This window comes from Oncorhynchus tshawytscha, unplaced genomic scaffold (genome assembly GCF_018296145.1).
Source record: "Oncorhynchus tshawytscha isolate Ot180627B unplaced genomic scaffold, Otsh_v2.0 Un_contig_2066_pilon_pilon, whole genome shotgun sequence".
NCBI lineage: Eukaryota > Metazoa > Chordata > Actinopteri > Salmoniformes > Salmonidae > Oncorhynchus > Oncorhynchus tshawytscha.
Window position 1 is genome coordinate 158123 of NW_024609727.1, and position 70407 is coordinate 228529.

Below are 70407 nucleotides of genomic sequence, written 5' to 3' on the forward strand. Positions count from 1 at the left end.
CACCCACCCGTAGCACGCGCGCCAGCAGGTATATCTCACTGGTCATCCCCAAAGCCAACACTTCCTTTGGCCGCCTTTCCTTCCAGTTCTCTGCTGCCAGTGACTGGAACGAATTGCAAAAATCGCTGAAGCTGGAGACATATTTCTCTCACTAACTTTTACCATCAGCTATCTGAGCAGCTAACCGATCGCTGCAGCTGTACATAGTACATCTGTAAATAGCGCCCCCAATCTACCTACCTCATCCCCATATTGTTTTATTTAATTTTCTGCTCTTTTGCATACCAGTATATCTACTTGCACAACATCATCTGCTCATCTATCACTCCAGTGTTAATCTGCTAAATTGTAATTTCTTTGCTACTATGGCCTATTTATTGCCCTTATCTTACCACATTTGCACACACTGTATATAGACGTTTCTATTGTGACTGTATGTGTGTTTATTCCATGTATAACTCTGTGTCGTTGTTTGTGTCGCATTGCTTTGCTTTATCTTGGCCAGGTCGCAGTTGTAAATTAGAACTTGTTCTCAACTAGCCTACCTGGTTAAATAAAGGTGAAATATAAAAAAAAACAGAAGTTATATTTAATTTATGTTCGGGAAAAGATTTTGTTTTCAGCAAACCTACAGTGGAAGTCGGAAGTTTACATACACTTAGATTGTAGTTATTAAAACTCGTTTTACAACCACTCCACAAATGTCTTGTTAACAAACTATAGTTTTGGAAAGTTAGTTAGAACATCTACCTAGTAATTTTTCACATACACTAAGTTGACTGTGCCTTTAAACAGCTTGGAAAATTCCAGAAAATTATGTCATGGCTTTAAAAGCTTCTGATTGGCTAATTAACATCATTTGAGTCAATTGGAGGAGTACCTGTGGATGTATTTCAAGGCCTACCTTCAAACTCAGTGCCTCTTTGCTTGACATCATTGGAAAATCAAAAGAAATCAGCCAAGACCTCGTAAAAAAATTGTTGACCCCCACAAGTCTGGTTCATCCTTGGGAGCAATTTCCAAACCCCTAAAGGTACCACGTTCATCTGTACAAACAATAGTGCGCAAGTATAAACACCATGGGACCACGCAGCCGTCATACCGCTCAGGAAGGAGACACGTTCGGTCTCCTAGAGATGAACGTACTTAGGTGCGAAAAGTGCAAATCAATCCCAGAACAACAGCAAAGGACCTTGTGAAGATGCTGGAGGAAACAGGTACAAAAGTATCTATATCCACAGTAAAACGAGTCCTATGTTGACATAACCTGAAAGACCGCTCAGCAAGGAAGAAACCACTGCTCCAAAACCGCCATAAAAAAATCCAGACTACGGTTTGCAACTGCACATGGGGACAACGATCGTACTTTTTGGAGGAATTTCCTCTGGTCTGATGAAACAAAAATAGAACTGTTTGGCCATAATGACCATCCTTATGTTTGGAGGAAAAAGTGGGATGCTTGCAAGCCGAAGAACATCACCCCAACCGTGAAGCACGGGGGTGGCAGCATCATGTTGTGGGGGTGCTTTGCTGCAGGAGGGTCTGGTGCACTTCACAAAATAGAAGGCATCATGAGGACAGAAAATTATGTGGATATCCTTAAGCAACATTTCAAGACATCAGTCAGGAAGTTAAAGCTTGGTCGCAAATGGGTCTTTGAAATAGACAATGACCCCAAGCATACTTCCAAAGTTGTGGCAAAATGGCTTAAGGACAATAAAGTCAAGGTTTTGGGGTGGCCATGGCAAAGCCCTGACCTCAATCCTATAGAGAATGTGTGGGCAGAACTGAAAAAGCGTGTGCGAGCAAGGAGGCCTACAATCCTGACTCAGTTACACCAGCTCTGTCAGGAGGAATGGGCCAACTTATTATGGGCAGCTTGTGGAAGGCTAGCCAAAATGTTTGACCCAAGTTAAACAATTTATAGGCAATGCTACCAATACTAATTGGGTGTATGTACATTTCTGACCCATTGGGAATGTGATGAAAGAAAGAAATGCTGAAATAAATAATTATCTCTAATATTTTTCTGACATTTCACATTCTTAAAATAAAGTGGTGATCCTGAGTGACCCAAGACAGGGAACGTTTGACTAGGATTAAATGTCAGGAATAGTGAAAACGGAGTTTAAATATTTTTAAGAATTTTGCTAAGGTGTATGTTAACTTCCGACTTCAACTGTATCTTAACAGTTCTGGTATTTTCTTAATGTGGTGTGGTACGTGAGTGACGGTGCGAGAAACTGCGATAGTCCACCTGTAAGGCTACTACTCTCCATTGTTCTCTAAGTGTTGCTCACAGGTAGCCTATAAGTGCGACTCCACCTTGCGCCTGCGGCTTACCTGTTGATAGGTTAGTGTGCAAGACAAAAGAGAGCCTATGCCTCATTTATGAACTTGAGTGTTCAGAAATAGGATCTAATACCGACTTTATCTGAGGAGGAAAATTCTAACAAATCAATTTACAGGTTTGAATTCATACATTAACTTTGTGTATTGATTAGATACATACAAAATAACACGAGAGTCTTGCCGAGTTAAAAATGTGACTGATTATAATTCAAAATAGCTCACGTAAACTATACGGATGAATATGTTTTGCCTTTATAAATGTTTGTCCTTTAAGTCCTATGTAGATGACTTTTGGTTGAATGGGTGGGTGCGTTTGACTTCAACATAGACATTTTCTTTCGACAAACTTCGTATATGCTACTTTTAGCCTACTCTTGTTTGTGTTGCTAAGATAATGTCCGTGTTGTAGCCTATATGATCACCTGATGTTGTAATATACTGTTTGTAATATAGGCCTAATGAGACCAACCGATATTTCGATGAAACACATATTGTTAATTTAAAAATTAAATACTGTGTCTGTCGGTATTGGCATGAGCTATTTGTCCTTTTGCTAAAAATTAACACTACTATAATGCAATTCACTCCCGTTTTGGACTCTTGAGCTTAATATTTAAAATGGCAAATTGAATTTATTTCAAAAGAAAAAAGTTAATAAATGTATATAGAAATAAATACAATAAAGTAGCCTCCATGATTAAACAACTTGCGTTTGATGTATAGCATGTTATTAATTCCTTATTAGCCTAAATGTATAACTATTCTTAGTTTTGTATTCTCATCATTATTTCGCTTTGAGTTTTTTTACTTTAATTCAAAATAGCCCACATAGACTACCGATTAATATTTGCAATTATTTCCCTAAAATGTTTGTCCTATAAGGCCTATTTATGGGCTAGGCTACATTGTATTTAACATATCAGTAGACATTTTCTCATACAGACCTCATATACTTTTAGGCTACTATTTGGTTTGCTTTGCTAAAATAATGTCAGTGGTGCAGCCTGTATGACAATCTGATATTGTAATATAGGCTTCTGTTTTGTAATATAGTCTAACTCTTATATCCCATTCTTTTAAACTAAATTGTTATATTTAAAAATGAAATATATGTCGATATTGGCGTAGGCTGTTTGTTTATCCTTTTGATAGGCTAAAATTAACATTGTCATAATACCATTCACTCCTCCTTTGGCTTAATAATTAATATGCCAAATTGAATTTATTTCAAAAGACAAAAGTCAATAAATGTAGATAGGAAATAAATACAATAAAGTAGCCTCCATGATTAAACAAATGTGGCTACAATGAAATTGTAATTGAAAGGAAAAGTGTGTTAATACCTTTCAACTTGCGTTTGATGTTGTATAGCATATATTTGATTAATTCCTTACTGGCCTAAATGTAAATATATATATATTTATATTATTATTATTATTATTACGTTTTAAAGTAGGCTATAAATAGGGCCATGATCATACTGTCATTCATATCAGCCTACTTTGTTTTAGGCTTCAGCGTAATAACAGTATGTGAATATCACAACTGAAAAATTAAAGTTCGCATTCTTTGATCAGTGAGAGATGGATTCGCAGACGAAGGCTGAGCCGATGCGCGTGCTCGTCACGGGCGGATCTGGATTGGTCGGGAAGGCCATCGAGCACGTGGTGAAACAGGAAGGCGGCTGTCTCGAGGGCGAGCAGTGGACCTTCCTCTGCTCCAAAGAGGCCAACCTCGTGTAAGTTATGTCACATTAACTTCATATTCTCAGCAGAGCTGGTCTGAGGCTTGGTCGATGCAGATAAAAATGGCCTAGCCTATATACAAGAGATGCCATATTCTTCATGCCCGAGAAACACCAGCATGTCTGTTCTACATAACATATTTCTATAGGTAATGTATGTCATGTTGCACTGTATGAAATCCTGTTATGCCCCTTTTACATCTGGGGCTGGTTTTGTGGTTCCAACAGGAACAAAATAAGTTCACTCGTGGAAAAAAATATTATATTCTCTGCTATTCTATTATTTTCTAATCTATTCTATAGATATGTAGATTGATGCATAGATCCAGTATATATTTAGAGTTTCTATATAGTTCCTGTTGGAACCACATTAAATGTTTAGCTAATTACATTCGTGCATGCATACTTTTATGAGATTGATGTGTTTCCATTAAATGGGATGGTGATGATGATGATGACAGTTGTTCTGCCAGAGATCTACAACAGACAAGAGCAGTGTTTGAGAAGTATCGGCCCACCCATGTCATCCACCTGGCTGCCAAGGTGGGAGGACTCTATCTTCACATGAAGGAGAACCTACACTTTCTGGTGAGCTTACCTAACTACCCAGTTTGTTTTAATACCTAGGCTATACGTTTCTGTCCCAAACTACATTTGTTAAATCAGGGATGGGTCCAGAAATTCGGAACGGGCATTTCTAACTCACTGGCCCATTTCTTTGCCTGGCACCCCAATTGTTAACCAAATAATGATATTTGTGTACAAAATCCCCAGTTTAGACAGGCTGATGGGCTGAAGATGGAACCAGCCCATCTGATATTTTGCCTGAACTACCTAAAGGCCAGTCCGTGAAATGGTTTGTCTTATCTAGCTACTGGTTGAATGCACTGACTGGAAGCAGCTCTGGAAAAGATCCTTTATTTAACTAGGCATGTCAGTTAAGAACAAATGTGTATTTACAATGATGGGCTACAGCGTAATAACAGTATGTGAATATCACAACTGAAAAAACGGGCGGGGTGTTAGTGAGCAAATGCATTCTTTTAATTAATTTGTGTAAAAACAAGTTATTGTGTAAAAACAAGTTATGGTGTAACAGTCGCAATACAGGTTTTATTGAATTGAGACCACAGTGTCTTGCCTTCACAGAGGGACAACCTTCGCATCAATGACAACGTGCTGCAGACGTCTCACGAAAGGGGCGTCACCAAGGTGGTGTCCTGTCTGTCCAGCTGCATCTTTCCTGACAAGACCACATACCCTATTGATGAGAGCATGGTGAGTTGAACAACCAGTAAGGCCAAATCAATGAGATTATGTTGTGTTTAACCTTAATACTAAAATACTATGGTGGCATCAAATGGCACCCAATTCCCTATATAGTACATTCTTTTTAACCAGAGACCTAATGACCCTGGTCAAAGGTAGGAGTTCAACAGTTTAGGGTGCCATTTGGGACCGAGTATGTGCCCAGTGACAGTAGAACTACTCTATGTTTGGGAACCTCTGGCCCTCCCAACTGGGATTTTTAATAAAAGATGGTGTATGATCACTCATGCTTTCTTCCCCTTCCCACAGATCCACAATGGGCCTCCACATGACTCAAACTTTGGCTACTCACATGCCAAAAGAATGATTGATATTCAGAACAGGTGAGCTGGTGACTAATCTGTTACCTGTGCAGGTACATTAGCACACATTTGAAAGACCCACTCCAGCCTCCCTTGCACCTCATTTATCACCTGATGAACTTAACAAAAGATGCATTTCAGTAGCTGGTGCAGGTCCCTCATTACATGGCACAGCCCAGCTAGCACATAATGTTCTGAGAACCATATGTTTCTTCTGTGGGAATTTCAGTACTTTAGCATAACATTTCCTACAGGTTTCCTCGTAGTTCTATTTAAAGTTATGCTCTCAGAAAGTTAAGAAACAACGTTCTTCTGTGGGAATTTCAGAATTTCAGCATAATGTTTCCTACAGGTTTCCTCATGGTTCTATTTAAAGTAATGTTCTCAAATTGTTCAGAGAACATTAAGAACAACGTTCTTCTGTGGGAATTTCAGTATTTCAGCATAATGTTTCCTACAGGTTTCCTCACGGTTCTATTTAGTAATATTCTCAGAACATTAAGAAAAATGTCCATTAAAACCACAAGAGGGTTCTAAAAATGTTATTTATTAACATATACATTCCGTTCTCAGCGTCAACAAAACTCTCTCTATCCTCTATCTTGTTAAGTGAGTTCAGGAAGTGGCCGCACCCGCTAATTGGCCACACCTGATCTTTATGAGCACTTGTTTCCTTTGAAATGGGGTCTGTTTGAATAGACTAAAATACACAGCTTTGTATAAGTTACAAAACATGGCATGCTAGCGCCAACCTGGTGGCGCAGTGGACTGAGTCCATGGATAGGAGACATAAGATCATAGGTTTAAATCTTATAGGCTCCTTGTGACAATAAAAAAGAGATGTGTTTGCCATGATTAACGCCTAAGCAATTTAATTTCCATCTGTGCTTGGTGTTCAAAACAGTTAACCTAAGCTAGCAGTGTTATTAAACGTCTTACTGAAACATGTTCTCAGAATATTATTTAATTACATTCAAATAACCTATCATTTCATTATCAGAACATTCAGGGAATCATTGTAAAACATTCTCAGAACTTCCCTGCAACCAAAAAATGAATGTTCTCAGAATGTTAAAAAAGGTCAGTTTCACTGGTCAGGAAACTTAGGCTTTTGTTCCCAGAACCAATGGGAAACCAAAAACATATGTTCCCACAACTTCCAAGGAACCTCTGCTATTGTTCTGGGAAGCAAGAGGGAAGGCCGATGACATCGGTACGCATCCATCAGACTAACCCCTTGAATTGCCAACTCCTTGAATTTCGCCGTGTCAAAAAAAATTTCTCTCAACAAAAAAATTCTACACTTAAGGGTTTGTACCTTGTATTGTATGTGTACTTAGAATATTGTTTAAAAAAATAGCTGGAGTGGGTCATTAATGTTCTAACCACAACATGATTGTGCGTGTGTGTGTGTGTGTGGACTTGATTGACAACAGGGGATACTTTGCGCAGCATGGGCGTCGCTACACCGCCGTAATCCCGACTAACGTGTATGGTCCCCATGACAACTTCAACTTTGAAAATGGTCACGTGCTCTCAGCGCTCATGCATAAGACATATGTTGCTAAAAGTAAGTAAGACTCACAATACTATACACGCACACACGCACGCACGCGCACACACACACACACACACACACACACACACACACACACACACACACACACACACACACACACACACACACACACACACACACACACACACACACACACACACACACACACACACACACACATAGGACACCTACAGCAGCGGATGTCACAGGAAGACCAAAAAGATCATCAAGGACATCAACCACCCGAGCCACTGCCTGTTCACCCCGTTATCATCCAGAAGGCGAGGTCAGTACAGGTGCATCAAAGCTGGGACCGAGAGACTGAAAAACAGCTTCTATCTCAAGGCCATTAGACTGTTAAACAGCCATCACTAACATAGAGAGGCTGTTGCCTACATACAGACTCAAATCACTGGCCACTTTAATAAATGGATTTGATCAAAGTATCACTAGTCACTTTAAATAACACCACTTTAATAATGTTTACATATCCTACATTACTCATCTCATGTATATACTGTTCTATACCATCTACTGCATCTTGCCTATGCATCACTGCCATCGCTCATCCATATATTTATATGTACATATTCTTATTCATCCCTTTACATCTGTGTGTATAAGGAAGTTGTTGTGAATTTGTTTGCTTTATCTTGGCTATGTCGCAGATGTAAATGAGAACTTGTTCTCAACTAGCCTTCCTGGTTAAATAAAGGTGAAATAAATCAATACAAAACTTACTGCACTGTCAGAACTAGAAGCACAAGCATTTCGCTACACTCGCATTAACATCTGCTAACCATGTGTATGTGACCAATACAATTTGATTTGATTTGACGTACACACACACAGACAGACAGATACAAACACATACTCCGTTCTACTCTCCTTCTAACAGAGGAGGGAACCCCACTACAGGTGTGGGGCTCCGGAACACCCAGGAGACAATTCATCTACTCTCTGGTATGTTTAGTGAATTACTGTGTGTGTGTGTGTGTGTGTGTGTGTGTTTGTGTGTGTGTCAGATATATGTGTGTGTGTGTACATTAAATCTGTGTGTGTGTTTTCTCAGGATGTTGCACGTCTGTTCCTCTGGGTGCTGCGGGAGTATGATGAGATTGACCCCATCATTCTCTCTGGTGAGTCCAACATGGTGTGTGTGTGTGTGTGTGTGTGTGTGTGTGTACCATATGTAACTGGACCAAGCTCCTTTGTCACTTGTTTCTCACAGTGGGGGAGGAGGAGGAGCTCCCCATCAAGGACGCCGTAGAGATGATTGCAGATGCCCTGGACTTCAAAGGTCAAATAGTTGTATCCTTCCACAGGCTGTGTACGCCTGATAGGAGTTGCTCCTAGGCACAGATCTAGGAACAGCGTATCTTCCCCAATTTCTTATCTTAACCATTATTCAAATTTGACCTTAGATCAGTGTCTAGAACCAATCTAGTAGAATACTACAACACCAGCAACCATATCTAAAGGTTCATTACACCTGTTGGTGTCACACCCTGACCATAGTTTGCTTTGTATGTTTCTATGTTTTGGTTGGTCAGGGTGTGATCTGAGTGGGCATTCTATGTTGGATGTCTTGTTTGTCTATTTCTATGTCTGGCCTGATATGGTTCTCAATCAGAGGCAGGTGTTAGTCATTGTCTCTGATTGGGAACCATATTTAGGTGGCCTGGGTTTCACTGTGTTTGTGGGTGATTGTTCCTGTCTCTGTGTTTTGCACCAGATAGGGCTGTTTTTGGTTTTCCACGTTTATTGGTTTTGTTAGTTTATTCATGTCTAGTGTCTTTATTAAAAAACATGAATAACCACCACGCTGTGTTTTGGTCCGCCTCTCCTTCACCTAAGGAAAACCGTTACAGTTGGACTGAAAGACGTACAGATGTAGTACATTAAATGCCCACTCGGACTGGCTGTCCCCCATATCCGTTGCACTGTAACTATGTCATCTCCCTGTGATTTGCCTTCTGTGGCCCTTGACCTATGACATCAGTTCGACACCAGCAAGTCAGACGGTCAGATGAAGAAGACGGCCAGCAACGCCAAGCTGCGACGCTACCTCCCTGACTTCACCTTCACACCGCTCTCTGAAGGTCAGAGATCCAAATATTGAGGGTTGTATTTCCTGTCCAGAAAACAACTCAATATTGTAGTTGGAATTAGTTTCCTTGTAAATAACACAGACGCATTACAGCATGATATTTGATACCTATCTGGTTATTGGTCGTTTTATGATTATGATGAAAGTAACGTTCACAGTGATTAAACCACTCTTCCAAAATGCACAGTATCCATAGATGACTGACTGTGTCTCTCCTCCCCTACAGGTATCAAGAAGACCTGTGATTGGTTCGTGAACAATTACGACATAGCCCGAACATGAAGACCAATGAAGGTTGAGACATGAATATTGTTTAATGAAAAAGATCAGGGCTACATCCCAACACTACTACTGTGCCTTCCAAGTCTTGTGTCCTTGTCTTCATGCCAACTGATTAGTGAAAGTTCTGGATAGGTTTCACCATGTGGCCAGTTAAGTTCTGTCGGATCAGTGGGCATGAGGTAAAGGCACACAGGACTCACAATACCCCACCTTGTTGTTCTCCCCAGAACTGTCTGGCAACCATTTTGGATCCTTTCTCCTCTATTTGCACCGTTGATGTCAGGGATTGACATTAAGGTTTGAAAGGCTCTTGCCCATTGGACAGCAGTTTTTTTGTTAGTTGCCTGATGATTACTGTCACTTGACAGACAATTTTCAAGTAATTGTTTACAAGCAAAATGGTCACAGGGATACTTTGGGATTTTGGCAATGAGGCCCATTATCTACTTCCCCAGAGGCTGTTGAACTCCTGGATACCATTTTTATGTCTCTTTGTCCAGTATGAAGGAACTTCGAGGTCATTTTGTGAGCCAATGCTAACTAGTGTTAGCACAATGACTGGAAGTCTATCGGTGTCTGCTAGCATGCTATGAAGTAGAAAAATCAGTTTGAATGCGTAACTTTTGCAGCGCATGAGATCCTTCTACAACCTGGTTGTAAGCATACCGGCTCTGGGAGACTAAGATTTAGACGCACAGCTCACAATCGAGAGCAATAGGATATAGTATTGTCTGGCGCTCTGCTCACCCTGACCAATAGTTATACTTCCTGTGTAGCAGGACCAAAAAAATGTAAGTGTAGCCCCTATGTTAGGCTACTGAAATTCAGTTTTGAAAAATCCCCTGCCTAATGGGGCAACCACAGAGCAGGTTCAACTTGTCTGGATGCCATAAATTGTCCGTCTTTCACTTAAACAATGGGGAGGAACCAGAAAAATCCCCTGGGGAAACCTCAGAGCAGGTTCAACTTGCCCAACTGCTCAGTTCATTTGCTCCAAGCAATAGGGCAACCCTTAAGGTCAATCCCTGATTATGTCCTTTTTTACATGTCCTTCCCTGATGGTGTCTGAACTGGTCCAGCCACCTGATCCCCTACAGTATGACTACCAGTTACTATGAGCAATACTGCAGTCATGTGTTTACACTCAAATACATCACATTATTTTCATTTTAATATCTAACATATATAGTTGAAGTGTATGATCTATTTGTGATTGAATATTGACAAAAATATGAATGGACTTTTTCTTGATATAAGAATGAGGTGTCAGTCGTTGAGAGTGATGCTGAATGACATGTTTTCTCACTACAAAACAACAAGTATAAGCCTACAGTAAAGTAGCCTGGATCTAAACATTGGAGCCAACTGTTTCTCATCATTCACTGGCCTCGGTCCACACTGCAGATTATAATACTGGTTTGTGTTAAAAGATTGTGATTTATCTGGGATGAACATGTCAGAAACTAATATAAAGTCAACTTCCTGAAGAATCTTGAGAATTAGGACATCACATCGATCCACCTCACTGTAAAAAAATTAAATCAATACATTGTAGAAACAGGACAGGAAGAAGCAGGTTTTTAGGGGTCAAACGACAGTTTCAAATGTCAACAAAGTTTGACGATAACACTGAGGAAGCAAAGATCATTTGGGATCTGCCAGTAATCGCTCCATTAATAAACAGTCAGATGTGCCATCAGTATATTTGACTCTACTTGGCACATCAAGTCATTTTCCTCAGGAGAGGAAGGTGTAACATTAATATGCCTACACCTGTCATGTCATGCTGAATAATGAATGACTTCTGCTTGACATGGTTTCTCTACTACACAACCACTTGTCCATGGCATGAAGTAGTACAGGCCAACAGTACTGTCATTGAAGTACACACTACTCTTATCCAAGTAAGTACATACAAAACAGTTGCTGCAAAGTAGATTTCCAATGAATCCACTGGATAGCACAGTAGACCTCTGGCAGAACCTCAAAGAATATTAGTGTCTTCATTGAAAAGCCTTAAGATGTATGACATCATTGTCCAGTGTTTTGCTTCTAATTATGCAAACCAACCAGAAACATGACAAGGAGACCAGCCATGGCAACAGCAGGGTTTTTATTACAAATTAAAATAAACAAAGACTTCTAAAATGAGAAATAGAGGCCTGGGGAGATACGGCAAATCGTACAAAATAACCCACACTTGTCTTGTTGAATCCAGTGGGTTGTGGTGGGAGATGAGTCAGCAGGCAAGATCTACACGGAATGTTTTCGTTGATACCTTCACATCTGCGTAATTCATTGATAAACCTACATCTTGTAAGAGTAAGTTGTTTAACCTGAAAGGACTGCCACAGGTACAGTTGACTTCAAACCATTTATTGAGGCTAGTTTACACACCACATCGCAAATCAGTTGCGTAACACTTTTCTTTCTACCTTATTCCACTCTCTTCCTCTTCCAAGGACCCTGTTCTATCCTTCTCCTTCCGCTGATCAATCAATGAGGACTTTGTTCTCATGCTCTTCCTCTCCTATTCATCTCCTCCTTCCTCCCTAGGTCGTGTTCATTAGGCACCAAAGGGACTGAAAGAGGAACTTGGACTCAGTCTCCATTTTAAAACGCATGCCCTAATGAACACGAGCCCGGTTTACTCTGTGAGGTAGAAGTGCATCTTGTCGTTGACGTTCTTCCTCTCGGGGTTGAGGCGTTTGAGGATCTGGGCCAGGACGTTGACCGTCTGCTCGCTGCTCAGGCCAGTCCTCTTGGTCTGGAACTTCTTCAGCAGGTCCTTGGTGGTCATGGGCTTCCGGATCAGGTAGCGACGTACCGCCTCCTCCGTCAGCTGAACGTCACTGTGGAGAGGCAGGATGGAGAGTGGGACAAAACACCAGGGAGAGGGTGTGTGGTGGAAGGGGGGAGAGAATAAGAAGAAAGACCGTGCGTGTTGGAAAGGACAGAGAAAAGAGGGAGAGAGACAGAACGAGAGTGTGTGTGAGCTAGAGAGGGTAAGGGTGAGAAAAGTGAACAAATAGGAGAGATTGAAGAGGAATATACCTGGAACTGGGGGTTGATTTGCCTGAGGGGGGCTGTGGCGTGCTCTTCCCTGAGGGGGCAGGACTCTGGGTGGTGACAGCCGTACTGCTGGACTCCATCTTCAGCCTCTTGGCAGCTGGAGAGTCAGAGCTACCACCCACCACCTGTCTCTTACCTGTGAGGGGAGGGAGCAGGGTGACGGACACAGTTTTAACAACCCTTTATTGTTCATTAAAGAAGAGTTAGCATGCAGTGCTGAGGTCACACATAGCCTTAAGGTACCACAAACAAAATAAGACTTTCAGATCCTGTGAATATGTAAATATAAATGAAAACATTACAAATATAAAAATCTATTTCCCATCTGTGAATACGTGTGTGAGTGCATGCGTGTGTGTGTGTGTACCTTGCTCCAGTTTGCTAGCGGCGGCTCGGAGCGTGTTGGAGGTGGAGGTGGAGTCTATGGACGGTGTTCCAGGGCGACTGCCAGTCCTGGAGCTGCCTCCAGAGCCACGCCCACCACCGCGCTTAGGAGGAGTACGCTTCTTCTGGGGGGGGTAGTGAGGAAATGGGGAACGTCAAGAGTGGTAGTCAAGAGCAAAGTCCCCGAGAGCCACTCTCAACCTCTCAGGACCCAGACCAAGAAAGACCCAGTGTTTGTAGACCGTTATCAGACCAACACCAGTTGAAATGTGGAATACCAAGATAGAGAGTCAGACCAACACCAAGCACATCAAAGGGTTAAAAAGGCCTGTTTTTGTGCCCACACTGCTGCCACACTAGGGAAGCAACATACCCTGGAAATTGTGTGTTGTGTCACCCCTTTTGTGCCACATAAACACTACAAAATATGGTATCAGGTTCATCAACTACCAGAGTCTTGTTCAAGACTTTTAGAAAAGCCCCAGATCTTGGGCACCGTAACCCAGATCAAGAACACGATATCAAGACTCCATCTCTGCGAGAAAGACAGGGAAATGGGGTTGACATTGAACAGTGGCACTACAAAAGGGACCACACACAAACTAACACTCTCACACACACACACACACCACCATGAAGAGAGCGGAGGCTGCCTCTCCATCGATGTCGCTGTCCTCCGAAGTGTCCGACTCACCGCTGCTGTCTGAAACACACACAACATTATCACATCATAGCCCCCTTCAACAAAAACACACAACATTATCACATCATAGCCCCCTTCAACAAAAACACACAACATTATCACATCATAGCCCCTTCAACAAAACACACAACATTATCACATCATAGCCCCCTTCAACAAAAACACACAACATTATCACATCATAGCCCCCTTCAACAAAAACACACAACATTATCACATCATAGCCCCCTTCAACAAAAACACACAACATTATCACATCATAGCCCCCTTCAACAAAAACACACAACATTATCACATCATAGCCCCCTTCAACAAAAACACACAACATTATCACATCATAGCCCCCTTCAACAAAAACACACAACATTATCACATCATAGCCCCCTTCAACAAAAATACACAACATTATCACATCATAGCCCCCTTCAACAAAAACACACAACATTATCACATCATAGCCCCCTTCAACAAAAACACACAACATTATCACATCATAGCCCCCTTCAACAAAAACACACAACATTATCACATCATAGCCCCCTTCAACAAAAACACACAACATTATCACATCATAGCCCCCTTCAACAAAAACACACAACATTATCACATCATAGCCCCCTTCAACAAAAACACAGTATATTTCCGTGGGTTCAAGTCTTGCCACTTCCCTGTGATACCTGATTAGTAAAGATTCTAAAGAAGAAGAAAAACTGCTACCTTTCTTCTTCTTCATCTGGACTGGGGTCTTCTTCCCTTCCTCTTCCTCCTCCTCCTCTTTCCCCTCTTCCTCGTTCTGTTTCTCCTCCTCGCTCTCTTCCTCACTCTCCGATGCCTCGTCGATTCCTGTGAACAGAGTTAAAGTTCTTAGAATTTACACACATGAACACGTATGGTTTCCATGGGGGTGCCCTCTGACCTTTGGGAACGGCCTCTTTATTGGACTTGGCCTTCTCTTCGCCGACCTCTTCCTCTGAACTGCAGGAACAAGGGAGTAAGGAGCAAGAGAGCGAGGAAGGGATGAAAGAGAAACAGATGTGAGAAAATAAATGAGGTTGCAGGAAGTGTGTGTATGGCTCTACAAGTGTCTCTGGTGTGTGACCCATACAGCTGTCAATAGAAGTACAGTGCATTCTGAAAGTATTCAGACCCTTCACTCAGTCCTTTGTTGAAGCACCTTTGGCAGCGATTACATCCTCAAGTCTTCTTGGGTATGATGCTACAACACTTGTATTTGAGGAGTTTCCCATTGTTCTCTGCAGATCCTCTCAAGCTCTGTCAGGTTAGATGCGGAGAGTCGCTTCACAGCTATTTGCAGGTCTCTCCAGAGATGTTCGATCAGGTTCACGTCTGGGCCACTCAAGGACATTCAGAGACTTGTCCTGAAGCCACTCCTGCGTTGTCTTGGCTGTGTGCTTAGGGTCGTTGTCCTGTTGGAAGTTGAACCGTCGCACCAGTCTGAGGTCCTGAGTGCTCTGGAGCAGGTTTTCATCAAGGATCTCTCTGTGCTCAGGTCCTCTTTCCCTCGATACAGACTAGTCTCACAGTCTCTGCCGCTGAAAAACATCCCCCACCGCATGATGCTGCCACCACCATGCTTCACCGTAGGGATGATGCCAGGTTTCCTCCAGATGTGACGCTTGGCATTTAAAAGAGTTCAATCTTGGTTTCCCCAGACCAGAGAATATTGTTTCTCATGTTCTGGGATTCCTTTAGGTGCCTTTTAGCAAACTTTACAGAGGAACTCAAAAGCTCTGTCAGAGTGACCATCGAGTTCATAGTCAACTCCCTGACCTAGGTCCGCTCAGTTTGGCAGGGCGTCCAGCTCTAGGAAGAGTCTTAGTGGTTCCAAACTTCTTCCATTTAAGAATGATGGAGGTCACTGTGTTCTTGGGAACATTCAATGCTGCATAAATGTTCTTGGGAAAAAATGTTGGGACCCTTCCCCAGATCTGTGCCTCCACACAATCCTGTCTCAAAGCTCTACGGACAATTCCTTCAACCTCATGGCTTGGTTTTTGCTCTGACATGCACTGTCAACTGTGAGACCTTATATAGACAGGTGTGTGCCTTTCCAAATCATGTCCAATCAATTAAATTTCCCACAGGTGGACTCCAATCAAGTTGTAGAAACACCTCAAGGATGAACATCTCTGGAGACCTGAAAACGGCTGTGAAGCGACGCTCCCCATCCAACCTGAGCTTGAGAGGCCCCTGAGTGGCACACCGGTCTAAGGCACTGCATCTGTGTGCTAGACACATTACTACAGACCCTGGTTCGATTCCAGGCTGTATCCCAACCGGCCGTGATTGGGAGTCCCATAGGGCGGTGCACAATTGGCCCAGCATCGTCTGGGTTTGGCCGGAGTAGGCTGTCATTGTAAATAAGAATTTGTTCTTAACTGACTTGCCTAGTTAAATAAAGGTTAAATAAATGATGAATGGAAACAGGATGCACCTGAGCTCAATTTTGAGTTTCATAGCAAAGGGTCTGAATACTAAGTATTTCAGTTTTCATATTTAATAATTTTACAAACATTTAAAAAAAAACTTTTTGCTTTGTCATTATGGGGTATTGTCTGTAGACTGTTGAGGGTTTTTACATTTATTTAATCCATTTTAGAATGAGGCTGTAACATAACAAAATGTGGGAAAAGTAAACGGGTCGGAATACTTTCCGTAGGCACTGTATGTGTGTGTATCTGTGAGTGTGTATGTGTGTGTGTGTGTGTGTGTGTGTATCTGTGAGTGTGTGTGTGTGTGTGTATCTGTGAGTCTGTATGTGTGTGTGTATCTGTGAGTCTGTATGTGTGTGTGTGTGTATCTGTGAGTGTGTGTATCTGTGAGTCTGTATGTGTGTGTGTGTATCTGTGAGTCTGTGTGTGTGTGTGTATCTGTGAGTCTGTGTGTGTGTGTGTGTGTATCTGTGAGTCTGTGTGTGTGTGTATCTGTGAGTCTGTGTGTGTGTGTATCTGTGTGTGTGTGTATCTGTGAGTCTGTGTGTGTGTGTGTGTGTGTATCTGTGAGTCTGTGTGTGTGTGTGTATCTGTGAGTCTGTGTGTGAGTCTGTATGTGTGTGTGTGTATCTGTGAGTCTGTGTGTGTATCTGTGAGTCTGTATGTGTGTGTGTGTGTATCTGAGAGTCTCTGTGTGTGTGTGTATCTGTGAGTCTGTGTGTGTGTGTGTGTGTATCTGTGAGTCTGTATGTGTGTGTGTGTATCTGTGAGTCTGTATGTGTGTGTGTGTATCTGTGAGTCTGTGTGTGTGTGTGTGTATCTATGAGTCTGTATGTGTGTGTGTGTGTATCTGTGAGTCTGTATGTGTGTGTGTGTGTGTGTGTATCTGTGTGTGTGTGTATCTGTGAGTCTGTGTGTGTGTGTGTGTATCTGTGAGTCTGTATGTGTGTGTGTGTATCTGTGAGTCTGTGTGTGTATCTGTGAGTCTGTATGTGTGTGTGTGTGTATCTGAGAGTCTGTGTGTGTGTGTGTGTGTGTGTATCTGAGAGTCTGTGTGTGTGTGTGTGTGTATCTGTGAGTCTATGTGTGTGTGTGTGTGTGTATCTGCATGTTTATCTGTGAGTCTGTATGTGTGTGTGTGTATCTGTATGTTTATCTGTGAGCCTGTGTGTGTATGAGTCTGTGAGTGTGTGTGTGTGTGTGTGTGTATCTGTGAGTATCTGAGTCTGTGTGTGTGTCTGTGAGTCTGTGTATGTATCTGAGTCTGAGTGTGTGTGTGTATGTGTGTGTGTGTGTATCTGTGAGTCTGTGTGTGTGTGTCTGTGAGTCTGTGTATTTATCTGTGAGTCTGTGTGTGTGTGTGTGTGTGTGTATCTGTGAGTGTGTGTGTGTGTTTATCTGTGAGTCTGTGTGTGTATATCTGTGAGTCTGTATGTGTGTGTGTATGTTTATCTGTGAGTCTGTGTGTGTGTATCTGTGAGTCTGTGTGTGTGTGTGTGTGTGTATCTGTGAGTCTGTATGTGTATCTGCATGTTTATCTGTGAGTCTGTATGTGTGTGTGTGTGTGTGTGTATTTGTATTTTTATCTGTGAGCCTGTGTGTGTATCTGTGAGTCTGTGTGTGTGTGTGTGTGTATCTGTGAGTCTGTGTGTGTGTGTGTGTGTGTATCTGTGAGTCTGTGTGTGTGGGTGTATCTGTGAGTCTGTGTGTGTGTATGTGTGTGTGTGTGTGTATCTGTGAGTCTGTGTGTGTGTGTGTGTGTGTATCTGTGAGTCTGTGTGTGTGTGTCTGTGTATGTATCTGTGAGTCTGTGTGTGTGTGTGTATCTGTGAGTCTGTATATGTGTGTGTGTGTGTGTGTGTGTGTGTGTGTGTGTGTATCTGTATGTTTATCTGTGAGTCTGTGTGTGTGTGTATCTGTGAGTCTGTGTGTGTGTGTGTGTGTGTGTGTGTATCTATGAGTCTGTGTATCTGTATGTTTATCTTTGAGTCTGTGTGTGTGTGTGTGTGTATCTGTGTGTGTGTGTATCTTTGAGTCTGTGTGTGTGTGTGTATCTTTGAGTCTGTGTGTGTGTATCTTTGAGTCTGTGTGTGTGTGTGTGTGTATCTTTGAGTCTGTGTGTGTGTGTGTGTATCTTTTGAGTCTGTGTGTGTGTGTGTGTGTATCTTTAGTCTGTGTGTGTGTGTGTGTGTATCTTTGAGTCTGTGTGTGTGTGTGTGTCTCACCTGCTCTCATCTGACATGTAGTCGACTTCCAGGCCCTCAAAGTCTCCATCGTCACTGTCCTCATTAGCCTCGCTGTCACTGCCCCTCTTCTTCTTCTTCTTCTTCTTCCCCTTCCCCTTCCCCTTCACATCCCCCTCTTTCTTCTTGGGCTTGCTGTCTCCATCTGACAGGAAGAGGGGGAGAGAAAAGAGAGGGAACGTAAAGAGAGATGCACCTTCTAACAATTCAACAGTTGAACATGTAAAATGTACTTATTTGTTGGACATTGAGATGCATCTTCAGCTAACAGACACGTGGTTCATACACACTGTATACTAGTGATGAGCACCGACATGGATAATCCACGTTGATAACGGTTGCATTTTTTACTGTTAAATATCGATATCATATCGCAATATATCAGAAACACTTTGCTGTAGCCTACATGTTGTTTAACCAAATTACAATGTAAAACATTTGTTTAAAATTTGCATCTGTGTTCATTTCTTGTGTGTGTATCTCTGTGAAGTCCAGACAACTAAGGGGTCTGTGGTGGCTTTTCACCATTTGTTTGGATTCCTCACGTCTTAATCATTGTTAAGAAGTTTGGTCCATATCGGATGTTGGGAACTATAATTATTGAATATTATATAAATCCTATCAATTTAAATGGCCAATTTGGGTGCAATCAACTAGCTGTCAATTTGAGTTCTAATTGTCTTTCAGAAAATTTACTTTCAAGAAATGCTAATCTGATCTGTTTCTAACTGCAGATACCATTTCAGATCAATCTGATTGGTGGGTGTCCAAAACCTTTCTTGTGCTTTTTGAGGTTGAATGACTCCCAAGCCTCTTTCTACTCTGCTTTCATTCTCATCATTACTGGGCTCTCCCTCCCTCCATCCCTCTCACCTCCCTTTCATCCTTCTCTCCTCCCTCCATCCATCCTTCCTTCCTTCTCTCCCCCCTCCTTCCATCCTTCTCTCCCCCTCCTTCCATCCTTCTCTCCTCCCTCCATCCTTCCTTCTCTCCCCCTCCTTCCATCCTTCTCTCTCCCCCTCCTTCCATCCTTCTCTCCTCCCTCCATCCTTCCCTCCCCCTCCTTCCATCCTTCTCTCCCCCTCCTTCCATCCTTCTCTCCTCCCTCCTTCCATCCTTCTCTCCTCCCTCCATCCTTCCTTCTCTCCCCCTCCTTCCATCCTTCTCCCCTCCCTCCATCCTCCCTCCCTCCCCCCTCCCATCCTCTCTTCCATCCTTCTCTTCTCCCTCCATCCTTCCTTCTCTCCCCCTCCTTCCATCCTTCTCTCCTCCCTCCATCCTTCCTTCTCTCCCCCTCCTTCCATCCTTCTCTCCTCCCTCCATCCTCCCTCCCTCCCCCTCCCATCCTCTCTTCCATCCTTCTCTTCTCCCTCCATCCTTCCTTCTCTCCCCTCCTTCCATCCTTCTCTCCTCCCTCCATCCTTCCTTCTCTCCCCCTCCTTCCATCCTTCTCTCCTCCCTCCATCCTCCCTCCCTCCCTCCATCCCCCTCCCATCCTCTCTTCCATCCTTCTCTCCTCCCTCCATCCTTCCTTCTCTCCCCCTCCTTCCATCCTTCTCTCCTCCCTCCATCCTCCCTCCCTCTCTCCATCCTCCCTCCCTCCCTCCATCCATCCCCCTCCCATCCTCTCTTCCATCCTTCTCTTCTCCCTCCATCCTTCTCTCCACAGAAGCTGCTGTCACTTTCCTCTACTCCATCTCAGTTGATCTTTCTGCGACGCCTCACATCCCATCTCCTCGCCTCGTTCTCAACTGTATTGGAGAAGGTCAAGACGAGAGGATGCAACGAATCGAGGAAAGATGAATCGGGAAAAAAAGCCCAAACCTTCTCGCACGCCACTGTTGCTCGTCACTTCTTAGCTCTCCTCTCTCCTCAAATTCTGTCGCTCTCATCACTGCTCTGCTCTCTTCTCTCCTCACCTTCTCCTCCACTGCTCAGCTCTCTTCTCTCCTCACCTTCTCCTCCACTGCTGTCGCTCTCATCACTGCTCAGCTCTCTTCTCTCCTCACCTTCTCCTCCACTACTGTCACTCATCACTGCTCAGCTCTCTTCTCTCCTCACCTTCTCCTCCACTGCTGTCTCTCTCATCACTGCTCAGCTCTCTTCTCTCCTCACCTTCTCCTCCACTGCTGTCTCTCTCATCACTGCTCAGCTCTCTTCTCTCCTCACCTTCTCCTCCACTACTGTCACTCATCACTGCTCAGCTCTCTTCTCTCCTCACCTTCTCCTCCACTGCTGTCGCTCTCATCACTGCTCAGCTCTCTTCTCACCTTCTCCCTCCACTGCTGTCTCTCTCATCACTGCTCAGCTCTCTTCTCTCCTCCACTGCTGTCTCTCTCATCACTGCTCAGCTCTCTTCTCTCCTCACCTTCTCCTCCACTGCTGTCTCTCTCATCACTGCTCAGCTCTCTTCTCTCCTCCACTGCTGTCTCTCTCATCACTGCTCAGCTCTCTTCTCTCCTCACCTTCTCCTCCACTGCTGTCTCTCTCATCACTGCTCAGCTCTCTTCTCTCCTCACCTTCTCCTCCACTGCTGTCTCTCTCATCACTGCTCAGCTCTCTTCTCTCTTCACCTTCTCCTCCACTGCTGTCTCTCTCATCACTGCTCAGCTCTCTTCTCTCTTCACCTTCTCCTCCACTGCTGTCTCTCTCATCACTGCTCAGCTCTCTTCTCTCCTCACCTTCTCCTCCACTGCTGTCTCTCTCATCACTGCTCAGCTCTCTTCTCTCCTCACCTTCTCCTCCACTGCTGTCTCTCTCATCACTGCTCAGCTCTCTTCTCTCCTCACCTTCTCCTCCACTGCTCTCTCTCATCACTGCTCAGCTCTCTTCTCTCCTCACCTTCTCCTCCACTGCTGTCTCTCTCATCACTGCTCAGCTCTCCTCACCTTCTCCTCCACTGCTGTCTCTCTCATCACTGCTCAGCTCTCTTCTCTCCTCACCTTCTCCTCCACTGCTGTCTCTCTCATCACTGCTCAGCTCTCCTCACCTTCTCCTCCACTGCTGTCTCTCTCATCACTGCTCAGCTCTCTTCTCTCCTCACCTTCTCCTCCACTGCTGTCTCTCTCATCACTGCTCAGCTCTCCTCACCTTCTCCTCCACTGCTGTCTCTCTCATCACTGCTCAGCTCTCTTCTCTCCTCACCTTCTCCTCCACTGCTGTCTCTCTCATCACTGCTCAGCTCTCTTCTCTCCTCACCTTCTCCTCCACTGCTGTCTCTCTCATCACTGCTCAGCTCTCCTCACCTTCTCCTCCACTGCTGTCTCTCTCATCACTGCTCAGCTCTCTTCTCTCCTCACCTTCTCCTCCACTGCTGTCTCTCTCATCACTGCTCAGCTCTCCTCACCTTCTCCTCCACTGCTGTCTCTCTCATCACTGCTCAGCTCTCTTCTCTCCTCACCTTCTCCTCCACTGCTGTCTCTCTCATCACTGCTCAGCCTCCTCACCTTCTCCTCCACTGCTGTCTCTCTCATCACTGCTCAGCTCTCTTCTCTCCTCACCTTCTCCTCCACTGCTGTCTCTCTCATCACTGCTCAGCTCTCTCTCTCCTCCACTGCTGTCTCTCTCATCACTGCTCAGCTCTCTTCTCTCCTCACCTTCTCCTCCACTGCTGTCTCTCTCATCACTGCTCAGCTCTCTTCTCTCCTCCACTGCTGTCTCTCTCATCACTGCTCAGCTCTCTTCTCTCCTCCACTGCTGTCTCTCTCATCACTGCTCAGCTCTCTTCTCTCCTCCACTGCTGTCTCTCTCATCACTGCTCAGCTCTCTTCTCTCCTCCACTGCTGTCTCTCTCATCACTGCTCAGCTCTCTTCTCTCCTCACCTTCTCCTCCACTGCTGTCTCTCTCATCACTGCTCAGCTCTCTTCTCTCCTCACCTTCTCCTCCACTGCTGTCTCTCTCATCACTGCTCAGCTCTCTTCTCTCCTCACCTTCTCCTCCACTGCTGTCTCTCTCATCACTGCTCAGCTCTCTTCTCTCCTCACCTTCTCCTCCACTGCTGTCTCTCTCATCACTGCTCAGCTCTCTTCTCTCCTCACCTTCTCCTCCACTGCTGTCTCTCTCATCACTGCTCAGCTCTCTTCTCTCCTCACCTTCTCCTCCACTGCTGTCTCTCTCATCACTGCTCAGCTCTCTTCTCTCCTCACCTTCTCCTCCACTGCTGTCTCTCTCATCACTGCTCAGCTCTCTTCTCTTCTCTCCTCACCTTCTCCTCCACTGCTGTCTCTCTCATCACTGCTCAGCTCTCTTCTCTTCTCTCCTCACCTTCTCCTCCACTGCTGTCTCTCTCATCACTGCTCAGCTCTCCTCACCTTCTCCTCCACTGCTGTCTCTCTCATCACTGCTCAGCTCTCTTCTCTCCTCACCTTCTCCTCCACTGCTGTCTCTCTCATCACTGCTCAGCTCTCTTCTCTCCTCACCTTCTCCTCCACTGCTGTCTCTCTCATCACTGCTCAGCTCTCTTCTCTCCTCACCTTCTCCTCCACTGCTGTCTCTCTCATCACTGCTCAGCTCTCTTCTCTTCTCTCCTCACCTTCTCCTCCACTGCTGTCTCTCTCATCACTGCTCAGCTCTCTTCTCTTCTCTCCTCACCTTCTCCTCCACTGCTGTCTCTCTCATCACTGCTCAGCTCTCTTCTCTTCTCTCCTCACCTTCTCCTCCGCTGCTGTCGCTCTCGTCACTGCTCAGCTCCAGGTCATCCTCCAGGTCATGGATGCGCAGGTCCCCTCCTCTTCCTCCCTTCTTCTTTTTCTTCTTCCCCCCCTTCTCGCCCTCCTCGTCGTCATCGTCCGGCCCTCTCTCCTGCTCCCGCAGGCGCCTCTGGAGCATGATGCTGAAGTGGTTCACCACCTTGTTCCTCCTGAGACGGGGGGGAGCAAGTATGTGTGTACCCCACATCTACCCCCTAGTGTTTTTACCTGAGGGGTGAATTTGCACCCCCTATCTTTATTCTTCCCCTCAGTATTTCCCCTTCTCCTGTCTCTCTCCCCTCCACTTCACCCTCTCCTCACCTGCCCCACTCCTCCTCGGCCTCCTCGGCGGTCAGAGTGCGGTGTTTGGCCTGGGGCACGAAGTTGTACCAACCGTTGACGGGGAAGGCCTCAAAGGCCCCGTCGGGACACTGGGTAAAGATGTAGTAGGACGCATTCTCCGTTATGCCCCCTTTCTTCGTACCCTTGAACCTGAAACAGAGAGAAACATGTTGATATAAAAGGATAGTTCAGGCTATATGGGAGTTCCTCCTTGCCCTCGGATCGACAGAAAGACAAAGGATGGCTTGGTAAGTATTTGTGAGAGAACCAGAGCTAAGTAAAGGTAAGCTCAAGGCCTGTGTGTAGCCTACCTCCTCCCTGCTTTGTGTGTGTGTTTGTCTGCCTCACCTCTTCCCTGCCTTGCCGTTGACCTTGAGGATCCAGGGTTGGTCCTCCACCTTGAACTCCCTGGTGACGATTCCAAACTTCTTCCTGCGTGCCTCCTCCCTCTGCTTCTTCCCAAACTCACTGCCTGCCGCCCCCTCCTCAGTCTCCTCCACACCATACATCCTCCTGTTACTCATGTCCCGCTCCATACGAGCCTGGGAGGAGGGGTAAAAGAGGGAGGAGAGAAGACAGAGCGTGAGACGGATGGGACAACGGGAGCGGAGTAGGGAGATGAGAAGTGCAGAAGGTAATATAAATAATAGAAGGGGAGGAGAGGAAGGTAGAGCGAGAGAGAGACGGGGAGGCAGAGAGAGAGAGAGAGACTGGGGGAGAGAGCGAGAGACGGGGGAGGGAGAGAGAGCGAGAGACGGGGGAGGGAGAGAGAGCGAGAGACGGGGGGAGGGAGAGAGAGAGACGGGGAGGCAGAGAGAGAGAGAGAGACTGGGGGAGAGAGCGAGAGACGGGGGAGGGAGAGAGAGCGAGAGACGGGGGAGGGAGAGAGAGCGAGAGACGGGGGGAGGGAGAGAGAGCGAGAGACGGGGGGAGGGAGAGAGAGCGAGAGACGGGGGGAGGGAGAGAGAGCGAGAGACGGGGGGATGGAGAGAGCGAGAGAGAGACGGGGGGGAGGGAGAGAGCGAGAGAGAGACGGGGGGGGAGGGAGGGAGCGAGAGAGACGGGGGGAGGGAGAGAGCGAGAGAGACGGGGGAGGGAGAGAGAGACGGAGGGAGGGAGGGAGAGAGAGAAAGAGAGACGGGGGAGGGAGAGAGAGAAAGAGAGACGGGGGGGGAGGGAGAGAGCGACGGGGGGAGGGAGAGAGCGAGAGAGAGACGGGGGGAGGGAGAGAGCGAGAGAGAGACGGGGGGAGGGAGAGAGCGAGAGAGACGGGGGAGGGAGAGAGCGAGAGAGACGGGGGAGGGAGAGAGCGAGAGAGACGGGGGAGGGAGAGAGCGAGAGAGACGGGGGAGGGAGAGAGAGACGGAGGGAGGGAGAGAGAGAAAGAGAGACGGGGGGAGGGAGAGAGAGAAAGAGAGACGGGGGGGGAGGGAGAGAGAGAAAGAGAGACAGGGAGGGAGAGAGAGAAGGGGGAGGGAGAGAGAGAAGGAGAGACGGGGGGGGGGGAGAGAGAGATAGAGACGGGGGGAGGGAGAGAGAGAGAGAGACGGGGGGGGGAGAGAGAGAAAGAGAGACGGGGGGAGGGAGAGAGAGAAAGAGAGACGAGGGAGAGAGAGAGAGAGAGAGGGGGGGAGGGAGAGAGAGAAGAAGAGACGGGGGGGAGGGAGAGAGAGAAGGAGAGACGGGGGGAGGGAGAGAGAGAAGGAGAGACGGGGGAGGGAGAGAGAGAAAGAGAGACGGGGGGGGAGGGAGAGAGAGAAAGAGAGACGGGGGAGGGAGAGAGAGAAAGAGAGACGGGGGGAGGGAGAGAGAGAGACGAGGGAGAGAGAGACGAGGGAGAGAGAGATAGAGAGACGGGGGAGAGAGAGATAGAGAGATGGGGGAGGGAGAGCGAGATAGAGACGGGGGGAGGGAGAGAGAGATAGAGACAGGGGGGGAGGGAGAGAGAGATAGAGACTGGGGGGAGGGAGAGAGATAGAGACGGGGGAAGGAGAGAGAGAAAGAGAGACGGGGGAGGGAGAGAGAGAAAGAGAGACGGGGGAGGGAGAGAGAAAGAGACGGGGGGAGAGAGAGAAAGAGACGGGGGGAGAGAGATGGGGGAGGGAGAGAGAGATAGAGACGGGGGAGGGAGAGAGAGATAGAGACGGGGAGGGAGAGAGAGAAAGAGAGACGGGGGGAGGGAGAGAGAGAGACGGGGGGAGGGAGAGAGAGAGACGGGGGGAGGGAGAGAGAGAGACGGGGGGAGGGAGAGAGAGAAAGAGAGACGGGGGGGAGGGAGAGAGAGAGACGGGGGAGGGAGAGAGAGAGACGGGGAGAGAGAGAAAGAGAGACGGGGGAGGGAGAGAGAGAGACGGGGGGGGAGAGAGAGAGACGGGGGAGGGAGAGATAGAGAGAAGGGGGAGAGAGAGATAGAGAGACGGGGGGAGAGAGAGATAGAGAGACGAGGGAGAGCGAGATAGAGAGACGAGGGAGAGCGAGATAGAGAGACGAGGGAGAGCGAGATAGAGAGACGAGGGAGAGCGAGATAGAGAGACGAGGGAGAGCGAGATAGAGAGATGGGGGAGGGAGAGAGAGATAGAGACGGGGGGGGAGGGAGAGAGAGATAGAGACGGGGGGAGGGAGAGAGAGATAGAGACGGGGGAGGGAGAGAGAGATAGAGAGACGGGGGGAGGGAGAGAGAGAAAGAGATGGGGGGAGGGGAGAGAGAGACGAGGGAGGGGACGGGGGAGGAGAAAGAGAGACGAGGGGAGAGAGAGAGAGAGAGACGGGGGGAGGGAGAGATAGAGAGACGGGGGAGAGAGAGATAGAGAGACGGGGAGAGAGAGAGAGAGACGGGGGGAGAGAGAGATAGAGAGACGGGGGAGAGAGAGATAGAGAGACGGGGGGAGAGAGAGATAGAGAGACGGGGGAGGGAGAGCGAGATAGAGAGATGGGGGGAGGGAGAGAGAGAAAGAGAGACGGGGGGGGAGGGAGAGAGAGATAGAGACGGGGGGAGGGAGAGAGAGATAGAGACGGGGAGGGAGAGAGAGATAGAGAGACGGGGGGGGGAGGGGAGAGAGAAAGAGATGGGGGGGGAGAGAGAGAAAGAGAGACGGGGGGAGGGAGAGAGAGAAAGAGAGACGGGGGGAGGGAGAGAGAGAAAGAGAGACGGGGGGAGGGAGAGAGAGAAAGAGAGATGGGGAGGGAGAGAGAGAAAGAGAGATGGGGAGGGAGAGAGAGAAAGAGAGATGGGGGGGGAGAGAGAGAAAGAGAGATGGGGGAGGGAGAGAGAGAAAGAGAGATGGGGGAGGGAGAGAGAAAAAGAGACGGGGGGAGGGAGAGAGAGAAAGAGAGACGAGGGGAGAGAGAGAGAGGGGAGAGAGATAGAGACGGGGGGGAGAGAGAGAGAGAGACGGGGGGAGGGGAGAGAGATAGAGACGGGGGAGGGAGAGAGAGAGAGAGACGGGGGGAGGGAGAGAGAGAAAGAGATGGGGGGGAGGGAGAGAGAGAAAGAGAGACGAGAGAGAGAGACGGGGGGGGAGAGAGAAAGAGAGACGAGGGGAGAGAGAGAGAGACGGGGGGAGGGAGAGATAGAGAGACGGGGGAGAGAGAGATAGAGAGACGGGGGAGAGAGAGAGAGAGACGGGGGAGAGAGAGATAGAGAGACGGGGGAGAGAGAGATAGAGAGACGGGGAGAGAGAGATAGAGAGACGGGGGAGGGAGAGCGAGATAGAGAGATGGGGGGAGGGAGAGAGAGAAAGAGAGACGGGGGGGGGGAGAGAGAGATAGAGACGGGGAGGGAGAGAGAGATAGAGACGGGGGGAGGGAGAGAGAGATAGAGAGACGGGGGGAGGGGAGAGAGAGAAAGAGATGGGGGGAGAGAGAAAGAGAGATGGGGGAGGGAGAGAGAGAAAGAGAGACGGGGGGAGGGAGAGAGAGAAAGAGAGACGGGGGAGGGAGAGAGAGAAAGAGAGACGGGGGGGGGAGGGAGAGAGAGAAAGAGAGATGGGGAGGGAGAGAGAGAAAGAGAGATGGGGGGAGAGAGAGAAAGAGAGATGGGGGGGAGGGGGAGAGAAAGAGAGATGGGGGGGGGGAGAGAAAGAGAGACGGGGGAGGGAGAGAGAGAAAGAGAGACGAGGGAGAGAGAGAGAGAGACGGGGGGGAGGGAGAGAGAAGGAGAGACGGGGGGAGGGAGAGAGAGAGACGGGGAGAGAAAGAGAGACGGGGGAGGGAGAGAGAGAAAGAGAGATGGGGGAGGGAGAGAGAGAGACGGGGGAGAGAGAGAGAGAGAGACGGGGGGGGAGAGAGAAAGAGAGACGAGGGGAGGGAGAGGGGGGAGGGAGAGATAGAGAGACGGGGAGAGAGAGAGAGACGGGGAGAGAGAGAGAGAGGGGGAGAGAGAGAGAGAGACGGGGGGAGAGAGAGATAGAGAGACGGGGGGAGAGAGAGAGAGACGGGGGAGAGAGAGAGAGACGGGGGGGGAGAGATAGAGAGACGGGGAGAGAGAGATAGAGAGACGGGGGGAGGGAGAGAGCGAGAGAGAGACGGGGGGAGGGAGAGAGCGAGAGAGACGGGGGGAGGGAGAGAGCGAGAGAGACGGGGGAGGGAGAGAGCGAGAGAGACGGGGGGAGGGAGAGAGGAGAGAGACGGGGGAGGGAGAGAGAGACGGGGGAGGGAGGGAGAGAGAGAAAGAGAGACGGGGGGAGGGAGAGAGAGAAAGAGAGACGGGGGGAGGGAGAGAGCGACGGGGGGGAGGGAGAGAGCGAGAGAGAGACGGGGGGGGAGGGAGAGAGCGAGAGAGAGACGGGGGAGGGAGAGAGCGAGAGAGACGGGGGAAGGGAGAGAGCGAGAGAGACGGGGGGGAGGGAGAGAGCGAGAGAGACGGGGAGGGAGAGAGAGAGAGAGGGGGAGGGAGAGAGAGAGGGGAGGGAGAGAGCGAGAGAGACGGGGGGAGGGAGAGAGAGAGAGAGAGGGGGGGAGGGGAGAGGAGAGAGACGGGGAGGGAGAGAGCGGAGAGACGGGGGGAGGGAGAGAGAGAAGGGGGGGGAGAGAGAGAAGGAGAGACGGGGGGAGGGAGAGAGAGATAGAGACGGGGGGGGAGGGAGAGAGAGAGAGACGGGGGGGAGGGAGAGAGAGAAAGAGAGACGGGGGGAGGGAGAGAGAGAAAGAGAGACGGGGGGGGAGAGAGAGAGAGAGAGACGGGGGGGGGAGAGAGAGAAGAAGAGACGGGGAGAGGGAGAGAGAGAAAGAGAGACGGGGGGAGGGAGAGAGAGAAAGAGAGACGGGGGAGGAGAGAGAGAAAGAGAGACGGGGGAGGGAGAGAGAGAAAGAGAGACGGAGGGAGGGAGAGAGAGATAGAGAGACGGGGGAGAGAGATAGAGAGACGAGGGAGAGAGAGACGAGGGAGAGAGAGATAGAGAGATGGGGGAGGGAGAGCGAGAGAGACGGGGGGAGGGAGAGAGAGATAGAGACTGGGGGAGGGAGAGAGATAGAGACGGGGGGAAGGAGAGAGAGAAAGAGAGACGGGGGGGAGGGAGAGAGAGAAAGAGAGACGGGGGGAGGGAGAGAGAAAGAGACGGGGGGAGAGAGAGAGAAAGAGACGGGGGGAGAGAGATGGGGGAGGGAGAGAGAGATAGAGACGGGGGGAGGGAGAGAGAGATAGAGACGGGGGGAGGGAGAGAGAGAGACGGGGGGGGAGGGAGAGAGAGAGACGGGGGAGGGAGAGAGAGAGACGGGGGAGGGAGAGAGAGAGACGGGGGGAGGGAGAGAGAGAAAGAGAGACGGGGGGAGGGAGAGAGAGAAAGAGAGACGGGGGGGAGGGAGAGAGAGAGACGGGGGGAGGGAGAGAGAGAGACGGGGGGAGGGAGAGAGAGAGACGGGGGGGGGGGGAGAGAGAGAAAGAGAGGGGGGAGGGAGAGAGAGAGACGGGGGGAGGGAGAGAGAGAGACGGGGGGGGAGAGAGAGAGAGACGGGGGGAGGGAGAGATAGAGAGAAGGGGGAGAGAGAGATAGAGAGACGGGGAGAGAGAGATAGAGAGACGAGGGAGAGCGAGATAGAGAGACGAGGGAGAGCGAGATAGAGAGACGAGGGAGAGCGAGATAGAGAGACGAGGGAGAGCGAGATAGAGAGACGAGGGAGAGCGAGATAGAGAGATGGGGGGAGGGAGAGAGAGATAGAGACGGGGGGAGGGAGAGATAGAGACGGGGGGAGGGAGAGAGAGATAGAGACGGGGGGAGGGAGAGAGAGATAGAGAGACGGGGGGAGGGAGAGAGAGAAAGAGATGGGGGGGGGAGGGAGAGAGAGAAAGAGAGACGAGGGAGAGAGAGAGACGGGGGGGAGGGAGAGAGAAAGAGAGACGAGGGAGAGAGAGAGAGAGACGGGGGGAGGGAGAGATAGAGAGACGGGGGGAGAGAGAGATAGAGAGACGGGGGGAGAGAGAGAGAGAGACGGGGGGAGAGAGAGATAGAGAGACGGGGGGAGAGAGAGAGATAGAGAGACGGGGGGAGAGAGAGATAGAGAGACGGGGGGAGAGAGAGATAGAGAGACGGGGGAGGGAGAGCGAGATAGAGAGATGGGGGGAGGGAGAGAGAGAAAGAGAGACGGGGGGAGGGAGAGAGAGATAGAGACGGGGGAGGGAGAGAGAGATAGAGACGGGGGAGGGAGAGAGAGATAGAGAGACGGGGGGGGGGAGAGAGAGAAAGAGAGATGGGGGGGGAGGGAGAGAGAGAAAGAGAGATGGGGGAGGGAGAGAGAGAAAGAGAGACGGGGGGGGAGGGAGAGAGAGAAAGAGAGACGGGGGGGGGGAGAGAGAGAGAGAGACGGGGGGAGGGAGAGAGAGAAAGAGAGATGGGGGAGGGAGAGAGAGATAGAGACGGGGGGAGGGAGAGAGAGAAAGAGAGACGGGGGGAGGGAGAGAGAGAGAGAGACGGGGGGAGGGAGAGAGAGAGAGAGACGGGGGGAGGGAGAGAGAGAAAGAGAGACGGGGGGAGGGAGAGAGAGAGAGAGACGGGGGAGGGAGAGAGAGAAAGAGAGATGGGGGGGGGAGAGAGAGATAGAGACGGGGGGAGGGAGAGAGAGAAAGAGAGACGGGGGGAGGGAGAGAGAGAGAGAGACGGGGGGAGGGAGAGAGAGAAGGAGAGACGGGGGGAGGGAGAGAGAGAGACGGGGAGAGAAAAAGAGAGACGGGGGAGGGAGAGAGAGAAAGAGAGATGGGGAGGGAGAGAGATAGAGAGACGGGGGGGAGAGAGAGAGAGAGACGGGGGGAGGGAGAGAGAAAGAGAGACGAGGGGAGAGAGAGAGAGAGACGGGGGGAGGGAGAGATAGAGAGACGGGGGGAGAGAGAGATAGAGAGACGGGGAGAGAGAGAGAGAGAGAGACGGGGGGGGGAGAGAGAGATAGAGAGACGGGGAGAGAGAGAGAGAGACGGGGAGAGAGAGATAGAGAGACGGGGGGAGAGAGAGATAGAGAGACGGGGAGAGAGAGATAGAGAGACGGGGAGGGAGAGCGAGATAGAGATGGGGGAGGGAGAGAGAGAAAGAGAGACGGGGGGAGGGAGAGAGAGATAGAGACGGGGGAGGGAGAGAGAGATAGAGACGGGGGGAGGGAGAGAGAGATAGAGAGACGGGGGGAGGGAGAGAGAGAAAGAGATGGGGGGAGGGAGAGAGAGAAAGAGAGACGGGGGGAGGGAGAGAGAGAAAGAGAGATGGGGGAGGGAGAGAGAGAAAGAGAGATGGGGGAGGGAGAGAGAAAGAGAGATGGGGGAGGGAGAGAGAAAGAGAGACGGGGGGAGGGAGAGAGAGAAAGAGAGACGAGGGAGAGAGAGAGAGAGACGGGGGGAGGGAGAGAGAGAAGGAGAGACGGGGGGAGGGAGAGAGAGAGAGACGGGGAGAGAAAGAGAGACGGGGGAGGGAGAGAGAGAAAGAGAGACGGGGGGGGAGGGAGAGAGATAGAGAGACGGGGGGAGAGAGAGATAGAGAGACGGGGGGAGAGCGAGATAGAGAGATGGGGGAGGGAGAGCGAGATAGAGAGATGGGGGGAGGGAGAGAGAGATAGAGACGGGGGGAGGGAGAGAGAGAAAGAGAGACGGGGGGAGGGAGAGAGAGAAAGAGAGACGGGGGAGGGAGAGAGAGAGACGGGGAGAGAAAGAGAGACGGGGGGAGGGAGAGAGAGAAAGAGAGACGGGGGAGGGAGAGAGAGAAAGAGAGACGGGGGGAGGGAGAGAGAGATAGAGAGACGGGGAGAGAGAGATAGAGAGACGGGGAGAGCGAGATAGAGAGATGGGGGAGGGAGAGCGAGATAGAGAGATGGGGGAAGGGAGAGAGAGAGAGAGACGGGGGAGGGAGAGAGAGAGAGAGAGACGGGGGGAGGGAGAGAGAGAGACGGGGGGGGGAGAGAGAGAGAGAGAGAGACGGGGGAGGGAGAGAGAGAGAGAGACGGGGGGAGGGAGAGAGAGACGGGGGGAGGGAGAGAGAGACGAGGGGGGGAGAGAGAGATAGAGACGGGGGGAGGGAGAGAGAGATAGAGACGGGGGAGGGAGAGAGAGAAAGAGAGACGGGGAGGGAGAGAGAGAAAGAGAGACGGGGGGAGGGAGAGAGAGAAAGAGAGACGGGGGGGGGGGAGAGAGAGAGAGAGACGGGGGGGGAGGGAGAGAGAGAGAGAGAGGGGGGGGAGGGAGAGAGAGAGAGAGAAAGAGAGACGGGGGGAGGGAGAGAGAGAGAGAGGGGGGGGAGGGAGAGAGAGAGAGAGACGGGGGAGGGAGAGAGAGAGAGAGACGGGGGGAGGAGAGAGAGACGGGGGGAGGGAGAGAGAGACGAGGGGGGAGAGAGAGACGAGTGGGGGAGAGAGAGACGAGGGGGAGAGAGAGAGAGACACGAGGGGGGGAGAGAGAGAGAGACACGAGGGGGGAGAGAGAGAGAGACGAGGGGGAGAGAGAGAGAGACGAGGGGGGGAGAGAGAGAGACGAGGGGGGAGAGAGAGAGAGACGGGGGGAGAGAGAGAGAGACGGGGGGGGAGAGAGAACAAAGGAGAGACAGACAGGGAGAGAGAGAGAGAGAGACGAGGGGGGGAGAGAACAAAGGAGAGACAGACAGGGAGAGAGAATCATTGAGTGTTCTAGTAGCCTATTGAGGAAAGTTGTAATGAGAGGGAGTTTCCCAGAGAGTTGGCCTGCATACCTGGGTCCAGGAGGAGCAGTTTACTTTGTCCCCAGAGTTAAAGGCCATGATGCTGTACTTCTTACTGGTGTTCCTACACACACACACAGGTTAGTGGTGTAAGCTATGTCATGATTCATGTCGATACCACATCATGTACAGTGCATTCGAAAGTATTAAGACCTCTGGACTTTTTCCACTGACCTTATATAGACAGATGTGTGCCTTTCCAAATCATGTACAATCAATTGAATTTACCACAGGTGGACTTCAATCAAGTTGTAGAAACATCTCAAGGATGATCAATGGAAACAGGATGCAACGGAGCTCATTTTTAGGGTCTCATAGCAAAGGCTCCGAATACTTATGTAAATAAGGGATCTATTTATATTTTTTTAATCAAATGTGCAAAAATGTCTAAAGACCTGTTTTCGCTTTGTCATTATAAACCATTGTATGTAGATTGAGGAGGGAATTATTTAAAAAAATCTATTTTAGATTAATACTGTAATATAAAGATCTGAGTGGCTGGTAGATTTTTTAAATCTACCTGACACAGTGGCTGGTGAACCAAAAAGTAAATTGTATGTCCTGCTTGGAACACTACACATACAGAAGATACACTTAGGGAAAGTTAGCTGTTTTATCAACTGAGGTTTTGGTTTGATATGTTTTTTTATGTGTTCACTCCCGCGTTTCCATTAGCTCAGGAAGTGTCATAATTCAGATAGTTCAGGTAAATGTGCAACGCAAAAAAACCTCTGTGGGAATCCGTGTTAAAATTATTATTATTATTATTATTATTGTTAAGTGTCTTTTGTACTTGGAAAATTATTTTGGGGTGATTTGAAAGTAGAGTGAGGTTTCCAAAACCGTATTGCATGCAATGATTATTAACGGTTAGACAGAGTCGGGAATGTTGTACACATTGGCCCTGCTGTGGTCAAATGTTAAATGAGAACCCAATGGCTGTAGGCCTTGGATAGTACTTACTTGGGGACCCGGACTATGTACTCTGTAGAAGAGGAACTGCTGCCACCCTGTAAAAAAACACACACAGTTTGCTACACTACATATACAAAAGTAAGTGGACACCCCTTCAAATTAGCGGATTCGGCTATTTCAGCCACACTCATTGCTGGCAGGTGTATAAAAATTTAGCACACAGACATGCAATCTCAATAGACAAACATTGGCAGTAGACTGCCCTTAGTGAAGAGCTCAGTGATTTTCAAATCCTTCAAAGGATGCCACCTTTCCAACTAGTCAGTTCGTTAAATGTCTGCCGTTAGAGCTGCCCCGGTCAACTCTAACTGCTGTTATTGTGAAGTGGAAACATTTAGGAGCAACAACGGATCAGCCGCGCAGTGGTAGGCCACACAAGCTCACAGAACGGGACCGCCGAGTGCTGAAGCTCGTATAAATCGTCTGTCCTCGGTTGCAACACTCACTACCGAGTTCCAAACTGCCTCTGGAAGCAACGTAGTACAAGAAGTGTTTGTCAGGAGCTTCATGTAATGGGTTTCCATGGCCGAGCAGCCTCACAGAAGCCTAAAATCACAGTGCCAAACGTCGGCTAAAGTGATGTGAAGCTTGCCTCCATTGGACTCTGGAGCAGTGGAAATGCATTCTCTGGAGTGATGATTCACGTTTCACCATCTGGCAGTCTAAAGGACGAATCTGAGTTTGGCGGATGCCAGGAGAACACTACCTGCCCCAATGCATAGTGCAGACTGTAAAGTTTGGTGGAGGAGGAATAATGGTCCGGGGCTGTTTTTCATGTTCAGGCTCCTTAGTTTCGGTAAAGGAAATCTTAACGCTACAGCAGACATTGACATTCTAGACAATTCTGTGCTTCAAACTTTGTGGCAACAGTTTGGGGAAGGCCCTTTCCTGTTTCAGCATGACAATGCCCCCGTGTACAAAGCAAGGTCCATACAGAAATAGTTTGTCGAGATCGGTGGAAGAACTTGACTGGCCTGCACAGAGCCCTGACCTCAACCCCAAGGAACACCTTTTGGATGAATTGGAATGACGACTGAGAGCCAGGCCTAAATGCCCAACCTCACTGTTTTTGTGGCTGAATTCAGAATGGAAGCAAATCCCTGCAGCAATGTTCCAACATCTAGTGGAAAGCTTTCCCAGAACAGTGGAGGCTGCTATAGCAGTAAAGGGGGGAGCATCTCCATATTAATGCCCAGCAAGCCTGACAATGAGATAAGCAAGCAACAGATGAAGCAAATGTGTTGAGCAATAGACTGATACCGTCATGTTGACCCTACAAGGAAACCATACACCCAAGACTTACCAATGACGCCATGGTCGACTGTATACAGAGGCAGTATGCCCCTATTCTTAGTCAAGCAGTCACCTGTAAGTGATCACCTGTTGAAGTATAACGACATTTTTTTCAGTTCATAGCAAGATAGAACACTGTAGGACATGCTTAACTGACTTCGGTCTTAGCATATGCAGAAATTACTCATCATAAGGCAGTTGTTTGTGGTCATTTATGTACTAACGTTAGCTATAGAACCATAGGTTTTGGATATTAAAGGCTTCGCCTCTTCCTCTGATAGAGCTAAGTTACTACTTACTGTACGTTAGTCTGTAGCTAGTTACCAGTAGGCTAAGACACTCAAGAAATATATTGACCCAGTCAACCTACCTCTTCAAAATGTGCGAAACAAAAAGATGTTGCTTTATAGGTAATCAAACGTAAGTCATGGATAACATTTCATATTAGAATGTATCTAGCACTTAATATCTGGTAGCTAACGTTACTCATGCAGTCGTTAGTTAAATATTTGTCTTGGGTTAGTACTATCTGGTATCCTTTGGACGTCCCTACCCAACCTAACCATAAACCTTTTCCTTTATTTCGGTAGGGACGTACTAAGGATCTAAAATAACACTAACACATGACAAGTCTCGCTGCTTCCTTTCTGCCAACCGTTCCGTCAAGAATAATGGTCGGCCGGAAAACAAATTCAAACAGCACTTAGTTCTTAGTAGAAAGGTGCCATAGGCTCGTGCCGCGAAACCAAAGAATATCCTATTATTAAAACAACTGTCCATTGTTTCCAGTTATCTACGAAATATGACCTATAATTCATTACAATTCCTTCTAAAAAGTATAATTATTGCAGTTAAGATGACATCATTCTCTGTGAGGAAATAGCAAGCATATTTTAAACATTGTTTGAGATAAAAGTTTGAGGTGTGATTTTTGAGGTGTTTTTTTTAAACTCCAATTAATGCGTTGGCCACAAGTACGAGTATAACGGGTCAACATTATTTGCGTACAAGTTAACAGAAATTGACTTTTAAAAGTGAGATTTTCACTGTACAATTACTTTAAATCCTTGGTGACGATTAATGATTGAAAACATCTGGTTGACAACTGTTGAGAGACCATCTACAGTAGGCTGCTGTGATTCTACCTTGCTGCATATTTGCCAAGACTCAGTTATGTACCAACAAATTATTTTTATTTATCAAACTGTATCAGGCAATATATACAAATTTTCATTGATAAATTACAGCCATACTATATTTGTGCACTTGTGAAGGAGTGTTACAACCCTGCCTGGAAAACGCACTCCATTCACCTTTTATGGTACAAAAACACCCTCATTTGCTGTATGATTTGGAGATGTTGAAGATGCTATGAAAGTTTCTAAAAGATCATGCAATGGCAAATTAGATGACATTTATCTAAAGAAGTTGGTGTAATGTTTGTATCTTTTACAGTGACCTTTTCTAACAAAAAATGCATGCCGCTTACAGCAAGTGCCAAACACTGGCAGCACATTTTGCAAGTTTGATTGTCTATTTGAACAATGCTACAGCAAACTTCTACGGAAAATACGAATTGTTGTACAATATTTCAACCTGGTCTCAAAGACTAGACATAACATAGTAAAAAATCTGGGATACTCAATGAATATAATATGTTACGTTTGGTGTGGTTACATAAGACAGAAGGTTACTTAAGGCAAAACTAAAGGGGGGTGGTTGGTTGGGGTGGATGGATGGATGGGTGTATAAAGCGATTGTCTAGAAACCAAAGGTTGTGTGTTTGAATTAACGTGATTGTCTAACAACACAAAGGTGCGTGTTCGAATCTCATCACAAACACCGTTTGGCATTTTAGTTCATTAGCAACTTTGCAACTGCATACTACTTTTTAGCAACTTTGCAACTACTTCGCATGTTAGCTAACCCTTCCCCTAACCTTAACCCTTTAACCTAACCCTTAACCTTAACCCTAACCTTAACACTAACCTAAACCCCCAACCCATAGCCTAGCTAACGTTAACCACCTAGCTAATATTAGCATTAGCCACCTAGCTATCATTAGCCACAACAAATTGTAATTCGCAACATATAATAAAAATTGTAGTTCGTAACATATCATACGAATTGTAATGACTAAAATATGACGGACATCCACAAATTAATACATACCATGCCAAACGTAACATATCATACTATTTTGAACAGCCCGTATTATTTTGTTTATTAATAGATTATTGTGTTTCTATCTCCTCCCTTGGTATTGCCCCCACATTTAAATAGGCTATGATGTTGTGCTCCAATTGCACTGCAATTGGCCTACTGTAGCCTAAGCTGTCAAATATTTTAAATAGGCTACCTGTCTAGCTATTTATTTTCGAGGAAGTTTGGCTATTAAATGAGTGATGGATAAATGGTAGGCTAATATTTGTTGTGTCGTGGGAATAAGTCAGTCATGTCAGTAAAGGAGAGACGTCCTGCAATATGATTATGATTTAGGACTATATAATACAAGTAAAATAAGCACATAAGCCACATGCTGCCTTGCGATCTTCTTACCGAACAGCAAATGCATCTGTTTTATCATTAGGCCTACACTATAATGTTTAGATTAAACTACCATTATTATAATTCATCTGCATACATTTTTTTTACATTTCTCTCAAAATAACAATATTTGCTTGCAATACACTAGAAGTTGTGCATACGCATGATCTGAGAGTATGTGGACTGTGGAAATAATTATATTTTCCTGTCAAGTTCATAATTGATAAATACCAACTTTTGCAGGAACACTGGCATACACAAGGGCTGCGTTCAGTAAGTCTTTACATTCTGGAATGTTTAATTGAACAGAAACAGTGCTGTTCTAAACGACCAGTTGAAAAACTGTGTGGAGTTGGGTTGTGGATTGGGGAACGCAGTCAGCATGCCCAAGGCCCTTTAAATAGGTCACTCCTTGTTTCAAGCCACACCTCGCCACACCCACCAAACGGGAACAAAAGTACCTCAAAGCCTGTTCAATAACATACAAGAAAGAACGTTTTGGGTAAATGTGTCGTTCAGTACAAACCGTTCAGCAACTTAGCAAACATTCAAGTGAACTGAACGCACCTTAGGTTTAGAGTCTTTTTGTGTGCATGCACCTTTGATAAATGAGGCCCCTGGACTGGGAAATGCTCATCTAACTACATTTTTTTTGTTGCAATTATTGGAAATTCAGAATAAGGTAGGGAATACTATACTATTACAGAAATATCAAGAAGCAAATAAACAAAAACATTATAGACTAGTATACAAATGAAGACTCAGAGAATTGATATAAGTGGGCTTTACATAGAATCTTTGCTTTGGCCTCCCTCATCACTCAAATGAACCGCCCTGAACCTCTGAAAGCATGTTGAGAGAGGACTGCAGATAATGGTAGAAAATACATTTACAAATAAAACCAGGTTTGCACAAAGACAGCTGCGATGTACCTTCTCAAATCCTATTCACATGAACACAGGGAGTTGAAAAACCTGTTTTTGTTCTTGGTTTCTTTATTTTCCATTTATCTTGTCAGTGTGCTGTATTTACATAGAGATCATCAGATGCAACAGAGCATGCCCAGCTTTACAAGACAAATTGACAGCACAGGCAAAACAGTGAGCAATGACGCACTATTTGACTTATTTCTAGGTTCTACTTCTTCTTTCTGTCTTTGTTCTGTCTAGTCCATCCACAGTATCGCTCCATCAGCATGGTTTTACCCCTGTTTTGTATGACCAACTTTTTAATAAGATTATCATTTTTTCAGAAGGGAGTTATAGGTACTGGTATAACATTGAAATCATATTCATCCCGTTACATTCATTCAGTTGTAGTATTTGCATTTCACATTGAATCATTTCCTGTACCTGTGAGAAACCACTCGAAAAAAGAAAAACAATCAGAGAAATGCATACTGAGACAGAGAACAGCATTAACAGTTTTGTAATATTCTGTATGTAAGGGAAATAAACAAAAAAGGCTTCCCCAACCCATTCCCCCCAACCCCCTCAGTCCCCTTCAGGTGTGTTCTCTGAGAACCATCATGAGTCAACAGGTGAGATAGAAGTCAAGGCTTATCTCTGTCTGTCTTCAAGCTCAGCAGCAATGTTAACAGACATTCTTTGTTTACACTGCCCTGACGTGCACACACTTGTCATTTTGAAACCTGAGATTCTAAGTGGCAACAAGGGTTTTTCACAGTATCCAAAACTTTGAGAATCTGTGATTTTATTTGACCAATTGTAAATTGTGTAAACTCCTCACCTGGATTAAAACATAACGTAAGGACCTGTGATAGGCACAAATCTTTTATGAGCACCTCTTTTATCCTAGCCGCAAATTTGAATTAAGCTTCAAGTATTCTGTAGAAAGACCTTAGCAGTCATACGGACAGAGACTCAACAAGAGGTAAGGCAGGTTGAAGTGCTCAGACATTTATTAGATTATAGCTACAGGTTGTAGATGACAGCACGTCACACAGTGCTCCCAAAACATAGATCTACACACATGCAAGAGGCATTTCTCACTTCATACAATACATGGATTCATATATTTCTGAATATTCTCTAACTTTTGGAGAACCACCTGCAACTGGACACAAACATTTATAATATAGACTTTTAACTGAATCAGAACAAAGAAAGTATTGACAAGAACAGGTTAGTTGAAAAATTCCTTGCTTTCAATTAGCCAGGCTGTAATGGGTATGGAGCACCATGTATCTATTTAACAAGGCAGAGGGCACATGATTCCATGCAATGATGTATATAAACCCTAGATTGCTGATGCTATGTATTGGCCAATGATAGGCTATGAAGCTACTCCTCAGAAAGAGGTGTCCTCCATAGGAATGAATGGAATTCTACAGTAATTAAATGTATTTTGTTGTTGTAGTGGAGACAGTAACATTAGTGCTCTCAAAATGTTTTACTTCAAGGAAAAAATCTATATTTTATATATATATTTTTTATATATATACAGTATGTTCAGTTCACATAATGTAATTTAAAATATGCATTAGGGTGTCTGTAATAGAATATACTTGCCAAAAACAAATGTATACATTAATAAATGCATTTCTACAGTATATCTTCCAAAAACCTTTTTACGACGGTGGAGGAGCACAAACATGGCTGCATAGTGGCTTCAAACCAGCCCCTGGGACGAATCTAAGGTTTATACTCATCGTTGCCTCCATCCCATCTGTAATAACCCTTGTGTGAATGAGAGCATATTGGTGGTGTGAGGAGCCTGTAGCACTCACTTCACCATATAGGCCTGTTTGTTGATTGTCCAACATTCATATCTAGTTATATTTTGCCATGTAGGCTATAAGGGCCAAGTGGGCTACTGGGATAGGTCATCATTTTTTAAGATGCATTTTATTTACAGTAGGCTAACAATGACCAGATCTGATCTGTGGTCAAGCCACACCACAAGCATAACATCTCTAGGCTATAGGCCTAGTCTTGATGGTTGGATATTTCCAGAGATTACAAGAAAATCCTTATTAGGCTTCTGAATTGCAAAGCCAATTTGAGTTGCCTATTGTAATTGTCTGAGGCTGTGTTATGCTACTTAAGCATTTACCACAGAGCAGGCCTCAAAATGGATGACATCCCCCTCTTCCCCCTCCCTGCCATCAGTGAAAGAATAGCTTCTGACCTCAGCCATCATCTCCCTCACTTTGTTTTGTTAAGATGGAGGTTTGTATCCAAACCTAAAAAAGTCATTTGCATAAGTCTCAAACCTTCTGATAACAGAGTTTTGGATGGTGTGCAAATTGAGATGTTTCTCTTGGGATGCAAGTATGGGTTAGACTGGGTGAAGGTATTCAATGTATTCAGCCCTGGAAGAGGGATCTGTCAGGATGAGCTACTGTTCTCTGTCTCTACTCCTGGGTGAGTGAACTGATATTTCAGTATTTTATCCCAAATGATCACCATCTAGTATTACTGTCTGCCCTTGACTTTGTGTCTTCTCCTTCCTTTCAGGTTCTCTGTTCATCATTGGGACTTCCTCTTATCCTAATGGTAAGTACCCACTGGGCACAGACTGGTTGAATCAACATTGTTCCCACGTCATTTCAATGAAATGACTTTGAACCAATGTGGAATAGATGTTGAATTGATGTCTGTGCCAAGTGGGAAGTTACATAGTTCAATAACCTCTGCATGTTCTTTGTATTCTATGTGATCAGTTTGATTATGAGTTCTGATATTTGGTAGGAGGTTTAACTGTACAGAAGTAACTCAATTTCTCCTGATGATGGAACAGTGGGCCCATAGCTAAACCCTGGCATTGGGGATCTATTTTTTATTGTCTTCTTCTTCCACCGAGGTTCCTGTGATGGCTACACGGCTCTGGATGAGCCTCGACGTAACTATCTCTTCAGCTCTTCCTCTATCCCCGGCTACCCCATCAATACCGACATACAGCGAACAAACATATGGGTGCGCTACGTCGGGATCGGAGGGGACACCGTCATTCCACAATGTGCTCCACTCTATTACAGCGGGGTATATTATCCCATCCATCTGACCTTTACACATCCTCAGTCTGAGTCTGAGACTCCAACTACGGGCAATGCATGTGGAAACACAGGTTCCTGCTGTAATTACAATGTAGCTATTCAAGTGATCTACTGCTCTTCTGGAGGATTCTATGTGTACAGGCAGATGAACAACCACCCAATCGACTACATGGGTTATGTGACATGTGAGTAGCGAGTTGAGAAATCCCCTGCTTTTTATTTGACTTGTACAGTACTCCTCCCAAACACATTTTATTGTCTATTTAGCTCTTAAGTCTATTGAGCTGTTAAAATGTATTTTTTCTGAAGTTTAATTGATGGATTGGTGTATAGTAAAAGAGTAGTAAATCATAAAGCAAGCTGCTTGTTTTTGAAGCAGTCAATCTGTTATCTGTTAAGGTCACAGAGACATTATGTCTGACTTGAAGTGAACCTGCTCTTGTGTCCCATTGTTCCAAGCTAAAATAGTAGACTGTTGAAGTAGACTGTGTGTCTGTTCTCTCTGTTCAGACCATAGGAACTGTGTGGCAGGCTCCTGCGGTCCCCTTGCAGAGTGTAGTACAACCAACAATGGAGGCTGTCAATGTGTCTCTGGATACAAGATACCTCCAAAACATCTACCCAAAAACAAATCCTACGGTTGCCAAGGTAGAAGTGCCGTAGTAGCTATGTAATGGGCTGTCTGGTTTTATCAGTTAAGACAGTCCTACGTGTTTGATCAGTCTGTCTGTGTCTGTCTGTCTGTGTGTCTGTCTGTCTGTCTGTGTGTCTGTCTGTCTGTCTGTCTGTCTGTCTGTCTGTCTGTCTGTCTGTCTGTCTGTCTGTCTGTCTGTCTGTCTGTCTGTCTGTCGAACAGGACTAGGGGTAGGCACACCTTTTGGCTCAAGAGCCACATCAGGATTCAGGAATGGCAGATGTGATATTCAAAATTAATTTAAAGGACAGAACAAGTATTTCTTAGAAAACAATCCACTGTGGGCTGCATTGAATTGACTAGCAGCTCGGGGCAGTATTTTTCCACCCTTGATGTAGAAGATAGCCTCTAACTCTGTCCTAAGCCTCCCCAACAGATATCAATGAGTGTGAGGAGACCGCTAATCTCTGCGGTCCACATTCCAACTGTACTAATTCACCAGGAGTCTACAACTGTAGCTGTCTAGAGGGGTTTGTACCCTCAGACCCAGCCTTGGCACTCAACCCAACCCGCAACCCCTGCACAGGTATGTTTACCACTCATACACCTACTGCACCAATCATATCAATAACATGAGACCAGAGTTTGAATTTCAGGGCTGCTATGAACGACATACTTGCATTTTTTGCTGTTTTTAACTTTGTGAATATATATGTGTGAATTTGTCTGCTGTCTGCTGTGTAAGCAAGATTTGTTTTTAAACATACAGAAAATAAAATTGCTGAACGCTGTCTAGTTTTGTGTGCTTTGATTTGTGGAACTTTGTAAATATTGGCATATTAAATCTATGTCCCCCCAGATGTGAATGAGTGTGTGGAGATTGAGAAGGTTTGTGGTGGTTTTGGTAAATGTACAAACACACCAGGAAATTACACCTGCACCTGTTACAATGGATACAAGCCTGACGGACCCTTCGACTGCCAAGGTCTCTGAACAGCACTAACACTAGCTTTCTGTCATAAATCTGATGAAACTTTTTCAATATTTCAATAGAAACAATTTATCTAGATATGGACCGGTAAAACATGAACATATTGAATGGATAACAACAGTCATGTGTATTGCATCATTACATCTAACTTACGCTGATTCACAGTGCTTCCTAAAAGAGATGGAAGAACTCATGGTAGCATTTTATGTTACAGTATATTATTAACTATATCATACACTACGGACCATAATCTTGTCTACCTGGATGCTGCCTGGCACCCTGTCGTAAGATGCTAATATGCTAACAGAACTATTCAACTATTGAAACCCCACAGATATTGACGAGTGTTTCAACTCAACCATCTGTGGTCAGGAGTCTGTCTGTACCAACACACCAGGAGCCCACAACTGTACCTGTCTCCCAGGCTTCTCACCCAGAAACCCAGTCCTAGACCCCAGCAAGGCCAACCCCTGTATAGGTACTGTGTTGTCTCACTGCTGTTGTCGTTAACATACTGTATCATGGGGCACTGACTAGGTTTACATCCCAAATGGCACCCTATTCCCTATGCATATAGTGAATGTGTATATGCGGTGTATGTATATGTACACAGGGTGTATGTATATAGTGAATGTGTATATGGGGTGTATGTATATGTATATAGGGTACATGTATACAGTTAATGTGTATATAGGGTGTATATGTTCACAGGGTGTATGTCTATAGTGAATGATGTATGTATAAGATGTATGTATATGTATTCAGGATGTATGTATATAGTGAATATGTGTATAGGGTGTATGTATATGTATACAGGGTGTATGTATATAGTGAATGTGTATATAGGGTGTATATGTATACAGGGTGTATGTATATAGTTAATGTATATTTAGGGTGTATATGTATACAGGGTGTATGTATATTGTGAATGTGTATATAGGGTGTATATGTATACAGGGTGTATATATATAGTGAATAGGGTGCCATTTGGGACATAACCTAGACCATAGCTTGTTCTCATCAGTTGTATCTGTGGTTTGAACCCTACAGACATTGATGAGTGTCTGAACAAAACCGTGTGTGGTCCCGATGCCAACTGTACCAACTCTTATGCAGCACACAGCTGTACCTGCCTCTTTGGTTACCTGCTCACCAGCCCAGATGCCATAGCCAGCCCCTTAAACCCATGCCTAGGTCTGTGACATACTTCACTGAGTGTGCGCGTGTATGCTTGCATGTAAAAGTGTGTGTGTATATGTGTGGTGTAACTTTGTATGTGTATCCGTTACTGTATGTGTGTATATCCCAGTGTTTGTTTCTCCCTGTAGACATAGATGAGTGTGCTAACACCCCTGGTCTATGTGGTCTCCACTCTGTGTGTACCAATGCACCAGGGACCTTCCACTGTTCCTGTGTGGAAGAATACTACTCCTCCACTGGAGTACTGTGGGAAACTGACGTCACTGTGTGTGAAAGTGAGTCATACTTGTATTGTTTGGAAATATATTATGTACAGAAGAAGTCTAGTGTAGTGAAATGCTTCGGAGGTCTGACGGGAAATTGATATATTATTTTCTCTCTTTTCTCTCTCTTTCTCTCTCTTTTTTATTTCTCTCTCTCTGTCTTTATTTCTCTTTCTCTTTTCTCTCTCTCTCTCTCTGTCTTTATTTCTCTTTCTCTTCTCTCTCTCTCTCTGTCTTTATTTCTCTTTCTCTTCTCTCTCTCTCTCTCTGTCTTTATTTCTCTTACTCTTCTCTCTCTCTCTCTCTGTCTTTATTTCTCTTTCTCTTCTCTCTCTCTCTCTCTGTCTTTATTTCTCTTACTCTTCTCTCTCTCTGTCTTTATTTCTCTTTCTCTTCTCTCTCTCTCTCTCTCTCTCTCTCTGTCTTTATTTCTCTTTCTCTTTTCTCTCTCTCTCTCTGTCTTTATTTCTCTTTCTCTTCTCTCTCTCTGTCTTTATTTCTCTTTCTCTTCTCTCTCTCTCTCTGTCTTTATTTCTCTTTCTCTTCTCTCTCTCTGTCTTTATTTATCTTTCTCTTCTCTCTCTCTCTGTCTTTATTTCTCTTTCTCTTCTCTCTCTCTGTCTTTATTTCTCTTTCTCTTCTCTCTCTCTGTCTTTATTTCTCTTTCTCTTCTCTCTCTCTCTGTCTTTATTTCTCTTTCTTCCCTCTCTCTGTCTTTATTTCTCTTTCTCTTCTCTCTCTCTCTGTCTTTATTTCTCTTTCTCTTTTTCTCTCTCTCTCTCTGTCTTTATTTCTCTTTCTCTTTTCTCTCTCTCTCTGTCTTTATTTCTCTTTCTCTTCTCTCTCTCTCTCTGTCTTTATTTCTCTTTCTCTTCTCTCTCTCTCTGTCTTTATTTCTCTTACTCTTCTCTCTCTCTCTGTCTTTATTTCTCTTTCTCTTCTCTCTCTCTCTGTCTTTATTTCTCTCTCTCTTTTCTCTCTCTCTCTGTCTTTATTTCTCGTTCTCTTTTCTCTCTCTCTCTCTCTCTCTTTCTCTCTCGCTCTCTCTCTCCTTCCCTCCATCCCCCCTCACAGGTGTTGATGATGTTCTAGCCGCCATAGTTCCCCCAGAGGTACGTGGTTGGAAACACACGGGTCTTTAGAATTTGATCCTGTGCCAGTACCACCCATACAGTATGGTGGGCTTTAAAATTGATCCTGTCGGATGAAGATGTAGGAAAAGTATCACTGACGACAAAGTTGTAACAACATTGTCATCTTGTTGTGCTGATGTTGTATTGATGTTGTGTTGATGTTGATGTGCTGACGTTGTGTAAATGTTGTGCTGATGTTGTAACTGTGTTCCCACTGCAGGGCCAGTCTAAGGAGATGTACTTCCTCAACCAGATGAACCAACAGCTGATGGAGAACCCTGATATTGTCCTACCAGAGGGGGTCAGTACAGCAACCTTTACATCTGGTAGACGAGTCCTGTCCAGAAACTGGGTGGCGCACAATTGGCCCAGTGTCATCCGGGTTAGAGGAGGGTTTGGCCGTCATTGTAAATACGAATTTGTTCTTCACTAACATTCCTAGTTAAATAAAGGTTAAAAAAAATACTAATTAACAACCCATAGCTCTCACTATCTATTCTAAACACTTATGTAGATCTTGAGCCATAGGTATCAAATCTGCCAGAGTAGGAGTGCTGATCCAGGATCAGGTTCCCCCTGTTCATATCATTTTGTTCATGTGATCTTAAAATTTCAACTGATCCTTAATCAACACTCTTACTCTGAGACGCTTGAGACAAACGGCCTCTGACATGCTCGTTCGTTGATTTCTGGTGCCACTTAGTGGATCATTTGGAAATGGGTCAGGTATCAGTACATAGTTCTATTCCCTATCCAGAGGGTACTATTTAATGTCTCCACATGCTAACCAATGTCATTGTATCTCTCCTCCGTTCCTCTCTCCCTTCTTTCTCTCCCATTTTCCTTTTTCCTCAGTCAGTGACAAACAGCCTCTCGACAGCCCTGGTAATGCCCCCTTCCAACTCTGTCTCATGTTTTAAATAATAATAATCGGAGTAGAGTTAGTTTGTCTTAGTCAAGGCAGTATGTTTATCATTGAGTAACTTTACATGCACCCTAGGAATTCAATATTAAACTGATTATGGCCGAGTTCTGGTCGTCTTCATCGGCGTTCCAGCGGTGTATCTGATCTGTGCATGTGCCAGCACCGGTATCGCATGTTTCCATCCAATGCGCGAGTGAAGTCCGCAGAAACTCTATGTGCCTTAGAAATATTTTCCGCATAGAAACTTTTATGTCCGAACTCTGAATCAAATAGTTTTCTCAAAAATAACATGGTCACCGTGTTAGAATTATTTATTGGATTGGCGATTTCTGGCATTTATCAAAAGTAGCCTGATCTCAGATGTGTCAGTGTAAACAGGATTATAAGGGAAATCGTTCTTCTTGCAAAGCATGCAAACATTTGAAACAAACTATTATATTAACCCGACTATCCACAATAATCTCCTTATTGTGTGCATGTAACCGTTCTCTCCATGAATGAATTCCTCCATGAATGCATCCATCTATCTATTTCCATAGAAGGTGTCAGGAGCGGGAACCATCTCAGCGCAGCAGGCCAGTACAGGCCAGGGGTGGAGTGGGGCTGGAAAGGATGGTGGGGAGTCTGGCAGTGTGGTCCTGAAGATCTCAGTGCTCCTGGTGAATGCCTTAGTGGACCCTTCTCAGGGCCGGGTCAACAAAACCATACACACACCTGAGCTGGGTAAGAAGAACCATTATGCAGTCTGGACCTACATACAGCCCCTACCACCCCCCCCCCTGCAGTAATGCAGTATTGCTTTAGTTTATTTCCTTGTCAGTAAAAGTTGAAGTATAACTGGTATCTGTGTGTCTAACACACACATAATCTCTCCCTCATTCTCCCCATATGAAATAATACTTGTACTGTAAATGTGTATGTTAGACATTAGTCTGCAGGTAATGGAGGCCAACAGTACAGACACCTCTTCCCTCTCAGCCAGGGGAAACACCATGGACATCAACCTAAAGGCTCTGGCCAGAAACAATAATGGTGAGATAGACCAGACACAGCAGCATAGTGGTGGTTAAGATCACAGTGAAGAATATCACCATGACCATGACTATATTGGGAATCATACTGATGATAATGATATTGATGATGAGGGTGGTGAGGATGACGATGATGATGGTGTTGTTGGTGATGATGATGATGATGATGAAGGTTCTGAGTGTTATTTGACGACAGCCCCCTACTCTGTTTCCCTAGGTACAGCATCAGCAGTATTCCTGACAGTCAGTGGGATGGAAAGCCTTCTGGGTGCTAGCTTCTTGCAGACAGAAAACCACACAGAGATGTTGTCTGATGTCATCACCGCCACACTGCCCAAGATCAACCACACCCAGCTCTCTGAGCCTGTCAACTTCACCATGAGCCACAAGAGGGTCTGTCTGCCTGCCTGCCTGCCTGCCCGCCCGTCTGTCTGTCTGTCTGTCTGTCTGTCTGTCTGTCTGTCTGTCTGTCTGTCTGTCTGTCTGTCTGTCTGTCTGTCTGTCTGTCTGTCTGTCTGTCTGTCTGTCTGTCTGTCTGTCTGTCTGTCTGTCTGTCTGTCTGTCTGTCTGTCTGTCTGTCTGTCTGTCTGTCTGTCTGATTGTTCAGTCAACTGTTCTGCCAGTTCTTGGTTATGGTGACACCATTTACCAGATGGCAGCAGCCACTACTCTTACATCTTTGGATGCCGTTCGTTAATGGGGACACAGTGCCATTCATTTTATTACTGGTGAGAGTTTTAATACTCACCACTGCATTCTGTATCAAAGGGTTGGCTGGTCCCTGTTAAAGTCCCTGGTGCCTCTAGGGCATTTTAAAACCCTGATGATAAATCAGTTCACAGAGGTGTACAATTGTTTTAATTGATTGACTTTAATAACTTGTTAATGAACTCTCTCTCTTTCTGTCCATCAGTTGAGGTGCTGTGTTGATGTTGCTGGTCTGTGCTGGCTATTCACTCTCCCTTAATCTGTTCATCTCCCATCATTTCCGACTCTCCCCAGCTGTGTCAGTCTATACACCCCTCCATCCCTCATAGCATACTGTCAGCATTTAAACATCTCTCTCTCTCTCTCTCCTCTCTCCTCTCTCTCTCTCTGTCTCTCTCTCTCTCTCTCTCTCTCCTCTCTCTCTCTCTGTCTCTCTCTGTCTCTCTCTGTCTCTCTCTGTCTCTCTGTCTCTCTCTCTCTCTGTCTCTCTCCTCTCTCTCTCTCTGTCTCTCTCTCCCTCTCTCTGTCTCTCTCTCTCTGTCTCCCTCTCTCTGTCTCTCTCTCTCTCTGTCTCTCTCTCTCTCTCCTCTCTCTCCTCTCTCTCTCTCTCTCTCTGTCTCTCTCCTCTCTCTCTCTGTCTCTCTCTCTCTCTCTCTCTCTCTCTCTCTCTCTCTCTCTCTCTCTCTCTCTCTCTCTCTCTCTCTCTCTCTCTCTCTCTCTCTCTCTCTCTCTCTCTCTCTCTCTCAGAGGTTGGCTGAGCCTGGCCTGATGACCTGTGTGTACTGGGAGGACAGAGGAATGGAATATGAGAATGGAACCAAGGGGAGGCATTGGTCAGTGAACGGCTGTTGGGTTGTGTTCTCTGATGAGAACTACACAGTGTGTAGCTGCTCTCACCTCTCCACCTTTGCCCTCATCATGCAGACAGGGGAGGTACAGGCTCTGTGTTTGTGTGTGTTGTGATTGTGTGTGTGTTTGTGTTCTGGTGCACACGTTAGTATGTGTATTCATGCTTAATTGTGTGTGTCTCCATCCTTCCAGACTGTGTCGGAGGACAATCCCTTCCTAGAGTGGGTGAACAGAATGTGTGTGATCGTGGGCCTGGTCTTCTTTGCTCTGGCCATCCTCACCTTCCTGCTGTGTAGCTGGAACCCTAAGATCAACAACACAGCCCGCCTCCACCTCTGCCTCTGCCTCTTCCTGTCCCATCTGCTGCTGCTATTGGATTACACCTACCTCACTCACAAGGTGCTGGGTTAGGAAAGAACCATCATTTGTATATACATATCTTCTTCGTTCTCATTGTGTGTGTGTGTTTGTGTGTGTGTGTGTGTGTGTGTGTGTGCCTGCATGCGGGTGAGCATGTCCATGTGTTAATATCTATCTCATAGTCCTCTCTGTCCCCAGCTGGTGTGCTCCATCATGGCAGGTCTCCTCCACTTCCTGGTAGTGGCCAGTTTCCTGTGGATGCTGCTGGAGGCGCTCCAGCTCTACCTGCTGGTCCAGAGACTCTCTAGGATCCAGGTCATCCAGAGGGAAGGCCTCCAGAAGAAATACCTCTTCCTGATTGGCTATGGCATCCCCCTGGTGATCGTGGGTGTGTCTGCAGCTGTGAAACGTGACGGCTATGGGGGATCTAAAGTGTGAGTAGAAATGTTACACACACACACATTATCTCTCCTCCACTAACACACACACACATTATCTCTCTTCACTAACATACACACACACATGTTCTCTCTTCCACACACATGCATTATCTCTCTTTCACTAACACACACACACACACACACACACACACACACACACACACACACACACACACACACACACACACACACAATCTCTATTCCACACACACGCATTATCTCTCTTCACACACACACACACACATATTATCTCTCTTCCAGTAACACACACTTATAAGACATTTTCATTTGTTTCTGTGTTTCAGATGCTGGCTGAAGCCAGAACAATACTTTACCTGGGCTGTGTTAGGGCCAGTGTGTACTGTCCTAGCAGTGAGTGGATCTACATGCACTCATGCATACATACACACACACACACACACACACACACACACACACACACACACACACACTGACCTCCTTATGCTTCTTCCACAGCTGAACTGGATATTGTTCTGCGTTACAATCTGGAGTTTGAGACCTACCTTGGCTAACATGAAGAGTGATGTCTCACAGTCCAAAGACACCAGGTGTGTGTGTACATATGTCTGTGAACATACAGTAACTATGCCATATGTAATGTGTATGTTTGTTGATACCGATGGGAATGTGTGGTAGTGTTAGTATTCTTGTCTCTTCATATGAATCCATTTGATGTTTTTATACCATTCCCTCCCTCCCCTCCCATCCTCACCTCCCTCCCTTTCCCACTCTCTTACCTCCCTCTCTCCCTCTCACCTCTCTCCCTCCCTCCCCATCTCATCTCCCTCCCTCCCCCTCACACCTCCCTCCCCCTCTCTCATCTCCCTTCCTCTCTCACCTTCCTCCCTCCCCTCTCTCACCATCCCCCTCTCTCATCTCCCTCCCTCCACCCTTCCTCTCTCTCTCCCCCTTCCACTCTCACCTCCCTCCTCCCTCTCTCACCCCCTCACTTCCATCCCTCCCTCTTTCAGACTGATCATCTTTAAGATCCTGGCACAGTTTGTGATCCTGGGTTGTACCTGGGTGCTGGGCTTGTTCCAGTCCACCATGGTCTTCAAGTACCTCTTCATCGTGCTCAACTCCCAGCAGGGCACCTTCCTCTACATCGTTCACTGTCTCTTCAACAAGGAGGTAGACCTGCAACACAAGCACACACAATCACCCCCTCACCCACACACACACGTTCTTAACCTCCCCTCTGTCTGCCCTCCACGGTGTGGTCTGTGTTTAATTAGTGTTGGTGTGTTGTTGGTGTTGTTGTATTGTATCATAGGTACGTGATGAATACAGGAAGTGGCTGGGCTGTTCTTCCAGCTCCTCTACTCCAGACTCTATGGTAAGTCTATACCTTCCTCACTCATCACTAGTTGTTACATCTATGTGAGGCTTCCTCTTCTTTCCAGGATGAATGTAATGTTACTGAATGACCCTCTGGCCAAGTCCCTTATAGAACTTATGTAAGCATAGTCTTTTACCACAGGAAGTCTAACCTGTTGAGGTCTTGTTTTTCCAACAGAAAGAAGCACCTTCTGTCTCTGAAGACCTGGACAAGGCTGGTGAAGAGAGACAAAACAAAGGAACACGGCCAGGATGAGAGCAACATGATACGATACCATCAGACCTTCAAAGCATTTCAGCACAGTGGGCCTCCACGGTATATCTTTCAATGCACACTGTACACACTAAGTATGAGAGAGAGAGAGAGAGAGAGAGAGAGAGAGAGAGAGAGAGGTGTGTTTATATGGATGCTAATGACTCAGAAAACACAGCCTGACCTTTTGTATTTACTAATATTTCCTTTATCTACATAAAACAATGTTTTATTAGCCTGCAAATGTATTTATAGAATTTCATATTTATAAATGATATACACAGTAGTTACAGCATATTTACCTGTGTGCAAAATAAACAAATGAAAATGTGTGGGTTGCAGTTGTTTATATATAAATAAATAACTGCGTCTCTACCTGCTTTGAGTCTAGCGTTTACCATTGGATTGTCCGTCAGGGACAATAAAGTTTTATTCAATGGAATCCCTGTGGCTGAGCCCAGATAAGAAAGTCCCGGTCAGCTGCAGTCTGAAGTGTTTTGAGAGCATAGCTACTGGGTTTCCAGACAGATGGCACAGGAGGGGTGAGGAGAGGACAGGAGGGCATCCTCTCAGAGCTATAATAAAATAGCTGGAAGAGACCCACGGTTGGAGACAGACAATACTGTGCTTGCATACTGTTGTAATGTCCTCGTTTCACCACACGGTGACAGCACCTAATCATCAATGCTCTTGCTCTCATTGGAGTCAGGAGTTAAAGTGAGGACACAGGTCTTCTGTTGATGGAGAGATACCATTGGGTGAAGGCCTTTGTTCCAGCCATGATTCAATTGATTAACAAATAATGAAAACCTGGTGGGGTTGTAGGGAGAGAGAGAAAGACATACATTTGGAGATGGATAGATAGATGTCAGGACAAGTCAACTGGAGGAGGAGATAGAGAGGCATACAGAGATGGATGGAAATAAAGGGAGATTCCCAGACGGGTGAATGCAGCCGCAGGAGTGAAAGAGAGTACAATAAGGGGGACAGAGAAGAAGAAGAAGATGAAGATGAAGATAAAGAAGAAGTAGGTGGAGGAAAAGGAGGAGGCTGGTGTGGGGTGTTTTGCTCTGAGTCACAGTGCTGCTAGTCTCTTTGCCTGTTACCATGGGAACCCAGCTGCAGTGCTTGCTGGAGTCGTGCTGGTCTGTCAGCCGGGAAACGCTGTTGGGTTAACAGCCCTGCTCTTTGAGTTCGAATGAGTTAGACTTTGTCAAAAATAGTCAGGAATAAACTCCAAACCATGTTAAAAATTGATGCAGTGCGCCTGGGGGTGTTTAGTATACAAAGTTGCTAGGCAGCTAACTAATCACCCACTGGGCACAGATGTCAGTTCAACGTCTAGTTTTGATTGACATTTGGTTGAGTTGTCAACTAACGTGAATTTAAAGTGAAATCAAAAAATGCACTACGTCATTGGATTTAGGTTAAAAGTTGGGTGAAAAAAAGACAAAATGCCCTGACTGTATGTTGATGATTTTTTCCACATTGATTCAACATCAGCACATTTATTTTTGGGGTTGAAATGACATGGAAACAATGTTGATTCAACCAGTTTTTTCCCAGTGGGCAGACATTTACTGAATTCCAAATCAATCTCCAGTTCTCCTCAACTCTCCTCCAGGCACTCCTTTAGTTCTGGAAGGTGCATATAGGATAACATGGTAATTGCTTTACTTTGCTGTTTAATTGGATGGGTGATATTTTTCCATATCCTAAGGGGCAGAGGTCGATTGGGATTTCAGTGAAAGTCTTCCAAATTGTGTCTGTAATTATGCTTAAAGTCTCTGAGATGTCTTTCTGTCCAACAGGCCTGGGGGTTAGTTAGTGATACAGTGATATGACCAATATGTTACAAATTCCCTGCCAGAGACTTTTAGCACACCATATCACAGCTCTCTCACAGCCCTCTCTTTCTAACTTCTGTAGTAGGCTACCCTCCCCCACTGGAACCAAGCAGGCCAGGGGGGTCATAAACTGGCCCTTCACACCTAGGACCCTGGCCAACGATTTGTTGCTAGGGGTCATGGTTGCCAGGGGCCTTATGACACTGTGGGGTCATCACAGGCAGTCAGCTTGGGTCCCAGATCACAAACTCATGCCTCCGCCTCGGTCTACTTCATGCAGTCACAGAGAGAGCAGCAAGCTCATCTCTGTCCTGCACAACAACTGCTAGACTCATATCTCTGAGCTTGTGGGATGGTGTGCGTGCAGAGTGAGTTGTGCGATATTTGTATATTGTTCTTCGTAGTTGATACTATTGTTGCATAATGTCTTTGTCTATAGCTGTATTGTAATATGTCAGGTAGCATATATACTGAACAAAAATATAATATAAAGTGTTGGTCTCATGTTCCATGAAATTAAATAAAAGTTTCCAGAAATTTTCCATTCGCACAAAAATCTTATTTCTCTCAAATTTTGTGCACAAATTAGTTTACATCCCTGTTACTGAGCATTTCTCCTTTGCCAAGATAATCCATCTATCTGACAGGTGGGGCATATCAAAAAGCTGATTAAACAGCATGACCATTACACAGGTGCACCTTGTGCTGGGGACAATAAAATGCCACTCTAAAATGTGCAGTCACACAACACAATGCCACAGATGTCTCAACTTTTGAGGGAGGGTGCAATTGGCTTGCTGACTACAGGAATGTCCACCAGCACTGTTGCCAAATAATTGAATGTTCATTTATCTACCATAAACGTCATTTTAGAGAATTTGGCAGTACGTCCAACTGTCCTCACAAACGCAGACCACGTGTAACCACACCAGCTCAGGAGCCCCACATCTGGCTTCTTCACCTGTGGGATCATCTGAGACCAGCCACCCGTACAGCTGATGAAACTGTGCGTTTGCACAACTGAAGATTTTCTGCACAAACTGTCAGAAATCGTCTCTGGGAATCTCATCCGCTTGCTTGTCGTCCTCACTGAAGCCCATTGTTGTGCCATTCATCCACCGCCATCACCTCATGTTTCAGCATGATAATACACGGCCCCATGTCGCAAGGATCTGTACACAACTCCTGCAAGCTGAAAATGTCCCAGTGCTTCCATGGCCTGCATACTCACCAGACATGTCACCCATTGAGAATGTTTGGGATGCTCTGAATGGACATGCACGACAACGTGTTCCAGTTCCCGCCAATATCCAACAACTTCGAACAGACATTAAAGAGGAGTGGGACAACATTCCATAGGCCATAAGGAACAGTCTGATCAAATCTACGCAAAGGAGATGTGTCACTCTGCATGAGGCAAATGGTGGTCACACCAGAAACTGACTGGTTTTCTGATCCACGCCCCTACCTTTTTTAAAAACTCTTAGCCTACAATTTCCAGAAATCGAATTAACATAATAAAACAATCCCCATCAAAATCTGTTTGTTTAAACTAGAGATATCTGTTTTTCTGCAAGTGCTCAATCCACCGCATCTGCCAATATCCCCCTCCTGCATCTGTGGTGAAAGGTGGTAGAGCTGGAGCGGGGTTTGTCAGAGCAGGAGGCAATCCTGAAAATCGGTCTTCTCGCAAAAATGTCTGTAAAGTTGGAATTGCCTACAAATGATTATGACCACTCTATAGAAAGAACACACTGGTGTTCTCCATTTCTCCATTTTCCATCTCAAGGAAGCCCACAAACCCCACAAGACTCGTCTGACGTCGGAACAGCCTCTTCTGCCAACTTCTGTCTATAGTGTCAAAATGGTTTGGGCTACACACTAATATAACCACTTTGTGGACAGCTGAGACTCTCACAAACATACCGGTGTTCTCCATTTTTCTCTAGGACACAAGCCTCACAACACTCTTCTGAAGGTCCCTGGTACCAGTTCAATTTGTTTATGGAAAATAAGGAGATATTTTGCCAAATTCAATGTTTCATCCAATATTTTTTTAATATATATTTTTGATACCTTAAGGGGTCTTAAATTCGAAATCAAATAGCTAAATGATGTTTGATATGATCCTCTCCCCTTGCTTAGACACGGTTTAGACTAGGGTTACGGTATCTGTGACCATCAGATGCATATCTGTATTCACATTCATGAGACATCCATAGATTAAGGCCTAATGAATGTATATCAATTGACTGACTTCCTTATATGAATTGTAACTCAGTAAAATCTTTGAAATTGTTGCATGTTGTATTTATATTTTTGTTCAGAGTACATTTTCATCCTTCCCTTGATAATATCCTTGTTGGTCTACTTGTGCTATCAGTTATAGTGTTGTGTACAGGGGATTCATTACCTGTGTTTCTTCTGTTTCACAACCACCACCTTTGCATGTGCGTGTGTATGTGTGTGTGTGTGTGTGTGTGTGTGTGTGTGTGTGTCAATAAAGTATCCTGGTGTGTAAGTGAGGTTGCATCATTCCCCTCTTACCGAGGGAGGTGCTAGTGGGTCACAGATCAGCCCAAACGGAGCTCTCTTTCTCAACACATGCCCTGAAGGTTGGAACCAAAAAGACCCAGGAAGAGATCCTGTTCCCCCCACTCTGTCTCTGGTCTAGGGACAAAATTATGATGAATCAGTTTATAGTTTGTAATCTATCAATGTTATGGTATGTTTAAGGTAAGATAATGACTAAATGATGTATACTTTAAAATGAATGTTAAGGCAATAACTAACAGTATTCCACCCTGTCACTGGATAATGGAGTGAGATGTATTTGAATCTTAAGACTAGAATTGTGCATAGAAAAAGAGGAACTGTTTTTTTATTTGACCTTTATTTAATTAGGCAAGTCAGTTAAGAACAAATTTTTATTTTCAATGACAGCCTAGGAACAGTGGGTTAAATGCCTTGTTCAGGGGAAGAACGACAGATTTGTACCTTGTCAGCTCAGGGATTTGAACTTGCAACCTTCCGGTTATTAGTCCAACGCTCTAACCACTAGGATACCCTGCCGCCCCAGACAAGGAACTGTAGCAGACAACGTGTGACCACTGTGAAACTAATAACAGGGAAGAAGGTCTCCCCACACAGGGAGGGGAGAAACCATTAGGCTTGCAGTAGATTATGTAACACGTTGCAGGATATGATAAGCAATGTATGTGTTGGAGTAGACTTGTAAAAAGCATTGACAGTGTTAGAGAGGAGGGGCATTTATAAGGGGTATGGTATATGGTATGACCAAATGTGAGGTATAAAAGGCTATGTGCATTGTATGATTTTCAGAGCTCTCGTAAATAAACATTCTGGCTATTGTAGGCTGGGACTCTGTCTGTTTCATTCAACTAGAATCTTACAAATTCTGGGTTGCAGACTGAGCAGTTTAATTGAGGTTCAGTTTATGAACATTGAGAACATGATTCTCTTAACAATCAAGTCATCTTACTGCTCCCCGATGATGCTCTAGGTGCTGCATGTGTGGATGTGGAGTACTGCACGTCTGCACATGACAGGGGTGTATCATACACGTATCTATGCAGCATTCTCAGTTCTCTACCTTGTATTATCATACTCAGCCCGATACTTAAGTCACTAGGACATTGGCACACACGCACACACACGCACAGACACACACACACACACAGACACACACACACACACACACACACACACAGACACGCACACACACACACACACAGACACGCACATAGACACGCACACACACACGCACAGACACGCACACACACACAGACACGCACAGACACAGACACGCACACACACACGCACAGACACGCACAGACACAGACACAGACACACACACGCACACAGTTTGAGAGATGTACTATTTGAGTTTGAGCATGTTCATACATGTGAACCAGACTGGTTCAACATCCACACTTCTTTACCCTTGTTTATATCATATCTTCCCACATAGCCTAAAGAGATAATATACTGTACATCTTCCCATATATTAATTCATTCACTTTTTTCACACACAGTTCCCATTACATGCAGCTTCCTCAGTGTTCCATGTTTTCCTGTGGGATAATCCTCTGACAGGTGTTTCTGGCCACAGCTCCATACTCCCTGTCTCACCACTGGTCTGGTCCAACACCCGTCCAACAGAAGACTACACACAGACACTCATAAGGGCTTTTCTCTCTCTCCTACTCCTGTCTCCTACCCCTTTTCTTTCTATCTCTGTCTAGATTGATGGGGTGATAAGGGGTGAGGTTGGTTGGTGAGGGGAGTATTGTTGGGGGGGGTATTGAGGGGTGAGGTTGGTTGGGGTGTGGGGATATTGAAGGCTGAGGTTGTACACAGTATGTAACAGAGCTATTGAGGGGTGAGGTTGGTTGGGGAGTGGGGGTATTGAAGGCTGAGGTTGTACACAGTATGTAACAGAGCTATTGAGGGGTGAGGTTGGTTGGGGTGTGGGGGGTATTGAAGGCTGAGGTTGTACACAGTATGAAACAGAGCTATTGAGGGGTGAGGTTGGTTGGGGAGTGGGGGGTATTGAAGGCTGAGGTTGTATACAGCATGTAACAGAGCTATTGAGGGGTGAGGTAGGGTTAGTCAGAAAGGGATTGAGTTAGGGTGAGGGCAACAGAGGATTAGTCAATGCACCCACCTCCTCTCCAGGTGCTAGGGGCTCTCTGCATTGCTGAGTGAGTGGAATACCAGATTTACCTGATAAAACCCATAAAACCACTCTGAGGAATGACTAGTTTGATTGTGTCAAAGTGAGATGTGTCTAAGACATTACATTTGCAGACAAATAAGATATATTCATTGACATTAGCCTACTGTTCATTTATAGTAGGTCTAGTTGTTGTTATGTTAGTAGCAAATAGCCCAGTCAGTGGCGGTCAGTGCCGTTTATGATGGACATGGGCAGACAGTGGCACATTCAATACGCCTTACACACTCTTGACAGCATCTAGCTTCTCTAGGCTGTAATCATTAGTCCAACAGTTGCAAACAGAGGATGATGGTCCTCCCCTTCCTCCTCTGAGGAGCCTCCACTGAGCCCATTGCAATTCAATCTAAGCAGGAGTGGCATTACCTCCACATAGAGGTCCCTCTCTCTCTCTGTCGCTCTCTCTATCTCGCGCGCGCTCTCATCACTCGCGCGCTGTGCAGCTGAACTACGGCGTTGGCAGAGAATATAAAAAAATCTGCCTCTTTGCTTCAAGCGTTGGAAGAATATTTTGGAACGGAAATCAGAGGAGGTACTGTAATAATTTGTTTACCTTTCAAGCGAATGTGAATTATTGTGTAAATGGCATGCTCCTGTAGTCGCATAGTAATGAATAGTTCAGAGGGAAACGGATCGATGGTACCGGGCGAATGCTGTTGCTTGCAGAGCAGCCACCTGCGCTAAACATAAGCTCTGCGTTGTCTGTCTATCGACGCAGCAGCACGAGTAGACGACATGGTTCTGTAGGCAAAGCCTACTGCTTTCAATAGCCGATTTTGTGTTGGTGATTGTGTTGTTAGTTTTTTAAATGTTGGAATTCAGGTTGATGATGTAGGCTATAATTAGTGGAGGACGCAATAGCCTAATGGAAACATTGCCTATTTGAGTTACAGTTGTTGGATATGTTTGTACGGCGATAATACATCTATACGAAACATTATATGTGTTCAGGCTGCTTGGGAAAAAGAATGAGAAAGACCGTGTCGGTCGATAGATCGACGGTTGGGCGCGCGGATGGACAGATGTGAGAGGGGGATTTGGAGGGAGGAGGGGAATCACGCGGGGATAATACTGTGACGTTCTGCTTGTGATGTGTTCTCTAGACAAGTTTGTGTTATATATTTCTTTCTCTCTCTCTCTCTCTCTCTCTCTTTCTCTCTCACTCTCTGCATAACGCAAGGCTGACAGGCTGTCACAAGCAAGCGTGTGCACGTTGGATAATATGGATTATATGAGAAAGTATTTAAGAGTATTGGCTGAACAGCATTGGTTGTACGTCTTGAAATAATACTGAAAATGTGTCTGCGACGCGTGTGAGTGTGGAGGCTAAGGGGGGAGAGAGAGCGAGAGAGAGAGATGGCTTGGTATCAGCAGATGTTGACACACCACGGTGTCCCCTTCTCCACCGTCTGCCATTTGGAAGTTAAGACACCAATCACACTCCCGACCGACAGTGAAAACAATTCACCCGCCCACATGTTTCCCTGGACGGATGGCATGAGTAGTGAGCTGAACGCAGAACCCTGATTTGTTATAATCAAAGACATACAGATGAATCATGATCACTGCACTGAGTTTTCATTAGGCTGCCTAGTTCTCATTTCTGTATATCTAGTCTGTTTTACAGTTACTTCTTCAAGTTATCTTAATCGAGATCTATTTTACTAGGTATATTATCAGTCTTCACTGTGAGAATATCCCATTGGGCACACAGTGGTTGAATCAACGTTCTTTCCACCATTTCAATGAAATTAGGTTGAACTAACGTGGAATAGAAGTTGAATTGATGTCTGTGTCAAGTGGGATCTTTATGAGAGAGAGCTGCATGCTGAAAAAGGCTAATGCGGTCTGTCAGAACCATGGACAGTGCATCATGCTGATTCAGCAGGGATCATGATAGGGAAGGCTATAGCAGGTTAAAACTAGATGGTGCTTGTACAGTATCCAGCCCTCCAGAGTTATCTCTGCAGAGTTACCTCCAGAGTTTTCAGGAGCGTCAGGTGCGGTGCCTGGTTGGAACTAAACCTTGCAGCACTCCAGACCCGGGTCAACCCAGGGTTACCTATGCTACCCCCTGCTCCAGCCCCTGATCATGACCCATCCACTCTGGTGAATGGACCATAGGCCAGAGGGCTTTGGCTTTTCATCCAGTCAGCCAGTGTTGAATGTTAGGCCCATTAGCTTTTTATGACCCCAAAATGCAGCCAGACAGGCCCCTACGAACAAGGCTAACATAACCACATAGATAGAGCCCCCTACGACCCTGCTAACATAACCACATAGATAGAGGCCCCTACGACCCTGCTAACATAACCCCATAGATAGAGCCCCCTACGACCCTGCTAACATAACCACATAGATAGAGCCCCTACGACCCTGCTAACATAACCACATAGATAGAGTCCCCTACGACCCTGCTAACATAACCACATAGATAGAGTCCCCTACGACCCTGCTAACATAACCACATAGATAGAGCCCCCTACGACCCTGCTAACATAACCACATAGATAGAGTCCCCTACGGCTCTGCTAACATAACCACATATATAGAGTCCCCTACGGCTCTGATAACATAACCACATAGATAGAGCCCCCTACGGCTCTGCTAACATAACCACATAGATAGAGCCCCTACGACCCTGCTAACATAACCACATAGATAGAGCCCCCTACGGCTCTGCTAACATAACCACATATATAGAGTCCCCTACGGCTCTGATAACATAACCACATAGATAGAGCCCCCTACGGCTCTGCTAACATAACCACATAGATAGAGCCCCCTACGACCCTGCTAACATAACCACATAGATAGAGCCCCCTACGGCTCTGCTAACATAACCACATAGATAGAGCCCCTACGACCCTGCTAACATAACCACATAGATAGAGCCCCTACGACCCTGCTAACATAACCACATAGATAGAGCCCCTACGGCTCTGCTAACATAACCACATAGATAGAGCCCCTACGACCCTGCTAACATAACCACATAGATAGAGCCCCTACGACCCTGCTAACATAGCCACATAGATAGAGCCCCCTACGGCTCTGCTAACATAACCACATACAGTCCATTCGGAAAGTATTCATCGTGACTACAAAATATCTCAAAAGTTACCAGTAAACTTTGCCAAAACATTTCAAACTACTTTTGTAATTCAACTTTAGGTATTTTTTTATGTAAATAATCGATCAAATTGAAGATGGGATGATCTGTGTTAAATACAGGAAGAAAACAAACTGAAGCATGCTTTCTGGTCACGCGCCTCTATCCAACAGTACACTTCAAGTGGGTTGAACCCTGGGTTGACCCTCGTTCAAGATGGCCGTACTTCTTCATTACACAAAGGAATAACCTCAACCAATTTCTAAAGACTCCTGACATCCAGTGGAAGCGATAGGAACTGCAAGAAGGTCCCTTAGAAATCTGGATTCCCAATGAAAAAACATTGAAAAGAGAGTGACCTCAAAAAAAATACATCTGAATGGTTTGTCCTCGGGGTTTCGCCTGCTAAATAAGTTCTGTTATACTCACAGACATGATTCAAACAGTTTTAGAAACTTCAGAGTGTTTTCTATCCAAATCTACTAATAATATGCATATCTTATATTCTAGGGACGAGTAGCAGCCAGTTGAATTTGGGCATGCATTTCATCCGGACGTGAAAATACTGCCCCCTGTCACCAAGAAGTTAATAGACAAAAAATTTGCTTTTCTTTCAAAAACAAGGACATTTCTAAGTGACCTAAAACTTTTGAACGGTAGTGTAAATATATAACGACAGAATTGCTTGATGATAGGTGCCAGTTGTTTACTGTCAAGCCAGACAACATATTATAGCAACTTTGGTTTTAGAAGTGGGGGGTACATAATTTTTATTTTTTACTTCAATTCTCTATCCAGTCGGATAAACACGCCAAACCGCTCAGAGGTGTCCGCATGGTCCTAAAGCACAACGTTGCCTCGTTTTGTATCACATTCCAATGATAAAACTGGGGAGGCCAAAAATGCAATTTCATAATGTGGGGGGGACATGTCCCCCCATCCCCAGTGAAAGTTGTGTCCCTATATTACAGATATATTTCAGAGATGGAATGTAAATATTTCATTGATATATCAAGACCCTGAGAGCAATTAGGAAAAATATTTTTTGACATTTCTATTAAGAACAATCACAGTAATGGTAATACAAATTAGACAGCAGTGTGACATGACCTGACAATAATTACAGGTGTTACTGGTGTTGTCGAGAACTGCTACCCACGCACCGTGAGGTGATTCAAAGTGTGTGTGTTGTGTGTGTGTGTGTGTGTGTGTGTGTGTGTGAATTCCTTCCCGTCCTACACACACTGAGTAGTGATTGTGTGTGCCGGTGACATTCCCAGTCTGTTGCAGTAATTGAGGTCTGATTGAGTAATAGGTGGTGTGTGTGTTAATGTGTGTGTGTGTGACTGTGTGCATGTGTACACCATACATGCATCTGTGTGATCTGTGTGAGTGTGTCTTTGTGTGTTTTTATGTCAGTGTGTGTGTGTGTGTGTCTGTGTGCATGTGTGCACCGATGCATGTGTCTGTGAGTGTTTGTCTGTGTGATTATGTGAGTGCGTGAGTGAGTGAGTGAGTGAGTGTGTGTCTGTGTGAGTGTGTGTGTATGAGTGTGTGTGTGTGTGTGTTACTGTATCTTAGGAGGTCTGATTGAGTTGCTAGTGGTCTGGTGATTGAGGTTGGTAGTGGGAGGTGTGACAGACAGCCTGTGTGCGGAGCCACTATCTGTGTCCGTGTGTCAGTGTGTGTGTGTGTGTGTGTCTGTGTGCGTGTGTGCGTGTGCGTGTGTGTGTGTGTGCACCAGTCCTGTCACCGGTGTGCCACAGTGCTTATACTGGTATGTTGGTAGAGACGATGAAGTGGTGTTTGTTGTGTGAGAGTGTGTGGGTTGTTGACAGGAAGGTGTTAAGGTTGCCTACTGGTAGCAGACTGGTGACAACACACCGACCCTGTCCAAGTCTGGCACAAAGACTTGTATGTGTGTTTCTGTGTGTAGGTATGTTTGAGTAAGTGAATTTTTTGTGTGTGTGTGTGTGTGTGTGTGTGTGTGGAGGAACCCTGTACAAGTCTGGCACAAAGGCTTGTATGTGTGTTTCTGTGTGTAGGTATGTTTGAGTGAGTGAATGTGTGTGTGTGTGTGTGTGTGTGTGTATTCGTCCATGTCTGAGGATGTCAGGAGAGGATGTCAGGAGATGACGTGCAAACCGGCCACTAGGGGCAACAGTGAGAGCTGTTACCTTCAAGTAGGTTTTGGTTTTGCTAGGGCGTTGTGGGCGTAAGCATCTGCCTCTGGTTCCAATGCTTGCATGTTCAATTCCAGCAATAAAAAGTTGTTTTTTGATATTTTTGTTTAAAGCCTATCCCAAACCTTAATCCTTACCTTAACCATTTGGAGTTAATGCCTAACCTTAAGAATTCAGAGTTAATGCCTAAACGTAACCTTGGAACAATATAGAGAAGTAACCAAACTTTTTGAAATTTGGCGTTTGGAACAACTTAGAAATGTGACATTTGAGAAACATGGATGAACGTCTAATTCTGACGTGAGACTGTGAGATCTTGTTGGTGTCAAGAGGGGGCACCATCTGGCATCCTCTCTGCTCCATGCCAGCTACTCCCTCCTCCACTCCTCCTCCTCCAATGAGGAGAGGGAGATAGAGAGGGAGGGGAGGGTAGAGAGTGAGGAGAGAGGGAGAGAGGGAGAGAGGAGAGGGTACAGAGCGAGGAGAGAGGGAGGGGAGGGTAGAGAGTGAGGAGAGAGGGAGAGAGGAGCGATGAAGGGGAGGGTAGAAGTAGACCATACTGTATTTGTGAGGTTGTGTAGATGGATAGAACAATGGAGAGGGAGAGTTAGTGGTATTTCTAGAAATCTATTTCCCTCTGCCATTTTTGTTGCGCCTCTGTCGCATTTTCCACTGACTGTCCTGTACACAGTGCACAAAACACACTCAAACAAACACATATGAGCATGCAAACATAAATCTACCGACACACCCACCCAACGCATGCATGCATGCACGCACACACACACATACACACAAGCAGAGGGGATTTTGGAATAATGCCTTGGGTTTTTTGTACTGCCCCAGTTTCGTTTGGCATCTGTGCTGCACACTCATCTCTCTCTCTCTCTCTCTCTCTCTCTTTCACTCTCTCTTTCTCTCTCTTCTGCTGTCAGACGCAGATGCACACACACAGACACACACATATTGGTATCTGTGCCAAGATCTGGGCATAAATATTTTAGCCCTGTCACCCACAGCAGCTGGGATTGCACTGTAAACATAATCTCTGTGTTTCTGCATTTGTACTGTATCCGTGTGTGTGTGTGTGTGTGTGTGCGTGTGCATGTGTGTGTGTGTGTGTGTGTGTTCTGTAGCTACCAGTCCCTCCAGAGGAGAGGAGTTTAGCTCCTTCATTCTATCTAAGCAGACTGGTATTGTCCAACTGTAGTTGTAATAAGACAGAATGACTCTTCTCCCCTCAGTGGGTTTGTATGCGTGTCTGTATGTGTGTGTTCAAAGGTGTCTATATGTGTGTGTTTGCGGTTTGCATTTGTGGTGTATGTGTGTTTGTGCAGGTGTGCATATCTGTCAGTATGCATGTGTGGTGTGTGTGTGTTTTCGTTTAATATATTGTAATTCAGAGTGCTTTATAATGACATGTGTAAGGACTTCAGTGATTTTGTTTTGATGTGAATTTTCCCTTGCATGTTCATGGACTTCTAACTCCCTAAATGTGAGATGTTGACTAAAATTTGATGAGTACAGCAGTAACCAATATGTCCTAATTTAATAGATTTGAGTAGACAATCAGCAGCTTGTTACCAGGGTATTCATTAGGCACCAAAACGGAGAAAAAACTGACTGAAACGGGGAGGTTTACCTGCACTTGACCAATCAGAAACACTTATTTTCATTTTCTGTTGCAAAATGTTTTGAAACCTTTTTCTGTTTCGTGCCATAATGAGTACAATCCTGTATGACAACAAGTTCACATCTTGACAACTATATCAAAAGAACAGACACAGAGAAAGGCTTGGATGACAATACACATTTAGTTAGCAATACAGAACAACTGGCAACAGGGGGCAGTTAAAATGTTCCAAACACCTGTTTTGACCTAGAAAATACCCTCACACTTTATACAGATTCTCTACAAAACTTTGTCATAAAATTGAATGGGAATTGAGAGGCTGTCACATTCATTTTGATATTGTCAGTAAGTTTATCTTTTCCGCCCATTAGGGCTAATTCAGATAGAGACACACACACCAGCTAACACAATCTGTTGAGCCGCCACACAGACGGATCTGTTTACACAGAGTTCTGACTTCACACCACTACATCTTCATTGTTCCTAACAGGGAAAACATCTGTGTACCAAGGCCCATACCCAAGTGGACCTCTAGACCCTACACCCTTTGCACTTGAGATTAATTGATTGATATAAGCAATATGGGGACTGTTCTACCTTGCCTATTAGAGGGCAAAGTGCAACTATTACCAAATTGATTGCACCTGTTAAATCATCTCAGATTGTGCATAGACCATAGAGTCTAGCTGTCCATTTAGGATTGGGCCAAATACAGTCAGTGGCCAAAACGCACATTAAATATCACTCTTAAACCATGGAGAACCATGGTCTCTGTGCTATTAGTGACATTTGACATCCCTCTAACACAGAATCAGTCAGTTCTCAACAGCTAGTTTTAAGAAGTAGTCCCTCAAGAAAGAGAACCACAGAATTCAGGTCCCCGGTGCAACAAATGGTTGGAAAACACTTAATATAGACACCCCTTTTATGATAGGCTATGTAGTGGTAACGCTCAGAGACACTGACAGAGAGAGAGAGAGAGAGAGAGAGAGAGGGGAAGAGCGAGAGAGAGAGAGAGAGAGAGGAAGAGAAAGAGAGGGGAAGAGCGAGAGAGAGAGAGAGAGAGAGCGAGGAAGAGAAAGAGAGAATTGAGAAAGAGAGGGGAAGAGCGAGAGAGAACAAGAGAGAGACAGCGAAAGAAAGAGAGAGAATGAGAGAGAGAAAAGAGAGAGAAATGGAGCCCAATGGGATGTTTCTTGAGTTGTAACAGCTCACCTCCTGGGGATTGGCTACTTGGCAGATCTATACGCCCTGTGGAGAACTTTACAGTACACAATGCAACAAAAGCCCAGCCAACCATGGGCCTTAGCCTGGCTAGCCTCTACATCAACCAGTCATCTGTTGTTTATCAGAGACCAGACATGAGTTCTGCTTGGCCACCTGCTTGTGTTTTCCATTTATCCTGAACAACAATCCTTCATGCAAGGTGTGCTTGTGCTGTGTTTTGGCTCTGCATGTGGTCGGTGTTACTCTGTTGGTCCCAGATCTGTTTGTGCCGTCTTGCCAATGACCATGTGAGTTGGCAAGACAGCACAGACAGATCTGGGACCAGGCTACGTTTGTGTGCGTCTAAGTAGACTAGTGCTGATCCCAATTATTCGACTGGTCGATTGTTTGGTTGATAGGCTGTTGGAGGACCAATATTTTTTTACCAATATTTTTTTGTCAAGCAGTAGCAAATATATACAGTATATACATGGAAAGAAAATATCAATGCAACATGTAAAGAAAAATAGTGTTGGTCCCATGTTTCATGAGCTGAAATGAAAGATGCCAGAAATCTTCCATACGCACAAAGAGCTTATTTCTCTAAAATGTTTTGCACAAATTTGTTTACATCATTATTGGTGAGCATTTCTTCTTTGCCAAGATATTCCTTCCACCAGGCAGGTGTGGCATATCAAGAAGCTGATTAAACAGCATGCTCATTACATAGGTGCACCTTGTGCTGGGGACAATAAAAGGCCACTCGAAAATGTGCAGTTTTGTCACACAACACAATCCCACAGATGCCTTTTGAGTGAGCGTGCAATTGACTTGATGACTGCAAGAATGTCCAGCAGAGCTGTTGCCAGAGAATGTAATGTAAACTTCTCTACCATAAGCCACCTCCAACGTCATTTTGGAGAATTTGGCAGTATGTCCTACCGGCCTCACAACCGCAGTCCACGTGTATGGAGTCGTGTGGGCGAGAGGTTTGCTGATGTCAATGTTGTAACCAGAGTGCCCCATGGTGGTGGCGATGTTATGGTATGTGCAGGCATAAGCTACAGAGATACCCTGACAAGATCCATTGTCATGCCATTCATCCGCCTCCATCACCTCACCTCATGTTTCAGCATGATAATACACGGCCCCATGACGCAAGGATCTGTACACAACTCCTGCAAGCTGAAAATGTCCTAGTTCTTCCACGGCCTGCATACTCACCACACGCCACCCATTGAGAATGTTTGGGATGCTCTGGATCGATGTGTAGGACAGCGTGTTCCAGTTCCCGTCAATATCCAGCAACTTCACACAGCCATTGAAGAGGAGTGGGACAACATTCCACAGGCCACATTCAACAGCCTGATCAACTCTATGTAAAGGAGATGTGTCACTCTGCATGAAGCAAATGGTGGCCACACCAGATACTGACTGGTTTTCAGATCCATGCCCCTCCCCTTTTTTAAGGTATCTGTATTCCCAGTCATGTGAAATCCATAGATTAGGACCTAATGAATGTATTTCAATTGACTGATTTCCTTCTATGAACTGTAACTCAGTCAAATCTTTGAAGTTGTTGCATGTTGCATTTACATGTTTGTTCAGTGTACACAGTATATATATAGTATATATATATATATATATATATATATATATATATATATATATATATATATATATATATATATATGGCACACGAGACACCAGTCTTATTCGCGCCCATCTCAGGGAACTATCCATTGCTGAGGCTGAGACGAATCCATTGCGCAGGCCACGGGGATGGTACAGTCCAAGAAGAAGGGGAATGTGGCTAAGATGCACAATGCACGCCTCTCTCCAGAATGTGCTCTCTCCTGCCAATTTGTGCACATTCATTGTTTTAAAACTTAATTGTGTGAATTGTTTTCGTTTGATTGTTAGTGTCTATCAATCCCCCATTACATATATCACCACTAGTACATTTGCTGTTAATTCCTATAATTTATCTACAATGTTTGTTTAGTTACTTTAATTTCTGTTAATGCATTCAATATATGATTTATTATTCCAGTCTTTTACCATACTAATTGTCGGTGTGGATACTTTGTTTACAGAGTGCACAACCTATGCTACACGTTTTGGTTGACTTTATTCCATTTACCACTTTTGTCAATTTAGTCAGTGTCTTTTGTTTGGAGCCTCCTGTCAATGTTGAGTAAGGACGCGCAGCTGAGTACGCATAGAAGTACGCCTATAGGCTGCATGGCCTGCAAATGTAGGCATATAAATGTGCCCATTTGGGGATCTGATAGTATTTCTGATTGGCTTAACAAACCACGACTAATGAGCTGTGGAGCTTCTCAAAGTAATGTTTTCTTCACCTCAAACAGGAAGCAAACAAAGTCTGTTTGTGCATGACAATAGTTCCTCGACGTACAGCGCATTCGGAATGTATTCAGACCCCTTGACGTTTCCTACATATTGTTACATTACAGACTTGTTCTAAAATTGATTTTTTTTAAGTGTCCTCATCAATCTACACACAATACCCCATAATGACAAAGGGAAAATACAAGTGAATATATTGATAAAAGTCACTTTATCAAAACCTCAGGCCAGGGTAAACTTACACAAAACACAGCCTTTAGTTGTTCCTAAATGTGTTTCTAAAATCCCATATGGGAAAAATGAATGGTGGAAAAATGATTGGAACCATTTCCCTGTTTGAGCACTAGGTTTTATGGGAATTATGACACCTCCACTGTGGGACTCATAGGGTGTGTCTATGTATGGAAGAAATACCTGTCTTAAAAAGCTTAGTTTAAAAAACAAAAGATAAGCAACATTTTGGTTATGTGGATGTGGGTGAGTAAAGAGAGAGGGTTCAGGTCAGGTCAGATATAATGACCCCCTCCCCCCAGATAGGAGAGGGGGAGATATAGAGAATATGGGTGAGGGTGGGGGAAGAAGGGTGAGGATGGGGGAGACATAATGATGCCCTTCAGACATCAAATCAAATCAAATTTATTTATATAGCCCTTCGTACATCAGCTGATATCTCAGAGTGCTGTACAGAAACCCAGCCTAAAACCCCAAACAGCAAGCAATGCAGGTGTAGAAGCACGGTGGCTAGGAAAGACTCCCTAGAAAGGCCAAAACCTAGGAAGAAACCTAGAGAGGAACCAGGCTATGTGGGGTGGCCAGTCCTCTTCTGGCTGTGCCGGGTGGAGATTATAACAGAACATGGCCAAGACTTTCAAATGTTCATAAATGACCAGCAAGGTCAAATAATAATAATCACAGGCAGAACAGTTGAAACTGGAGCAGCAGCACAGCCAGGTGGACTGGGGACAGCAAGGAGTCATCATGTCAGGTAGTCCTGAGGCATGGTCCTAGGGCTCAGGTCCTCCGAGAGAGAGAAAGAAAGAAAGAAAGAGAGAAAGAGAGAATTAGAGAGAGCATACTTAAATTCACACAGGACACTGGATAGGACAGGAGAAGTACTCCAGATATAACAAACTGACCCTAGCCCCCCGACACATAAACTACTGCAGCATAAATACTGGAGGCTGAGACAGGAGTGGTCAGGAGAAACTGTGGCCCCATCCGAAGACACCCCGGACAGGGCCAAACAGGAAGGATATAACCCCATCCACTTTGCCAAAGCACAGCCCCCACACCACTAGAGGGATATCTTCAACCACCAACTTACCATCCCGAGTATAGCCCACAAAGATCTCCGCCACGGCACAACCCAAGGGGGGGCGCCAACTCAGACAGGAAGATCACATCAGTGACTCAACCCACTCAAGTGACGCACCCCTCCTAAGGACGGTATGAAAGAGCCCTAGTAAGCCAGTGACTCAGACCCTGTAATAGGGTTAGAGGCAGAGAATCCCAGTGGAAAGAGGGGAACCGGCCAGGCAGAGACAGCAAGGGCGGTCCGTTGCTCCAGAGCCTTTCCGTTCACCTTAACACTCCTGGG

General features: G+C 45.7%; 3 protein-coding genes across 12 annotated transcripts; 2 read left to right on the forward strand and 1 right to left on the reverse strand.

Moving 5' to 3' along the window:
• Positions 1 to 2291: 2291 nt before the first annotated feature.
• LOC112237902 (GDP-L-fucose synthase-like) lies at positions 2292 to 11030 on the forward strand. Of its 3 annotated transcripts, none has more exons than XM_042317321.1 (11): positions 2292 to 2353; positions 3930 to 4090; positions 4558 to 4684; positions 5246 to 5374; positions 5675 to 5748; positions 7164 to 7297; positions 8184 to 8248; positions 8358 to 8424; positions 8517 to 8596; positions 9288 to 9387; positions 9622 to 11030. In XM_042317321.1, exons 2-11 carry the CDS (start codon positions 3936 to 3938, stop codon positions 9675 to 9677), a joined length of 987 nt encoding a protein of 328 aa, XP_042173255.1. In that variant the 5' UTR covers positions 2292 to 2353; positions 3930 to 3935; the 3' UTR covers positions 9678 to 11030. The 3 variants fall into 3 exon arrangements, with proteins under 3 accessions (XP_042173255.1, XP_042173254.1, XP_042173256.1); XM_042317320.1 differs by having other exon boundaries at positions 2315 to 2468; XM_042317322.1 differs by having other exon boundaries at positions 2316 to 2468; positions 4570 to 4684.
• A 741-nt stretch (positions 11031 to 11771) lies between these two features.
• On the reverse strand, positions 11772 to 35559 carry LOC112238747 (general transcription factor IIF, polypeptide 1). Of its 4 annotated transcripts, none has more exons than XM_042317319.1 (14): positions 35363 to 35559; positions 35003 to 35079; positions 33688 to 33734; positions 32716 to 32788; positions 23912 to 24105; positions 23543 to 23713; positions 23183 to 23391; positions 18515 to 18677; positions 14753 to 14811; positions 14554 to 14679; positions 13766 to 13836; positions 13117 to 13255; positions 12732 to 12885; positions 11772 to 12529 (listed from the first exon to the last, which is right to left on the reverse strand). In XM_042317319.1, the coding sequence occupies exons 2-14, from the start codon at positions 35012 to 35014 to the stop codon at positions 12325 to 12327; spliced, it is 1623 nt and encodes a 540-aa protein (XP_042173253.1). In that variant the 5' UTR covers positions 35015 to 35079; positions 35363 to 35559; the 3' UTR covers positions 11772 to 12324. The 4 variants fall into 4 exon arrangements, with proteins under 4 accessions (XP_042173253.1, XP_042173251.1, XP_042173252.1 ...); XM_042317317.1 differs by having other exon boundaries at positions 13117 to 13258; XM_042317318.1 differs by having other exon boundaries at positions 13763 to 13836.
• Positions 35560 to 38006: 2447 nt separating this feature from the next.
• On the forward strand, positions 38007 to 52035 carry LOC112238748 (adhesion G protein-coupled receptor E2-like). 5 transcript variants are annotated; one of them, XM_042317324.1, is made up of 24 exons: positions 38007 to 38221; positions 40110 to 40198; positions 41019 to 41057; positions 41365 to 41742; positions 42068 to 42205; positions 42628 to 42777; positions 43051 to 43176; positions 43517 to 43660; positions 44233 to 44376; positions 44511 to 44657; positions 45720 to 45757; positions 45999 to 46079; positions 46634 to 46663; positions 47243 to 47426; positions 47628 to 47735; positions 47952 to 48127; positions 49190 to 49375; positions 49484 to 49690; positions 49850 to 50085; positions 50397 to 50463; positions 50569 to 50660; positions 51084 to 51243; positions 51386 to 51448; positions 51629 to 52035. In XM_042317324.1, the coding sequence occupies exons 4-24, from the start codon at positions 41703 to 41705 to the stop codon at positions 51704 to 51706; spliced, it is 2595 nt and encodes an 864-aa protein (XP_042173258.1). In that variant the 5' UTR covers positions 38007 to 38221; positions 40110 to 40198; positions 41019 to 41057; positions 41365 to 41702; the 3' UTR covers positions 51707 to 52035. The 5 variants fall into 5 exon arrangements, with proteins under 5 accessions (XP_042173258.1, XP_042173257.1, XP_042173260.1 ...); XM_042317323.1 differs by lacking the exon at positions 40110 to 40198; XM_042317326.1 differs by having other exon boundaries at positions 38007 to 41057; positions 47682 to 47735.
• The last annotated feature ends 18372 nt before the right edge of the window (positions 52036 to 70407 follow it).

Bases quoted from the DNA above. Each gene is read 5' to 3' on its own strand.
- LOC112237902 (XM_042317321.1), top strand. From the start codon at position 3,936: ATGGATTCGCAGACGAAGGCTGAGCCGATGCGCGTGCTCGTCACGGGC. The intron at 5,749-7,163 runs GTGAGCTGGTGA...GATTGACAACAG, and splicing joins ATGATTGATATTCAGAACAG to GGGATACTTTGCGCAGCATG. The intron at 8,425-8,516 runs GTGAGTCCAACA...TGTTTCTCACAG, and splicing joins TGACCCCATCATTCTCTCTG to TGGGGGAGGAGGAGGAGCTC.
- LOC112238747 (XM_042317316.1), bottom strand. The intron at 23,392-23,542 runs GTGAGGAGAGGG...CCCCCGTCTCAG, and splicing joins GCCGAGGAGGAGTGGGGCAG to GAGGAACAAGGTGGTGAACC. The intron at 14,812-18,514 runs GTGAGACACACA...TTGTTCCTGCAG, and splicing joins TACATGTCAGATGAGAGCAG to TTCAGAGGAAGAGGTCGGCG.
- LOC112238748 (XM_042317324.1), top strand. From the start codon at position 41,703: ATGAACAACCACCCAATCGACTACATGGGTTATGTGACAT. The intron at 44,377-44,510 runs GTCTGTGACATA...TTCTCCCTGTAG, and splicing joins CCCCTTAAACCCATGCCTAG to ACATAGATGAGTGTGCTAAC. The intron at 50,464-50,568 runs GTGAGTGGATCT...CTTCTTCCACAG, and splicing joins CAGTGTGTACTGTCCTAGCA to CTGAACTGGATATTGTTCTG.